Consider the following 72,089-nt stretch of genomic DNA (forward strand, 5'->3'; position numbering starts at 1 on the left):
GATGTATATTGTGATAATATCTAGAGCAACCACAAAAGCTAATAAAAATGTATAATTAAAAATTCAATAGGGGGCATAAAATGAAATACTAAAGAATACTTCATTCACTTCCTTGTACATCACAAATAAAGATATTAAAATCTTAATCAGAATCCTTCCCACAAAAAGATACTCATCAATGACACATTTGATAAATGGGAATTACCCAAATTTACAAATAACTCATACAACTCAACACAAAATATACCCCAAATTATCCTACTAAAAAATAAGCAGAGGACCTGAACAGGTCACTTCTCCAGAGAAGATATAGAGATGGCCAATACACATATAAAAAGAAGCTTAATATCACTTATATCAAAGGAAATAAGAATTCAAACTGCAAAAAGATATCAAGGGGATTTTCATATGTTCTACTTACATTTATCTATTGAAAAAAACCTGATCTTTTAATTATAGAATTTTGGAATATAAAGACCCTTTGGATATTATATATCTATTCCTTGTCATTTTAAAAATGAATAAACTGGAGATTAAGCAACTACTGGACATTACTCAGTTCAACAGGGTAGAGCTCCGACTGAAATACAAATTTTATAACAAATACCTTTTACTCAGTTCTGCTACCATTTTCACTTCAAATTTTAGAAGGGTCTGAATTATTTCTATATTCAGCACTACCTTCCTTCACCCTCTTTAGTAAAATTATTTCATACATCTGTGACATAATTAGATTCCTTTATCAAAGTATGTCTTACACTCTGGGGATCACTGAACTCATATGTGATCATGTTTTATTTATATACTTTGAGGTTCACTCATTATGCTGTGGAAATCTGTTTTATAATCAATGCACAGTGTTACACATCTACCAATATATTATCAGAGTCATTTCCTCACTCTAAAATATTCCCAGAGAGCCATTTAACCCTCTCCTGTTCTCAGACTCTTGGGAGAACACTGACATTTTTATTGTCTCTTCAGTTTTGCATTTTTCAGAATATTATTTAAGTGGAATTGTATAATATGTAGCCTTTCTAACTGTCTTTTTTTACTTAGCAGTATACATTTCAGATTATCCATAGTTTTGTATGCTTTAATATCCTATTCCTTTTTACCACTAAATAATATCCCATAGTGTGTGTATGCATGTGTGTGTGTGTGTGTATCTATTTACCTATTACAGGACATCTTGGTTCCATTTTTCACTTTTATTAATAAACCTGTTGTAAACATTTAGGAGTGCTAGTATGCACTGGAAATAAACCATTGTGGCCCCATCCTTTCTTTTTCACCATTTTATTTTCTCTGACGTTTTTAATATCATTGCTGCACAGTTTGTTTCACAGGGCTCCCAACTTGTGTGCCCAAATTAGACTTACATAGACTACTCACTCCCTTGTATATGTTTGTCATGTAACACAGATAGTTAAACTGAGATATGCCGTTTGATTATTTCGCTTTTCTAAAGTAAAAGTTATTGCTAAATTTTATCACACATATATACAAATTATGTTAATCTGGAAACAGCCCAAGTGCCCATCAGTAGATTAGTGGATAAAAAAGCTGTGGTACATTTATATAATAAAATACTACATGGCTGTAAAAAAGAAGGAACTCTTACCCATTACAACAGCATGGGTTGACCTAAAGAGTATTATGCTATGTGAAATAAGCCAGTCAGAGAAAATAAATACCATATGACCTCAATCCTATATGGAATCTAATGAACACAATAAACTGACAAGCAAAATAAAACCAGAGGCAGAGATACGTGGAACACACTGACAGAACTCAGAGGGGAAGAGTTTGGGGGAACTGGAAGAGATATGCCAAAGTGCACATACAAATAGCGCACAGACACAGACAACCATGTGGTGAAGGCCATGGAGTGGGGAACTGGGTGTACCGGGGCAAAGGAAAGGAAAAAGGGACATTTGTAATAGTGTCAATGGTAAAAAATGATATTGAATTTTTTCATCAAAATTATACAAAGACCCCTCTATTTACTTATATATTATATAGAAGGAACTTTTTAATGTTAAACTAACACATCTGGGTTTTTTTATTTTTTAAATCTCCATATACAGTTGATTCTATTTTCTGGGTGCAGTATCATTTCCCTTAAATTATTATTTTTTATATATAAGGTACATTTTTATTTTTCTCTTCCTACTAGTTTTACTCTTTTTTTCTCTGCCATGTGTCCCAGTATAAAACTAGTACCTCATAATTAGATAAAGAACTTTTTATAGGATCAGAAGTTATCATAGAAAAAATTAATCCCTTTACTGTTGGAGTATTGGTATGATTACCACTAATTTTGCCATATGAAGGGTCTAATTGGAAAAAGTATTACTTAGTTACTTGAATATTAATATTTTATATTAAATATATAAAAATCACTCTAATCTGTAAACTGGAAAAGAACCATAACCCAGACTGGCAAATACTCCAAAAATGTGGGCAAAGCATAGGAGAGTTTATGTAATCAGAAAATGTAAGCACATGAACATACATGTATATATACATATCTAATAAATAATTTAATATGTATATAATTTATTTTAGTTATATTTTATACTTAATATAATATAATATATAATATTTAGGTAATATATTATATATGTTATATATATTTCATCACATATTGAAAACCTATCACCCAAATGCATAAGTGCTAATAACTAAAGAATGAGATTGTCCCATGGACAAAGCCAAAGGGGAGTAAGATTGAGGGTGGGAAGCAGGGGTGTGTGGGGTGGGAGAAAGTTCTGGTAAGAAAATGGAGACAACTGTATTTGAACAACAATAATAAAGTAATTTTAAAAAGAATGAAATTCACGTCATATTTTTTTTGTTTCCACCTTCCTTTTCTGTTTTACTTTTTATTAATGTTCATGTACAGTTGTCTCAGTTTCCCCCCTACTGCTCCCCCCAACCCCAGCTTACCCCCTTGCCACCCTCAACCCTGGCCCCCTTTGACTTTGTCCATGTGTCCTTTATTACATGTTCCTTGACAACCCTTCCCTCTTCCCCCCCCATTATCCTCTCTTACCTCCCCTCTGGTTGTGTCAGTTTGTTCTTAATTTTCAGGTCTCTAGTTATATTTTGCTTGCTTCTTTGTTTTGTTGATTACTGTATTTTTCAGACCATAAGATGCACCTAGGTTTTAGAGGAGGAAAACAGGAAAAAAATGTTTTGAAGCAAAAAATATGGTAAAATATTTAATAACATAATATTTCACCAATGTAAATGTAAACAGAACTCAACAGCAGCATCAACAACCATTATTCATTCCAAATTTGGAGGGGAAAGGTGCGTTCTATAGTGTGAAAAATATGGTAGGTTCCACTTATACATGAGATTATATGGTATCTGTCTTTCACTGCCTGGCTTGTTTCACTTAGCATAATGTTCTCCAGTTCCATTCATGCTGTTGTGAGGGTTAGGAGCTCCTTCTTTCTTTCTGCTCTATAGTAAGTATTCCATCATGTAAGTGTGCCACAGTTTTCTCATCTACCCATTTACTGATGGGCCCTTAGGTTGTTTCCAGCACTTGGCTATTATAAATTGTGCTGCTATGAACATTGGGGTGCATAGGTTCTTTTTAATTAGTGTTTCAGGATTTTTAGGGTATAGTCCCAGCAATGGAATTGCTGGGTCAAAAGGCAGATCCATTTTTAGTTTTCTGAGGAAATTCCACACTGTTTTACACAGTGGCTGCACCAGTCTGCATTCCCACCAACAGTGCACTAGGGTTCCCTTTTCTTTGCATCCTTTCCAACATTTGTTGTTTGCTGATTTGTTTATGATGGCCATACACAAGAATAAATTTAAAATGCACTAAAGACTTAAATATTAGACCTAAAACCATAAAAATCCAAAAAGAAAATATAGGCAGTAAAATCTCAGACATTGCTCATAGTAATACTTTATCTGATATACCACCCCAGGCAAGGAAAACAAAGGAAAAAATAAATAAATGAGACTGAATCAAACAGAAAAGTTTTTGCACAGCAAAGGAGACCATCAAGCTAATAAAATGACAACCCACGGAATGGGGGAGCATATTTGTTAATATATTTGATAAGAGGTTAATACATAAATTTTATTTAAAAATTACCAATCTCAACACACATACACCAAAAAAATCCTAACAACAATTTAATTAAGAAGTGAGCAAAGGACCTGAATACACACAACTCCAAAGGACAAATACAGATGGCCAATAGATACATGAAAAGATCCTCAATGTCATTAATCATTGGAGAAATGCGCATTAAAACCACAATGAGATATCACCTCATACCTGTCAGAATCATTATTATTAACAAATCAACAAACAAGTTCTGAAAAAGGATTCAATAGTAACTTTTTCAGCTTCAATTCTAGCTTAATATTTATAATATTATCTTTCATTATTTTATCTACTTTATAAGAGTATTTAGATAAATTTATAATCTAATTTCCTATTTCAACTACTTCCTAGAGGTTGTCTAAAATTACCAACTTATATATAAGTAGAAACTTGTAAGTCATGTACATAAAGATATTATAATATTCTGTAATGTGATATACATGAATAGTGATTTATGATGGTAACTTTATCACATTTGATGAATATTTGTTGCCTAATGATATTTTACATGGAGTAAAATTATAATTAAATATAATTTTTGTAAATCCATGGAAAAATTTTATTGTCTTCTTTAAAAAATTAGCATGTAGTCCAAAAAGTTGTTTGATGGAGAATATTTTACTCTGTTGTTAATCTGAGGTTATTATTCATATCAAAGCTATATTGTAGCAGTAGACAGAGATGGCAGCTTTAAAATTATCTTTGTGAGTGAGACAGCAAAAACTCTAAGCATTTAAAAATATCTCATTTTTTATATAATAGAAAACAGGTATTTAGTAGGGAGCATGTATACAAGCAACACACATTATAAGATTTTGGTATTTCCAAAATACAAAATGTAAGACATTTTTGCCAAGGAATTGATTCTGTCCAAGAAATTAGTATGAAAAAATAGATTTCACACTGATTCTACTACAAGAAAATCATCATCTTAGCATTAAATAATATGGCAAAATTATCCAGGTTCTTGTCAAGAAGAAAAATCAGTACAAAATTTGAACTGTGATCCATGATTTCATTTAAATAAAAGTTTTATCAATTTTACTAGGAATATGGAGCCATCAAAACATTACAGGCAATATACTGTGAGGTATTACTTCCCTTTACAGAGAGTGTTCTTAGTTAAGGTTATTCTACAAGTTAGGAATTGATGTTTCTTTCAGTTGCAATGAGAGAATATTAATTCAACATATTCTCTCACATGATTGAGACATCTAAGGCAAAAGTAATGTCAGTCACAGATAGATACAAGGATGAAAACAACATCATTTGGAATTTCTCTTTCTATCTTCAGACAAACATGACAAGCATCATGGCCATTGGCAGTCCAACTTCACTTTTCTGTTTTTTCAAACAACTCCATAATGTAGGGCTCTTCTTCCCAGAAACCTGTCAATTTCCCCAAGCTCACTCCGGTTTCATTAGGTTTGATTACATTAAACCAATCACTGTGGTAAAAAAGAAAGGGTGTTTTGGTTGTATGTTATCCCTGTGGTGGGAGTGATTCTCACATAAATAAATAAATAGAAAGGTAGATAGATAGATAGATAGATAGATAGATAGATAGATAGATAGATAGATAGATAGATAGATAAAATAAAAGTTTTCAGGTAATCACCAAAAAAAGGACAAACATAACAAAGTATATCTGTCTGTTACAGACTTCATCTTCCTATTTTTCTGACTACTAGTTACTGCCTTGAACAGGTTTTGATTAACAATGAGTAAATAAAAATTGCTTTTTCTTAATACGAGTACTACATATATGGTTCCTTTTACTCTCATGTTGCCACAAATCAAAGCAACAATTCCCCCAGTCACATTTCAAGTCAAATATTGTGTATAAACATTACAAGTAATATGGATGCATTTTAAAGCATGTTTAAATTTTTTTTCTTTATTTCTACTTCATCACATTCTTCTGTTGCAAAATGAATGTGTTTTATTTCCTAGCAAGCCAATTTTTATATAATGATAAAAAAACTCTAAGCATTTACTCTTCTTGTTTTTGTCTAGAACACATGAACTTTCCATTTATTAGCTAATGCTAAAATTTTTCATGTGTAGGGTATGATTTATTACAAACACTGCCCTAGGACTCATGCCCAATTAATAATTAAAGGTTCACCTGTGTAATCTGTAGGCAGATATTTGCTAATATCACCTGGTAATTTTTTTACTCATTGTTAATTGCTTTGCAATTAACTCATTTTTTACTCATTGGTAAGTATTTTCTTCTATGTTTTTCAGTGCATCCTATTTTTACTCTGAACTCTTTCGACTTTTACTTCTCTGGATATATATTTAAAAATGACGATAGATATGGGGATGTGGGGAAGCTTTTATTACAACTTTTTATATTTGATGGTATAATTACTGAAAGAATGAAGGACAGAATTGCTTAAGGATTCTTTAAGAATTCTACATCATCCAATAATTACTTTTTAAATATTCCCTAAACCTAGAATTGCCTTAGCTATGTGTATTTTTTTCCAATTGAGCACATGATGTATTAAAGCAAAGCATAAAAGAAATAGTTTAAAAGTAAACACAAAAGTAAGCCTGTTGGGGTCAAATGCAAATCCATATACTTGATGATAATATAGCACATAAGTGCAAATGGTAGGATTTTCTTCTTCCATCTGTGATGACTTAGATGAATCTGGAGACATTACACCAAGTGAAATAAGCTGGACTAGGAAAAAAATAAAATGTGAGCTTACAGTAAATGGTAATTACCAGAGGATGGGATGTGGAGAAAAAGGAGAGATGAAGAAAAGAAAGTAAAATGTTGGTCACCAGAGTAGGAGGGGAGAGTCAGAGGGGTCAGGGGAATTATTGTGTGAAGGGTACAGAAGGTCAGTTTTACAATATGAAGAGAATTCTGGTGAAGAATGGTCATGATGGTGAGCAACAAAATTATTACCCAAGGGAGTAAACTTTGTTATTTATATCTGACCACAATAAAAAATTGGAAAAATTTATTTTCAACCTCCGATTTAAAAAGAAATGAGCAACATCTTAAACTCTTCATAATATCGTAAATAAAGGTACTTTTAGGGAAAACTATTTTTTTAAAAAAATGAGTAGTCTTGTTCCTAAAAGAAGTGTTCTGCTCTATATACTATATTTTGGCATTCATAGTGCACACCCATTTTTGTGTGCATTATACATAGGATTATCATACCCATGGTATATAATCATTATGCCCATGTAAAATGTGCATCCTTATTTTTCTCTCAGAAATTTGGGCAAAAATAGTGCTCACCATACATGGCAAAATACAGTACCTATTAGGCTTTTTCCACAAGAGTCTTAAAAAGTTGACTAAAAAAGTTCAGAGTTCTATAAAGTAGTTTTTCTGTCATTGTAAGTAATTGTTATACAAGATTAAAACTGACATTTGAAAATGTATGATTGTATTTTTCTTAATAGTGCAGTCTTTCCTTTAGAGTGTACTTATTATTGAAAATGTGTATTTCAAAACATAAAATCATAGAAGCATTTTACACCACAGATTTATTTATTAATTTACTCATTGTTATTCAGAGACCATGCTATGGATCTCCTGTTGTGCTGATGGAAATTTTTGCCATGTGGGTTAAACTGAGGGGTAAAAGGGACACTTAGACAACAAAGAGTACAGATGGGTAGCCAAAAAATATTGTTTCTGATTTTGCCTTTTAATCTTTCCTGTCCTGGCAAAAATGAATTATTAAATAAGAAAAACATCAACCCCAATTCAAAAGAACCTATGCACCTTAATGTTCATAGCAGCACAATTTACAATAGCCAAGTTCTGAAAGCAGCCTAAGTGCCCATTAGTAAATGACTGGATGAAAAAACTGTGGTACATTTACATGATGGAATATTTTGCAGCCGAAAGAAAGAAGGAGCTCCTACCTTTTCTGACAGCATGGATGGAACTGGAGAGTATTATGCTAAGTGAAAAAGCCTGGTGGTGAAAGATAAATACCATGTGACCTCACCTATATGGAGAACCTAATCAACAAAACAAATAAGCAAGCAAAATGTAAGCGGAGACCTCGAAATTAAGAACAAACTGACAGTAACCAGAGGGGAGGTGAGAGAGGATAACGGGGGGAAGGGAAAGGGTTGTCAAGAAACATGTATAAAGGATCCATGGACAAAACTAAAGTGGGGTAAGATTGAGGGTGGGAGGTGGAGTGGGTGGGGCAGAGGAAATTGGTGGCAGGAAAATGGAGACAATAGTACTTGAACAACAATTTAAAAATCATTTAAAAAGTTACACAAAGCCCTGGCTGGTGTAGCTCAGTGGATTGAGCGCGGGCCTGTGAACCGAAGGACTGTGGTTCGATTTCTGATCAGGGCACATGCCTGGGTTGCAGGCCAGTCCCCAGCAGGGGACCCAAGAGAGGCAACCATACATTGATATTTCTCTCTTTCCCTTTCCCTCTAAAGATAAATAAATAAAATATTTTAAAAAGTTACAAAAAAAAAGATAAACATATTACTTTTTTAAGGATATACCTTCTGGTACAAAGAGGTATAAAACAGTGTCCAGTATGTTCTGAATGTCTTAAAAGTGAATAAACAGTGCCATATGTTACTTGACCTAGAGTAATTAAACATCCACCATCAAAACCGTATCTACCACCATAAAAAGCTACCAAATATTGTTATAAGAAGACTTCTATGGTGTAGGGGAAATGAGAGAAAAGTTTCTAGCCCCACTCAAAGCAGATATTGTCTCTTCTTTCTCTCTTTTTTTTTAACTTTTAGAGGATGTTTATTTTATTTTATTTTTTTAATTTATTTTTTATTGATTATGCCATTACAGTTGTTCTATTCCCCCCTTCATTCCCCTCCACCCTACCCCCCATCCCCACCATTATCCCCCCTTTAGTTTACAACCATGTGTCTCAAGTTCTTTAGATTCTATATTTCCCATACTATTCTTGCCCCCCCATCAATTTTCTATCTACTGTCTATGCTACTTATTTTCTGTATCTTCTCTCTTTCTATCTACTGTCTATGCTACTTATTTTCTGTACCTGCTCTCCCCTTCTCCTCCTCCCACTTTAAGAATTTTTAAATAAATATTCTGTTCTACAGTTTTCTGATACACTCTGATCTCAGAGTGTCGGCACAACATACAAACAAACAAAAAAAATCAATATAAAGGAAGTTCAGGGTAGGTGTATGAAGCTCAGTAATTGATATAAATTACTGAAAATGTTGAAATGGAGCACAACCTTTTCAGAAACTGAGCTTCAAATGTTGAATATTTAAAGATTTTGAATAGATTATTAATAAAAAAGAGATGTCTGAAAACATGTTAAGTCACTAGGATAAGAACTTGTTCAACACAGTAATTACTCTGACTGGTCAAAAAATAGTTTTCAGGGATATGATTAATATTTATCATGAGATTTTTAGTAAGAGAAAACTAGAAAGAGTTAAATTTAATTTATATTGTTTATAAGTGATTTTTTTATTTACACATGTAGTTAACAATGAATGAATTTTTTAAGTTCTCTTATTCCTCTTACCTAGAGTGTAATAAATTTATTCTATTTGACTGATTGTGTGTGAGATATAATATATACTGTGAAGTACAATAAGTCTATTTGAATTTTAATGTTGATGGTGTTGATAGAATTTTTCTTCCCATGAGCCTTGCTTTATTTGCAAGATATAATTTCCCATTTAATTAAAAACATTTTGAGATTTAATGTTGTTCTAAGAAGCAGGAGTAGAGAAGGTCAAATGAACTATATGTAATAGATTGCATATGTTATAAGCAACAACATATTGTAGTTAATAGTATTTCCTACCATGGTTTCTGTACTCTACATACCAAAGATATTCTTGATTCATCATAAAATATAGATACATTAAAAATAAAATGTTTAAAGAGTGACAATGAATCTCAGCGTTGAGTGAAAATAAGTGAGATGAGATTAAAAACATCAGTATGATATTCAACCCTGGAAATGTACTAAGAGAGTAGTAGATTTCAGATTTACTCATCACACTTACAAACAAAAAAGTAACTATGAGGAGATGATATGTAAATCAGCTTGACTAGCAATCACTGCACTCTCAATATATATCTATCAAATCATATTATTAATATATGCCTTAAATATATATTTTTATTGAACATATAGAAAACATTACTACAGAAACATTACCTAATTTCAGAAGTAGACTGAGTGATTTTAAGTGCATTCTTTAATATGATATTTTTTGTTTGGGAAAAATATAAACATTTAACATTAATTCTTAAAAAAATGATTCTAGCCTTAGCTGGGTGGCTCAGTGGACTGAGGGCAAGCTTGTGAACCAAAAGGTCACCAGTTCGATTCCCAGTCAGGGCACATGCCTGGGTTGTAGGCCAGGTCCCCAGTAGAGGCATGTGAGAAGTAACCACACGTTGATGTTTCTTTCCCTTTCTTTCTCCCTCTATTGCCCTCTCTTTAAAAATAAATAAACAAAATCTTTTTAAAAAATAAAATTATAATTCCAATATTTTTTGAAAAGGAAATTATTGAATGTAGAGTAGTATAATGAGTAGGAGTAACTAGAGGGCAAAATACTTTTTCCCCAGCTAATTGCTCATTTTGATTTAATATGTATTGCATAATATAATGGAAAACAATATAAAAATAATTTTAATGAAACATTAATTTTGATTGTATTTTTAACATCAGAGTCATAATTTAACCATAATGCATAGTCAGAAGTTTTAGTGAATATGAACATTTTAAGCATAATCAGATTTTGTTTTATATGTCAAATATGAGTTTGGTCATATTTAGTATATAAATTTCCTATTAAAGTATTCCTATTAAAAAACAACAAATCATCATTTAAGTCAATGGTGCAAATATACTACTATAGTCTTCATAATTTTCAAAAATAAATAAATTTAAAATATAAAACTTGTATATATTAACAATTTTATTATAACACCTTTATACAAATAAAAAATTACATCTCATTTCTTCTAAATTATGTCCTTCCACAATCAGTATTTTTAGATGAAGCAAAGAATAATGAGTATTAATCTTCATTTTTGGTAAATATATCCAGTAAAGAACTCATTTGTCATTCAAAATATTCAAACCAGCTTCCAAAATTTATTAATAAATTTGCCTAGGCAGAGATGAGTGGGAAGGAGGTCAGCTACCCACTTTAAAAATATTGATTATTATAATGTACCCCAGAAAAAAAGGTATATTTTAATAAAATTTAATAAAAAGTAAAACAGCAGAGGAGGGATGTATCTAAATGTTACTATTAGACAATATAAACCAGCACTGACCAATGTGGCTCAGTTGTTTGGGAGTCGTTCTGCAAATGGAAAGGTTCCAGGTTCACTTCCTGGTCAGGACACAAATCTGCCTTACAGGTTTGGTCCGCAGTTGGACACATAGAAGAGGAAACTTATTGATGTTTCTCTCTCATGTCATTGTTTCTTATTTTCTCTCTCCCTTTCCCCTCTCTCTAAAAAATAAATAAATAAAATATTAAGACTATGCACTAAAACAAGTATATTTCATAACTTTTATACAGTAGCAGAAAGTTCTTGAACTATTGGCCAGACACACAATTCATATATTGCAATCTTTACTATATCCTTATCAAATGCTCTTGTTAGCAATATTTTACTAATAACAAATTTAGGCTTAAAAATTCTAAACCTTTTTCAAGATCAAATAATTAGGTGACCAAGTATCATCTTATACCTAGTATTAAGTGATACCAAACAAATTTTCTTAACCACCATTAACATTTGACCTCTACTGGAAAATTCTGAATATAGAGATGTATTTGTTTAAGAATAAGGCCTTTGACTAGGTATTGGGTTGGCCAAACAGTTCATTTAGTTTTTTCTACACTATGCCTCTAGTAGTGTTTAGTTGTCTTTAATGTCACTTGAAACAATTTTGTTAGACTATGCTGTGACTATTGTCATATCAGTGTGCACTTACAAAACTTACCAAAATCAATGAAAATTTGCATCCTATTTAATATTGAATATGGAATAAAATATGCAATATTTTCAGTGCATTATGCTTTATTATTTCAAACAAAAATGCAACTAAAACACACACACAAATACTTGTATAGTGTATAGAGAAGGTGCTGTGACTGAACGTGTCAAAAGTGGTTTGAGAAGTTTCTTGGTACTATTGACATTTTGGCCAAATAATTCTCTTCTGTGAGGCTGTCTTATGCACTGGACAATGTTTAGCAGCATCCTTGGCCTCTATTCACTGGCAGCCAATAGCAGGAGATAGTCAACTTACTCAAAGTATCAAAATAAATAAAGTTATTGGTAAAAATGAAAATATGTCTTTTATGGACAAAATATAGCAGACTTTTTGACCAACCCAATAGTTACTAATGAAGAGAAGGAACTAGAGATGTGAGGAACTGAAAGTTCCAGGCAAAAGAAACAACCTGAACAAAGGGAAGGGAAGAAAAATAGCATCTTAAGGATTTGAGGGACACACTAGAGAAAGGAACCTGGCTTTATTTGTAGGTTATTTTGCACCACCACTGAATGCTCTTAAAAAGAGATACAACATAGTAGTATCAAGCTGAGTCTGAAAAGTCACAACAGAGCTCTGGGTTTGAGATAAACACTTGGAAAAAAGACCAGTGCAATATGATGTAACTGCCAGTAATTTAAGAAAAAGCAGATGGAAGAATTTGTAAGAAATTACTTGTAACAAACAAGGAGAAGGGAACCAAGAAGATTATCGGCAATTTGTCAAACTCGATTTCTTCTGAAGAATGTTCTCCCTCCTCCTCCCCTTATATAATTTCTTCACTCTTCTCAAACCACAGGCTCCCTCTCTCTTATTTTCAACTACTGACCTGAACTCATTCATTGAAAAGAGGAAAAGGAACAAAAGGAGGGAGGAGAGAGAGGAAGGAGGAAAAAAGTCATCAGCTCATAACCTGCTCATCTTCTCTCTTTTAATTCATAAATATTCATTGTCTTGCTAATAGATACAATCCCTCCTTTATTTCCCAGTTTAAAACCACATAACATTCTTAGAGAGCTCTTTGCCATCCATTTTGTCCTCTACCTAAACATACAACCCTTCCTTCCTATCAGCACTCATCTTAAAACAAACAAAAATATGCACAAAAATTTAAATATTTCTTCACAAGATATTCTGATTCATATTTTTTAACATTTATTTTCTAATGCTTCCTGCTCTTGATGTTTTTGCATTATCCTCCCTTTCATCTGCAGTCACTTTCATCATGCCTGAGTATCTCGTACTTCCGAATTTTCTCTGGCAAGCTCTATTGATAATAAACTCTTTTAGTTTTTTGTTTAGCTGAAAATAGCATTATTTTACACATGTTCTTGAAAGTTAGGATCCATGGATATAGAATTTTCCAGGAATGCTTGAAGGTCAGGGACTCTGGATATAGAATTCTAAATGAACAGTTAATTTCTTATAGCACATTGTAGATAACATTTCACTTACTTCTGGCCTCCACGTTTGGGTTCCTACATCAGTTGTTATTACAATAGCACTCTATTTTTAAGTTCTCTGCTTTCCCTCTGTTTCTTTAGTACATTGTTCTTTTACTGTCATGTTTTAATACAATTTTTTAAAAGTAACTTTGGGGTCCTTGAACCTTCTTACATGGTGCAGTACAACAATTTGGTAAATACTGAGTGATTTTCTCATTACATACAATTTTTTTCTATTTTCAATCACTCCATGATCATCTCCTGGAAATTTGATTAAACATGCCACAGTCCTTTCATTCTATCTGCCATGTTTCTTATTATTGTTTTTCTTTCTTTTTTCTTAACTCTTTGAAGTACCTTCTAGGTACGTTTTTTGGATGCTTCAGTTATCATTTCTCTTTTACTTCAGTTTAAACTGCTATTCAATTTTCTTTTTTATTTCACTTGTTATTTTTTATTCTAGAAGACTTAATTATCTTTGTACATCTAGTATATTCTGAAAGAAAATATTTTTGGCTAAATTATGGCTTTGGCTGTTCATGAAAAAATCTTAAGGAATGTTTTTGTCTTTTTTGTTTTGGCAGATATGCGAACACTTCCTTATGCTAGAAAGCCTACTTCAAATCCTCATCATTTCCACTGATCTAAACTAGACAAATCTGATCCCTAAGATGACTTTTTCTGCTCAGTTAGAATCTAATGTAGCCAACTACATAATTATTTTCCTCAGACTATCGAGTTTTTTTGCTTGTGTCATTTTCCATTTATGCACAGAAGTCATTGAATATATGAGGAATTTACATCAACAAATTATAAAACTCATCCCTTATACTTCTCATGTTGAACAGGTCAGGAGGTTAACTGGTCTGTCTAAATTTATCTGATAGACTCTACATGTGAATCAGATGATGTTTAAAAGAAATATTAACTTTAACTAAAATGCATTATTCTCCTTTTCTCTAACAAAGAAATTAAAGTCAAACAAATATACAAAGTCATCTTTCTTACACATTTTTCCTTGAGTTCCTGGTAGTCTCATGCCAAGTACTTTGATGTATTCCACCAAGGGAATCTTACTTCAAGCAAGAATAATTGAGTGCTTCCGAGTTCACTCACTGTGCTCAATTATTGATTAGAAATAGTCTAGGGAAAGTGTGTCCTCATATAAACACATAATAAGTAGAATGTGCCAAAGTCAGAGAGTGTCATTTAGCTATATTCCCTATAGCAGGGTCTCTTGAAGTGAGATCTGAGAGATGAGTCTCCATGTCTGTTTTGTAGGTCAAGGAAGAACTCACATCTGAGCTGTGTTAGAATGATAAGAAGGGATGAGTAATTGACTAATTTAAGCTGGTCTTTTTCTCTCTTTAATGTATCAAAAGCACTCCACAATGAACACACAATTTTAAAGTCTTTATTATTATTATTTCCCTTGTATAATTCAAATGCCAAGGTATTGAAGCATGCAGTCCATTCCTTTCCCCGTGTATTCCTTCCCAATTTACCACATTCTCAGGGTATCATCTTTATGCTGGAACCCTGGCCACACTGTTGACTATGTTATACCAGGAAAGCAACATCTGCATGATGCAGCATATGGTAGAACCAGTGGATCCCATGGTCTTATGCTCACCACCTCACTTCACCTCTTTTTGCCATAAAATGGCTCTAATAAATTAAGGCAGTGTTATGCAGGATCTTATAAGTCACACGACCTTTTGGCTTTCTTACCCATAAAGGAAATAGTGTCTATCATTAATCTCTATTTGAAGTGCTGCCACTTCAAATAGAAGTGGCTTTTTCTATCAGAATAGTGTCCCTAATGTAACTGGGAGCCCAGTTCTACAGCAGGTACCTCCTACATTTAGCATCATTCTGAAGAGAACATTCACCAGCAGGCTCCACTCTGACAGCAGTGTTCTTGTCAATTAGATTGTCATTGTAGTCATTGTAAATGCAGTTTCATACCAGATTTGTCTATGAAAAAGAAAACAGCAGGTGGTTTCTTGCCTTACATTATAATATACATACTTCTCTAAGATGGTGTTTATTCTTTCACTCTCTGCCTCCACCCTTATGTAGGCTTCATTTTGTTTAATATGGGCCATCGCTCTCTCTCTCCCTATGTATATAAACACACATACATACACACATGTGTGTTTGTGTGTGTGTATTTTAGTTTCCGAGGGCCATCCCAGCAGTATATGAGAACTGGCTCTAAGAATTCTTTCTAGGGCATCAAATGCCAAGTCAGAGGAGAGTGGTCAGATACTGACAAAAATTATTATTCTGTTTTAAAGTACATGCACACACATATACACACACCTCATTCAGCACTCATAAATATCTGCTCCCAGTTTGATTATGCTGAGACTTCCCCTGGTATTCTGGCAAGAAATGAAAGTGGAGCAGATCCTAAGAAGTGAAATAATTGTCCTGACAATAAATTACATCAGTCAAGATTTTTTTATAATGTTTAAGCAAAGGGTTGCTATTATCTTCTAACAAGGAGTACTTAGGCATTCAAAGATCCTGGTGTTTCTATGTTTATATATCCATCCCAAACCTCTTACCTCCCTTCTTTACTCTCATGGTGTTGATTTTGAAGTAGGTGATGCTTCTGGGCTGAGAGTTCAGTATTTGAATTTCACCTACACAACTATGCCCCATGCCTCATCGCCCAGCCCTCTTCACCCTGTAGCTATAAGAAATGGAGTTTCTTTAAAAACTGCAAAATATGAATTTTGATCTTCACAAATTAATTAATGGTTAATTAATTAATCTAAGACCATCACATTCTCAGATTATTATTGGCACTTAGCAACAACCATCCAATTCTACTGTCCTTATAATTGTTCTTTTTCTCATGACTCTCAAACATCTAACTCATAGCATTGCTAATACATCCTCTTTTTACAGTATCCTATTCTCATTATCATAGATGAGGCCTTGCATTACATTACTAGAGCATTCCAAGAACCATCAGTACTCTGCTTGCAACCAGTGATGAGATCCTCATGACCACCCAATATCAAATACTCAGGAATGACTTCCTACAATGACTCATGGCACATACTCTTTTAGGTCAAGTATCCTAGAAGGAGAATGTAAGATGGAAGGCTTTTTCCCCCCTCAAATGACTTACTGGAGAAAACCTGTCAAGAGGAGGGTAAAAAGTGATACAATAAAGGTCAGGAGACAAATTTTAAGCAATAATGTCATCTCAGCTTGAGATTAATTTGTCTGACCCCATGTGGAATCTATAGAGCACAAATTGCACCAATAAGTCAATGCTACATTGCAAAGTTGTCTAGAACCCTTACAACAGTCAGTCACTAGCCAAGGTCTGACCTCAAAACATAGGGATGAGAGCTGGAATAGAACCCTGGCTGAGGTGGGTGCTATTTGGTTGAGAGAAATTTTCTGGAGAAGTGTGCAGATAAGACTTGTAATCTAATAAGCATAAGCCTCAAAATAGTTGGGAGACAGATGCACCAGCTGGTTAAGGGGATCTGGTGGGGCGTATTTAGCATAATCTACCAAAGTGGGACTCACTAAATCTTAAAATCATTTCTGTGAGGAACACAACTCTTTCAATTACTTCAAGCCCATGACAGGATTAACAATAGTGGACCTCGTATATGGAGGTCAATTTTCTTTAAAGAAAAAAAAAGTAGGTTCCCTAATGAAGACAGATTTCCTATGGATGTGTAGAATAAAGCTGTGTTGAGTTTATGAATGAAAGACCATAACAAGTTTTTGGAATTATGTTTCATAATAGCAGTTCCACTTTTATTCTCAACATCTTATTGGTGAGTTACAAATTTCACTCAGGGGGAAAATGTGTCATGACGACATAAAGGATATATACTTTTAAGCTAAAATTGTATATTTTATATTGGATACTTACTGAATGACTCTTCTATGGCAACCACCTAAAATGGTAAATACTCATTAACATTCATTGACCTTAGAGAATTCAAACGATGAACTGGAAGACCCACGGGAACTGTCCTTAACACACAGATAGTTACTGATCTATTACTTAGATCTAAAGTCTGAAAAGCCACACATTTACCATCATCTTCAGTACTATGTACATAGTTTGCAGCTACAACAATTAGAAACTAGTTAAAAAGATGGTGATGGTGATAATTTCAAACATGAACTACATTAAATCATGGTTGTTACATGATTTATTGTGGTCAAAAAAAGAAATTGACTTTCTTAAATACAAGTCACTTCAATCAAATGAGTGATCTCTAGATTTACTTAATGAGATATATTACTACTAATCTACAAATTATTCAGTGAGCTACATTATTTTACCACTCATAGATTCAAGGAAGGGTACATATATTAAGACTAGATTCAATAAATATGTGGATCAAAAAACTGGTTCATTTATACAATGAAATACTATGCAACAGAGAGAAAGAAGGAGCTCCTACCTTTTGAGACAGCATGGATTGAACTGGAGAGCATTATGCTAAGTGAATTAAGCCAGGCAGTGAAAGATAAATACCATAAGTCTCACCTATAAGTGGAACCTAATTAACAAAGCAAACAAATGAGCAAAATATAACCAGAACATGAAATAAAGAACAAACTGACAGTGACCAGAGGGGAGGAAGGAGGAGGATTGTAGAGGAAAGAAGGGGAAGGGGCACATTAAGGAATATGCATAAAGGACCCGTGGGCATGGGCAATGGGTTGAAGATCAACTGTGGGAGGGGGTCATGGGCAGGGCATGGGAGAGCAAGTGTAGGTGGGGAGGAAGTAGAACAACCATAATTGAACATCAGCAACAAAAATATGTCACTAAAAGTTCCCTGGAAACAAAACAAAACAAAACAAAATAAAAACCCAAATAACAACAACAAAACAACCCTAGATTCCTGGAATAATATATTTCTTGAGGCTAGATTATCTGAGATTTATCCTACTATTTCATAATTTGTATGAATCCTATTTTATTTATTTCTAAAAAATTGGTCTACTGAGTAAGGAATCGAAGCTATATTTTATCCCTATCCAAGTACATGTTTATTGATTTTAGAGAGAAGGAGGGAGAGAAACATCAATGTGAGAGAGAAACATCAATCAGCTGCCTCTTCCAATTACCTCAGTCAGGGATGGAACCCACAACCTGGAATAAAACCTGCAACCTTTCAGTTTATGGGATGATGCTCCAGTCAGAGTGAAACCTTGTTTTAGTACTGATCATTACAATGTAAAATTATACCTAGAAGATACTGGGGAAAGTGATTAAAGAAAGTGAAATCTGGGTGGTAGCTGTGTGGTAGTTTTTTTGTTTTTTCTTTCAAATTTCCATTCATGGTTCACATACAGGTGATAGAAGACAAAAGAAGGACACTTGATCAAGTCAAGTTCAATGATAAATCAAAAAAGGTTGATAGACAAAAAACAGCTAATAAACATCAATATCAAATATGTATCTGGAATAATTTTAAAAAGTGATAAAAAGTGCCAAAAGGAAAACTAACTATAGTGGAAACTCTATCTAAGAATATAAAAATCCTGATCTCCATAAGTAACAATATAAAAGTTTAGTAACCTATTCTGTGCACCAAGAATGATTGTGATAAGAACAATAGCAAAATGAAGTCATTATTAAGCCAGAATATTTAAATTTTCTAAATTATCACTTACTCCCTGCTTTGGTGCACTGAGAATAGCAGAACACTACTTTTGTGATATTTCTGTCCACACTGTATAACCTGAATCTAATCACGAGTGTACATAAGATGAAGCTAAATCAAGGGATATTTTACAAAGTAACTGGGCTGAAATTCTGCAAAATAACTGCCCTGTAATTTTCAAAGATGTCAAGATTAAGAAAGACTAAGAAAATCTCAGAAACTGTTCTAGATTAGATGAAACTAAAGAGATATGACAACTGAATTTGATGTGTTACACTGGATTGGATCCTGGACTAGAAATAAAAATTATTTTGCATAAAAGGACAGTATTGGAACAATATGTGACATATGAATAATGTCATAATGAATAGATAATAATATTGTATCAATGTTCCTTATTTTCTTCCTTATACTGTGGTTATATAAAAAATATACTTGGTTTTAGTGAATGTAAATTGAATTATTTTCATGACTAGGTGTATCTACCTACTCTGAAAAGGCTAATCAATAATAACATATATGTATGTGTAGAGAGAAAATGATGAATTAAATGTGAAATATTAACATCTGGGGAGTCTTTATGAAAGTATTATAAATGTTCTTTGTATTTTTCTTGCAAATATTCCTTATCTGATATTATCTCAAAATGAAGTGTTCAATAAAGAGGAAATCACAACAAGTAAGACAAACACAACTTACTTTAAATGAAAAGGGGTTATATTTTTGGTGAAATAATTCAGTTGGTGAAAGACTAATATGTCATTTCACTTGTATGTGGAATCTAATGAACAAGATAAACTGAAAAAATAAAAGCAGAGGCATGAATACATGGAACAGACTGTCAGAGGGGATGGAAGAGCAGGGCTGAAAGAAGGTGAAGGAATTAGCCAAAGAGCATGTATGCATAACCCATAGACACAGACAACAGTGTGGGGACGGACTGAGGGAAGGGTAAGGAGAACAAAGGTGGGCAAAGGAGAGGGAATGGGGACATCTGTAATAGTGTAAACAATAAAAATAAAGTAAAAATGAATAAAATAAAAGAGTATTTTGTATAATAGCCTTAACCTATTAGCATTTTGGAATTTTTATAAAGCACTGATACCAGGACAGGTAGTATCAGGAACATTTTAAAAAACGGGGTTGGGCTGGGCAGAGAGGAGCGCAAAGGGGGGAAAACTGGGATAACTATAGGAGAATAACAATGAAATATTTAATAAAAAATAAATTAAATAAGTGAAAATAAACAATGAAAAAATGGTAGCATACAAAAAAAAAACTTCAAAACACTAGCATACTCACGTACCAAATACTAATTTTACTGCATCATTTCTTTCCTGGAGCATAGAACTCAAGCTGAAGTTTGAATGCATGAATTTATATAAGTGGAACTGCAGGTGCAGTCATGTTCATAGGGGTTAAAATTTCTCGGCACTTTCCTATAATTGACTAGTAGTAATTTAAAATGACTGGGAAATTTAGGCCTCATTTTTAACTAACACTAATTTAAGTAATTATATTGTATGGATAAATTCACTGCTTTGGTTATGATATGATGAACCATCCATTGCACCTTCATTTCTATTCTTGAAATGTCTGAAGCATGTCACTTTGTACTGTACAGATGTCTCTTTTTAGTCTCAGTTCAGCGGTGAATGACATGACTTAAGCAGCCCATCACACAGTGTGCTTCTGTCACACGGGGAATTTGCTGCATGGCCAAGTCATGAATTTCAGTTCTAAACTTTTAATATTTACAAACCTTCAAAACTTTCAAATCAGTGTGGGATAACATGTTTTTTTAAAATACTTCTTTCTTTATTATTTGGTAAAGCACAAAAATATAAAAACTATTATTTATTCCACTGAGTTCTGATTATGATATATGTATCCATTTGTGTTATTGTATTCCAGGTATACGGGATTCAATGTCTTTATTACTTAAAACAGTTAAATATGGTAATTAAAACTGCTAAATTATCCCTGTTTTAAATAGTATCAGGTAAGAAAAATATACTGTGAACATATTACAAATATTGTCTAAAATGACAGCGGTATTAAAAATAGTATATTAGTTATTTCCCATATAATGCAAATATTTTCTGATAGAAAATAAACCTAAAATAAACATAAAATTAGAAGTTGTTTGAAGAGCTACTTCTGGAAATCATTCTAAATGTCAAAGGATAAAACTCATGGAGTTTATAATGAAATTACACTGCTTAGAAACATTTTTAGGTGTCATTTCTAATGAATGTATTATAATATAAATCCTCTTCTTAAATCCATTAACCTTTCTTTATCCCCCATTCCTATTTTTTATATTTACATTTAATTTTATTATTATTTAATATTTAATATATTAAAAAAAAAAAAAAAAAAACAGATAATAACTGTTTAAAAAGCATCAAATAGAAAACCAAATACTTTAAAGTCAACATCATACAAAAATCTTAGATTATCCCTAGTTCCATTTTGGCTTAGTGAATAAATCAATGCTATACCTGGGACATTATAAATCTAGTATAAACGGGCTATAGAAACAAATGAACAATTTCAGCCTTAGGATTTCTGCATCCTGATCTTTAAAGTGAGATAAGCCTAGATGAAACACAAAAGTCCCTTCTGTTTAAAAATACCTTTGACTATTTTCTTGGTGCAAACAAAGAAAATTGATCTATCTCTTCTTGGTAAAAGTGACTGTCAATCATATTTGTTAGGATATTAATTGGTATTTGGTTTTAAAATGCGTTTTGGGATTTTTAAAAATAACCATAGCATATTTTAAGAACTCAAAGTAACAACAGCCTTAATTTTGAAGACTAAATTTCCCATGAAGCTATATTCAAAATAGCAAAACTTTTAATTACAAATGAAAACAAAACATAATTACTCTGTGCTGGTTATTTTAATCTCCTTTAGTATATTCTGACTAAATTTACTTGAGGAAGAATCATTTTATATGTTTTCCAAAGTGATTTATTACTAACATGGTGTCATATAGCAAAAATGCAAGGCCAATGGTATTGAATTTAAAGAGGTAAATTTAAAGGTAGAATTTGACAGCTATTTCAAATAGCATGTCTAACTTCCTGTCCTCAAACCAGTTTCAGGTCCTCAGTTAGAAAAAGTTAAATAACTACCTGATACTTCATCTATTAATATAGTGAAAATTCAATCAGCTAATACTGAGAAAAATACATTTTAAATAGTAAATTATCATATAAATGTTAAATACTACATTTTCCCCTTGAAAAAAACTTTGTTTATTAAGTCTTTAAATGACATTTGTTTTCCAGAAAGATAGAGCTATTTGACCATTTAAAGCATATATACTTAAAAACGATTATTACAGATACTGCTTAAAATTTTGCTACTGCTTGATATCACTTTTCCTGCGTGTTTGCCATGGCTTGCCATCACTTACTTTATAACAATAGATGTTAATCTCTTTCTTTACCTTCGTTTGGTTTTATTTTCACTTAAATTTTGATCTGGTTTTTATTTGCAGCACAAGTTAGAATATTAGAAAAATACATCTCATGATAATGACAAACCTTTGATTAAAATAAAAGTTTATATAATAATTTTCTTTGATAAATTCATAAATATTAGAAACTTTTCATTAGGTTCTACATATGTGTGATATTATTTGGTGTTGGTCTATCTCTGACTGGCATATTTCACTTAATGAACAAACTAAACTAACAAGGAAAATCGGGTCAGACTCATAGATGGATAACAAGATGACAGCTAGTGGGGGCAGAGGTTAGAGGGTGGAGGAATTGAGCCTAAAGGAAAAAGGACTCATGGACATGGACAACAGTGTGGTGATAGCCGGGGGGAGGGGGAGTAAAACAGGACTACATTGTAATGGAAAGGAATACAATAAAGATTTCAAAACCTGGACTTTAAAAAAAAGAAAAATTTCCTTTTTCTCCAGTTTCATCTGAATTAAGTGAGTGTTTCAACAGGCCAACCACAGTTGTGGGGAAAACCAGGCATGGTCCTCAGCTGTCCTCAATTACTGGTACTTTAGCTGCTCTTTAGTTCTCATTTCACTTAGGTCACTATCATAAAGGTCTTTGTGATCTTCTAACAGGTCTCCTCAGGTCTGGTGGTTCTCTACATTCTGTATTTCCTAGCCCATGCTATGACCACAGAGCTCTACAAGTCCAACAAAGATCAACATCTTTCACTGCTTGCCTGTGGATGCAGAGGAATCATCCTTTTAAAGGATATGCATCCAAAAAACCTGTGACATTATCCAGCGTCATGTAGCAGTACCAAACAGCCATTTTCCACTGCAGTCTTGCACCTTTCTAAACATAAACTGGTTTCTCTGTTTTCGAAACATTCAAATCTCTGGAGGTTAGGTCTCTGTTTTCCCTTAGGGTTTCATACCTTGAAATAGCAGACATAAACCCCCTTCCCACAGAACAACCAATTCTAACTGCCCTTGATTCATTCTGAGCTTTTTCCTCCTTTCTACCCAGGGAGTCTCTGTCTAGTGCCTGGAGTTCCCAGACATGTAAGGGCTTTCTTTAGCTAGCCGAAATGGCATGTGTTTTAGGTTAGCTTCTCTGGATGCAAAGCCTGTACCAGAAGTATTTATTTTTCATCTACTTTGGTGATTTTTTTGAGAAAGTACCTGGAAGAGTGTGTGAGGAGGGATGTAGCAGGGGAAATGCTAAGCAAGCAAGCATGTGTCTATCTCCTCTGGAAACTAGCTTCAGTCTGATACCACAAAGAGGCTCTAGAACACAAATTACACAACAGAGTTTGTTCTACCTTGAAGCCAGGTGATTTGCTGAGGTCTAGGGTGAGTGAAAGGCAGCTCCCTCTCAATGGTTGGAGAAGAAGAGTGTGAAGGCTCCAGGGAAAGTACACTGTGAGTTGTTAGACACCAGCCTAAAGGTGGGGAGAAAATGCAGGCAACTGTAATCGAACAACAATAAAATAATTTAAAATTTTTTTTAAAGAGCAGCTTGGCAGTGGCTTCACCAACTCTTAAAGTAACAGTGGCCATTCATTAAAGCATAGCTAACTATTATTACCCATTTCTTTGAGTTCCCTAAAGAAGGACCCTGAGGTATGGAGGAAGATGTAGAAAATTTGGGGGGGGGAGTGATCCCAGAAAGTACTTACAAGAAAACAAAGAGTGTGGGACAAGGAAGGGAGAGAAGACAACAGTGCCTTAATGTGCTTGTTAATGTTGTGGGGAAATGGACTGGAGCTCTTTAATAAACCTGGGGCCCTAACTCCCCCCACCCCCTGCTTACTCTGAGTTAGTACCCACTTGCTGCTAAACAATCTCTCAGTTCATAAAGCTCTCAGGTAGAGGAGAAGAAACATGCTTGTAAGATGGGAAGCTGTTCATGTGTTGGGAAAAATCTATTATAATTACCCATAAACTAGGGTAATTTATGGGCTGTGGGGCATCAACTGCATGCGCCGTGGTATCCCTCATGTCATCCTGTTCCACTCATGTTCACCACTGAGGCCCCAACATGGAGACAGTCTGTACTCACACTTCCAGGTCAGAGCACCAACCTCTAAATGATCTTAGATGGGGAAGATCATGAGAAAGCTGTATAGTGAGTTGCAATACCATATTTGGTATCTATAATTTTTCTTCTCTGCTATTTTAAAATATGATTTTTCCTGGTTAGCATTCTACTTACTGGCTTAGATGCATTGCCTGGTGAGGTGATTTGGGCCCTCGTTCCTGAGGAATCTGATTTCCTGATTACCCTGTTGTGAAGTAGGATCTCCAAACCAGGGAGCTGCACTCATGTTCATGATATTCTGGGAGAAAGCACTCAGAGGACCAGCAGATGTAGACATGCTATGGACATGCTGAGTATTACTCTCCTTATAGGGGAGTGCACCCATGGCAGCAGATCTGTGTGACAGTGGCCACACCCCGACTCCAGCCTTGGTGCTACTTATAGGGTTAGGGAGAGAGGAGCCCTGTGTAAAAATTTTATAGTTTTGTGATAAGCACAGGAGTCTTAAAACGCAGAGGCCATGAAAGGCTGGGACATCCAGATACAGACTTTTTCCTCCTTCCTCATGGCTCTTGGTCAGTTAGCCATCAGTTTTCCTAGGTCATGGAGAGGCCTTGTCCTGAGTTTCCCACACCTGTTTGTATTTCTCTGTGGTTACTTCACTTGCCCATGCACTGCACTATTTTTCCTAGGAATGGAAGTGCAAGTAAATGTTTCTAATAGTCCTTGGATTCTAGACCATCTTTTCAATGGCTTGATTATGCATCAGCAACCTTAGTATATAAAGTAGATAATGTTTTATTAACTCTTCCAAGGTAAGAAATCCTTTCTTTGGCTTCTGACACATGAGCATGAGGAGCTGACCATGAAGGTATAAGAATTACAGTGTTTTTTATTCTGAAGTTGTTGTGTTCTCTGGGGAAAGTATTCTACCTGTGGGAAGTAGATTCTCCAATTGTTCAAACTCTATAATTGCACAGATGGAAACCCCAAATTCCCCAAATTCTTCAAATGGAAATGACAAAGGGAAGGATATTCCTATTTCTCCTTTCTGGTTCCCAGGCTTGTGTATTTTAGTGGAATCAAAGCAGATGCACCATGAATAGTTGTTGGTTTAACACATGTACCAGGGACTTCATCTCCAAATTGTATACTCATCAAGATGATCATTTTTCTGAGCCTTCTATAGGCCGTCTCAAAGACACATTAGCAGCTTTGACCCATTAGTCAAAGATCCATTGAAAGATGATCATGTAGCCTTCATTGTTGTGCCTTTACTGCGAAGTGATTCCATGGTCCCAGGCTCAGTTGTGTGTGACCCCATGACTTCAAGTCCTCAAATAGTAGCACTGGCAAAAACAATGTGAACAGTCAAAGGAAATTCATTTTCAGAATGAATGACAATCTAGGTAAATATGAATCTTTTCTCCTCTGTTCAAGAAAGAAAGAGTGCAATGTACTCAGTGTGCCTCCATGTGACTGACTGGTTGATACTCCTTAAAGACGTGATGTAGAGGGTTAAAGGTTCAGGAAAATGAATTTAAGATGGACCTGAGGCTCACTGCATTCAAAGTAAAAAACAAAAATAGGAGCCAGAATGGTACATATATATCACCTGTCTACACATATCTGTATTCTAAGAAGGTCATGGGAGTATTTGGGCCCTCAGGTAAAAAGTTCCTGATTCTAAAAATCCTCAAAATATATGCATTTGAGCAAAAATTAGGGGAAAATACACACACACACACATGAATACACATATTTGCCTTTGAGTTTCAAAACAAGATCAATATTTAAGCACAGTGAGGGGTTGTGATTTTCTATATTCTAACTTATTATCATATATGTCAATTACTCCTTTTATAGTTTTTATGGAGATACTTCATCTATAAAAATTAAAATTTTATTTGTATTTCTCAGTTTGTGATTCACTTGCTAAACTACTACAGAATGATACTTTCTCTTCAAAACTTTGTGTAGTTTATTAATTGAATATTGACACATTGTTCTGCTATAGAATGTGTTAAGTTTTGTTTATATTTTGATTTTATTAAGAATACATGTTGGGTAGAATGAAGTTTGATCTATCAAAATAGTTATGAGCCTTTCAACCTCAAATGGAACTATTCATTTGCACTGAATGAATTTGCTTTTCATGTGGTTTTACTGTGGTGGTTTTGATTTATATCATGAAAGCATAGCCCAACACAATAAGCACAATCATCTGAAAATTATAAATTAATTTATATAAAGACTGAAAAAATTACACATAATTAGCAAGACTTCCCAATGTTGTTCTGAAAATTATCCCCCTGGACAAAATAAAAGAAGATAATGTCAAAAATATCTTAAGAGTACACATTTCCAATTATAAAATAGTTTCTGGATATGTAACACACAGTGTGAAGACTATAGTTAATAACCTCATACTACCAGGTGGCGAAAGACAAATACCAAATGATCTCACCTATAACTAGAACCTTATCAAGAAAACAAACAAGTGAGAAAAACATAACTAGAGACATGGAAATAAAGAACAAATTGACAATAACCAGAGGGGAGTGGGAAGAGGCTAATGGGGAAGAAGGGTCATCAAGGAACATGTATAAAGGGCACGTGGACAGACCAAAACTGAATAGCATTGCAGGTGAGAGGTGAGGGTGATTGGGACAGGGTGAGTGGTGGGGGAAGAATGAAGACAACTGTATTTGAACAGTGTTAAAATATATAAACAAATAAGGTACTAAGAGTAAATTTTAAGTTTTCACTGCAAAGACAAAAATAATTGTAACTATGGAAGGTGATAGATGTCTAACCTTATCTTGATAATAATTTAGCAATATATACACAAATCATTACATTGTATACTTTAAACTTACACAATGTCATATATCAATTATGTCTCAATAAATTAAAAAATAAAATAGGTTAATATTTTGCACGAAGTTGTATGAAAAAAATTACAATTTGAAAAAGTGACTGGAAAATTTGCTTCTGTGAACAATTATTTTATTTTCTATCCAGAGAGGGTAGGAGACTCTTGCCTGTTAGGATGCTGTTAGCTGCTGAATTGCATGGTCAGTGGATCTAGTTTCCATTGGCTTTTGCTGCATAGTTATTCTTTTAGAGAGAATTGACAAAAAATATTTTTCTATCATCACCAAACTTATGTCAATCTTGGAGATAAATTATTCCATCTTGAATGTGGTTGTTTTATTTTAAAGTATCAAGAAAATAATAAAGAATGATGAGCATAGTCTGCATTGTTCATGTTATTTTTCACTGCTGTTGGTAAATATGTTAAAAGATGTTAAGAAGCCTTGACATCGTGATGGGGAGTGATGCAGCCTAGAGATACAGGTGGAATCTGTTCAATCTGCGGCTCACAGCAGGCTAGAGACTGGCAACTCTAAACAGAAACAAGTACATGTTTCACAAAATGTTGGCAAGGGCAAGCAACCAGGACTGATCCTCATTTGGCAGTCTATGCCTCATTTGAAAATGGCATATGTTGATGTCCTTTGGCTAGTCCACACTTGACAGATGCCTTTTAACTGGGGCAAATAGAACATGAAAGACACAATTCATGCTTCAACTAGACTCTGGCCTGCAATTTCCAATAGAAAGTCTGTTTCAGCTGCAGGCTGTTTTCCTACTCTTTCTTGATATCTACCCATTTTCTTTTCTTGTATGTGTTACTGATTTTGTTATTGTTTTAAGATCCTTCTTTTCCATAATTAAATGCATTTATGGAATTATTTAAATTACTCCTATAACTTTAAAAATTGGTTTTGTTAAAATATATTTCGCTTCTTTCCATCCTTCTCATTTTTTAAAATTTCTTGAGGGCTTATTAGGTGATAAACTAGTGTTTGTTTGTAGATCACAGGTGAATAATAAAATAGGATCTTTGATTTTGCAAGGTATAAATCTTTATGTTGCATAGGAATGCAGTCAGGTAATTAAAATTAGGTCAAATCAATTCTATGGTAAGACAATTCAAAGATACTACAAAGATATATAAGAGGGGCACTCTCAGTATACATACCAAAGTTTTCCAGATAAAGTGGCTTCTTTCATGTCTGAATGTTAAATAAACATTAGCCAGATGGATGTGGAAGACAGAATTCCAGGAAAAAATAATGAGCACAAAATACGTTGTCAAGAGAAAGCATCCCTCAACATAGATTTTCACAAATAAGAAATACAGAAGGTTGAGGCTAGAATACAAGAGGCAAGAATGAGATTTGGAAGTACTTATAAGTAATGCCAAAACATGATTTATTTTCCACTTGTCACATGTATTTTCCACTTGACACATTTAGTTTGAGAGACAGTGTACAAACAATAAATAGTGGTATCTAGAGTATGGTGTTGGTGTCCTTAGCTTAATCACTTTACTGTCCTCAAACTTGGTTTACTCAGCTGAAATATAAATGATAGTCTTAGTGGCACATACTTCATAATATTGCCTTAAAGATTACATTAGTAAATATATGTAGAGAACTTCAAATAGTGTTTGATAAATAGTAAACATTAAATAGTAATTATTATTTATTACAGTACCAATACTTTATTTTATATATGGATATATGAATGGGAAAATGTAAAAAAAATACTACAGTGGTCCAGCAATAAATGGTATTCAAAAATTAAAATATAGGCAGAGGGGATCAATGAAAGCAGATAGATTTGAGAGGCATGGCACAATACAATGAAAATACTCAGTGGTTGACTGAAACTGAAGGTGAAGAAAAAGAAATGATTATGGATAACAAAATTAACAGATGGTATTTGAAGAAGATAATTATAGTGTCTAAAAGTGACAATGCTGAACATTTGTAATATACAGGAAATTCTGGTAACTAGCAAAAAAGGACAAAAACATCACAAAACTGACAATGTTAGGAACAGACAGTCTAAAAATGTGATATACCACTTCACACTGTTACAGTATAAAGTTTCAGAAAGTTGGAAAAGCCAACAAAAATGTGGGGAAGAGAAAACATTGTGCCCTGTGATTCAATGTTAGAAATAAGATTACCTGATCAAAATCAGATTATAAAAATCTCTGGGTATAAAGCCAAGTAAAATTCTGAGACAGGCCCACAAAGTAACATATAACGGGATGTTCATTATAACATGCGCTATTGAATGGGAGATGAAGCATACAGCAGTTAGATAGACATTTACACTGATTGACTACATGGTTGTACTTCAATATTGTCCTCAATAATCATGTATGGCCTGACTTCTTAGTTCCATACATACATATGCAACATGCATATAGAGTCCTGAGTTTTGTGTGTGACTTCATTTCCTTTGTGTGGGACGTGTGCTGCTTTGCTGCATTAGCATCTAAGTTGGTTTGTGACTTATTGTTTTGGCCAAGGAACTGAGAGCAAAAGTGGTAGTCTGCCAATTCTGAGCAAAAACTTTAACAGCCATCTTGCTATTTAACTAAGTCTCAGGGGTTGGTCCTTTTGCTTTTATTTCAGAGTGTTGAAACTCCATACAGCAAAACTGAAAAGCCTCAGAGATTCTGGAGTTCTGGAGCAACAAAGTGAGCAAGAACTGTACATGTATTGTTTTCATCCCCTGATTATCTTGTTGTTGATTTTCTCTACCACTTACAAACTCTTCAAGGTCAGAGAGCATTTTTCTTATTTTGTGTTTCTTACAAGCAATAGTTACTGGTTCTTATAGGTATTCCATGTATTTTAAAATAATTAATATTATCTGAGTATCAAGTTTAGCTATTCAGTAATTATCACTATGTGCAAGAACAAACAAATTTTCCATAATGTCATTTCTCAGCATCTTCTGCATTATAGATTTCGTCAGTTGACCATGTCTCTCCTCTCTTGGCTCTTCTATTGTACTTTTGTTAAAGGAGGAGTGACCAGTGATTGGTTGGGTACAAAGGCATTTATGGCCCTCACTCATGACAAAGTGTGCACCAATCACATACTCCTTTAGATCACAGAAAACTGAAAATAGTTTTTTTAAGTAGTTTCAATTCCGCATGTGTGACAGAAAGTGCCAGTGGATTAGAGTTGGCATCTGATTTAAAATTTACTTGTATCCCTCGTCTAGGGAAGAAAATGGCTTGGATGGAGGAGGATAACACTGCTCTTGCCTAACTCACTTCAACTTTTTGGATTTTGCATAATTAGTTTGAAAGATTACTCAGAATTGCAACTAATTTTAAATTATTTAAAAATATGTAATAAAATAAGTTATTATTTTCAGTAAATTTTGTGACTTATTTTAGTCCCTTTTATTTTAACTTTTAATGTTTCATTCTTTTCAGTATCATTATAGCAGAAAAGTAAAAATTGATGGTTTTTAATAATGAATTTGTGATGAATACTCCAATTATATGTTTTAGCATTTGGACCAGCATTTATATTATGATAAATGTTATTTAAAATTGGATTTTGTAAACATTCAAGATAAATTTATTTAAAATAAGATTTTTTGAAGCCCAAAATGGTAGACCTAATACCATAAAAATTCTAGAAGAAAATATAAGCAGCAAAATTTTGGATATTACTCATAGCAATATTTTATTGAATGTATCTCCCCAGGCAAGGTAAATAAAAATAAATAAACAAATGAGACTAAAAATTTTGCACAGCAAAGAAAAACATCAACAAAATAAAAAAACAACCCACAGAATGGGAGCACATATTCACTGATACATCTGATAAGGAGTTAATATCCAAAATTTATAAAGAGCTTATAAAACTCAACACCAAAAGAAATAAGACTCAACACCAATGAACAACCCAATTAAACAAGGGCAAAGGACCTAAAAAGATACTTCTCCAAAGGTGACACACAGATGGCAAGAAACATAAAAAGATGCTCAATATCACTAATCATTAGAGAAATGCAAATTAAAACCACAATGAAATATCATCTTACACCCGTCAGAATGGCTCTCGTCATCAATAAGTCAACAAACAAGTGCTGACAGGGATGTGGAGAAAGGGGAACACTTTTGCACTGTTGGTGGGAATGCAGACTGGCACAGTCACTGTGGAAAGCAGTATGGAGATTCCTCAAAATGTCAAAAATGGATCTGCTTTTTGACCCAGCAATTCCACTTCTGGGAAAATATCCAAAGGAACCCAAAACACTAATTCAAAAGAACATAAACAATCCAATGTTCATTGCAGCATTATTTACAATTGGCAAGACATGGAAGCAACCTAGTGTCTATCAGTAGATGAGTGGATAAAACAACTATGGGATATTTACACTATGGAATATTACATGGCCATTAAAAAGAAGAAAAATTTATCTTTTTGTGATAGCATGGGCAGACCTGGAGAACATGCTCCAAGTGAAGAGAAAGACAAATACCACATGAGTTCACTCACATATGGAGTCTACTGAAGAAACTGAACAAACAAGCAAAATAGACTCATAGATGGAGAGCAGAATGACAAATAAGAGGAGAAGTTAGGGTGTGGAGGGACTGAGCAAAAAAAGGAAAAGGACTCATGGGCATGGACAACAGTATGTTGATTGTAGGGGTGAGGGGAGTTTACGGAGACCAAATGGTAATGGAAAAATACAATAAAATTATAATTAAAAAGCATGCACACACAAAGTTTTTGAATCATTAATTGAAACATTACAACTTTTATTAGAATTTTTTGTATTGTACTATATTAGAAAACAGAAGGATACTTAGCATTTTATTTGCACTATTATAATTGGATATATATTTGATCATTCAAGTAGAACTCTAGTTCTATTTCAGGTTTGGTTAGTAAAGAGGCTCACTATAATTTGCAAATTATTAGTGAAAACTAAGAGTGAATAGAAGGATAACAAAGATTTAGGTTTGGACCCAAAACCTTGATTATCATCTAAAATCCAGAGGATTTCAAAAATTCTTGAGATTTGAGAAGTCCTGTTTGTGCTAATTTTCCTAGGTTTTAACTCTTTAAAAACTCTTAAATAAATGCTTTAGGGAATTAAAAAAAACATTTTGAAAGGTATGTCCATATCTTGTACATATATACAGATTATCCTAATCCTACAATTATATTTTCCTCTTTCAAACAGTATTTCTGTAGTGACTACTTATTTCATTTCTAAGTGAGTGTCAATTATTTTGCTAATATACTCCAAAGGTCACATAATAATTCCATAGACACAAAAGAGATATAATTAGGTAGGTGGCTACATTTAAATGTTTATGGTATCATTGCTATTAATTAATCAAAAGAGATTATTGCGAATGCCTCCCTGTGACAACTGATGTCCAAAAGACTTTTAAAGGTTTTATTCTAAGAAAGTATATTTTGATTAGAAGCTAAATCTTCAAGTTTATATCTGTATACTCTGTGGCCTCCTTAAATGTACATAACAAATATTATAAACATGTGATACGTATGTTATGTAAACGTATTTTGTCAATTATATATTTTTTAATTTTCTCTATGTGGCCATGCTTTGACTTTGAGTCCTTGCTGATCCTGGAGAGACTGCCTTCGAGAGGCATATATATATATATGAATGATATACATCCCTGGGAATAGCACAGGATTCTGCTTGGGAGCGTGCCTCTCCTCCTAAACCAACCAACTAACAGCCCGCACTAACCAGCTACCTCCTTTATGGAGCTCTGGCAGCTAAGTCATTATCGCCTGTTCTACTCTCACCCCCGGGCCAGGTAAGTACCAGATATCTCATGACAGCCTCTATACCCTGGGACCAATGAAATTATTCGAAACGAGACAATTCTAGATCTTACCCTCCCTTCCCTTGACTTTTCTGTGAAAAACCGCTCTAAAGACACTCGTCATGCTCTCCTGTTGCTCCTTCTGCCTCCTGACTGATCTTGGCTCCCCTCGTGGCCTCACACATATGCTGTGCCCCCTCCACTTGGAAACTGAGTCACAAACTATCTTCAATAGCAAATACATCCAGATTTTTCACTTAAGCAAACAAGGATGATAATAAATCACACATCTTCAAAACACATGTATACATATATGTTTTAAAATATATGATTTTCTGTTTTAAACTATATATATCAGTGTATATGTATATCTCATATGAAGAAAGATTTTTGGTACAATTTAACCATTCCATTACTTCTCTCTTCCATTAAACACTAATACCTTGTATATATTCAAAAAATAACTCAATCTTACTAAATCAATTTAATTATTTTGTGATCTTTGGCCTTTTAAAATACCCTTAAAAGTCACTGAAAATAATTTCAAGTAGGTTTGTTTACTTTAAAAAGAGGCTACTTTTTGAAGTATATATATATATAACTAAACACATCTTTCTCAGTAAAAATATGTCTTTTTTACCTGGAACTGTTTGTAAGCCTTTTATGAAAATAACTTACCAATGAAAAGTAAATAAATAGTGTCCATACTCATTTTTCTAAAACTTACAGTGTGCTGCTAAGAGTTACGATGAAGATTGAGGTTAGTGATCAAGTTTCCATTATATGTCTAAGTCTTTCCTAAGAGAAAAACCACTTTAGAATCTCTTGTAGTTTTTTCAAGATCTAGCTGCATAAATTGATATCTCCGTCTGAGTGTCAAAGAGGCATATGGGTCATATGATGTCTTCACTTCAGCCTCAGTCCCAGTCTGCTGGCACAATCATTCATTCCATTGTTCAAAGAAAAAAAAAAAACAACCCTGGAGCAATCCTTCTGTACTTTATCTCCAGCCCAATATACATGCAATTCTAAAATATGTCTTTTTAACCAAAATGTAAGTTAGGAAAATTACCACAGATTTCTATAACCCATACCATTTTCTTGCCACAAAGTGACTAGAGAAAAAAAGAAAATGAAAAGCTTATTATCCAGTATCAAGATGTGTGGGAAAATGCAGAATGCTGTAGGTAATCAGAAATATATCCAGTGTTTCTCTTTTTAAGCTAAATTCCCAAGGAGGTAAGGAAAAAAAGGTGAATAGAATGAGGAAGTAGTTGAAAATTGAGGGACTTTATTTTCTGGCCCCTGTTTAAAAACATCTAGAGCCATGAATTTCCAAGATACAGACCGTAGTGCGTGATAGAAACATGTTCAGAGATCAGGTAAATGAGACACCTGGAGAGACCAGAGTGCATAGGAGACAGCACATGTTTCTTGATCTAGCAATACAATTAATTCCCTCTTTTTTGGTGCATCGGGTCATATCAACTGTAGTCTCCTATGTCCCACTTCTCACATGTCACATGATGTCACACAGAACAAAGCGATGAAATTTGTCTTGCATATCTATGTAGTAGAGTACGTTTTAGACTTCCTTTCTCTATTTTGACATGAATTCATTTTGGTACCTGTTTCCTGCTCTAGCAATTTCATTTATTCTCAGGGAGGGAGAAATATCTATCTACAATTTCAATATAGCTATAGATTCAGAAACTCTAAACAAAATGTCATTTTGATAAGGGAAATTGTTAAGGAGAAGTGAGGTAATCTTTCCCAATTCTTTATCAATTTAATGATATTTTACATTTATATAAGAGTAGAAACCTTTTTGTAAATGGAGGGCTATAGAAGACTGTTCTGCATGGTGTGGGCCCAGCTCCCAGTGGAAAGCGAGGTTAAATGCACAGGACCCATGCCCACGGATAGGTTCTCCTGTGGGGAATCAGACCTGCATTGTACCTAGGCCGCTTTGAGACTTGCTTTTGCTAAAACTCCCTCACCCTGAACTGAGGCAGAAATGCTTACTGTAACATCCTAAAGTCTGTGCTGAACCTCCCCAGTATGGAGTGTAACCAATTCAACTACTTTTGCCATTTGTCTGCAACATTCTTCTCCTTGAAGTGATTAGTGGCATCCTCTCCTTTGTTTTCTGTAAAAGGTAACCACCTAAAGTGAACCTGTGCATGGTAAATGAGGACCATCATGTAATGTGACCAGAAAAGCAATAAAAGCTTATGAAGGCAAGGGGCGGGGTACTCTTCTCTTGAGAGAGAAGCCATGCTGTCTCTTTTCCTTTACAGGACTTGGTAGCCATGTGAACTTGTCTCATATCTCATCCACAATGCAGCAGACATTGTTTTCCAGTGAACATGTCAGAGGGCATGAAAAAAAAGACATGAAGTCATAAGAAGAGAAAACAATGGTGACATTAAAAAGAATTGAATGCTTTGAAATTTAATAGAGGATAAAATGGAAATGATCTTTCCTGAAGCCACAATGCAATGCAATCAGGTGAAAGATTTTAAGTTTGCAAAATTGCTATATTTTTATAAAAATCTAATTTTCTCTGATTTTACCAGTCAAAATTTTAAAAGAGACCTTTAAGCTCTTAATTCATTTTTCTAGTTTTGTTTGCCTTTTCTAGCTTAGTTCTGTGTTTGTTTACTTTTTGCTTTATTAGATTTTATACATTCTAGAAAATGATTTTATGTTTATGAAATTTAGAAGGTTGAAACAAATTTTGTGAAAGTTAAAAATGTGAATATTTGCATTATCAGTTTAACATGAATCTAAAATCAGTTAATTTAATTAAACTTTTATTGGTTTGCATTTTTAGAATGTCCCATGGTTTAGGTCAATATGATAATAATAAAATAGTCACTGTCAAGTTTGGGATTAAAAAGATTAATGGGAATAGAAATGGTGCCACTATCACATGACAATATTAGTTAATGCATCAGTGAAATGTCAATGAGAGAGAGAACATTACACTAACATTTATTAAATCCAAAATTTTTCTTGCAGGTTGATGAATGTGTAGTTATTATTACATGTGGCTCAATTAATAGCAATAGATTTATTAAGTAGAAGGAAGAGCATTGTATATTCTCCATATTATTTCTCAAATTATTGTGAACACATTTTTTCATAATAATACATTAATATGTATGAGATCAATAAGATATTGTAAAAACCTAGGTAAATTTATGGAAAAACTAGATAAATGTGTGTGTGTGTGTGTGTGTGTGTGTGTGTGTGTGTGTGTGTACGATTGAGCTGCAATGAGAGGATGGTATAGAAGGAGAGGGAAGTTTTCTTATAACCACCTGGTCTGTAGATTTAAATTGTATATTGAATGTCACGAAAATGTGATCAGCCATGTTTATCATCGTCATTAGAACAGGAGTGCTTCATGAAAACACTGCTCTCCTCTTCTCTTTGTTCTATAGTATCATGGGTCAATCATCAAAAGTAGAGTTGTATCTAAAGGCTCATTAAAAAGGGAATTGATAATAATGTGTAGTTCCTCAATTTGAAATTTATTTGAATAATATTAATTATGAAAATATATTTCCTTGACTGATATTAAAATGAAATGAAATATTCAAGAATGAATAGGATACATGTTAATATATCCTGGCAAAGTTCAGAGCAGGGATTTTCCTTTGGAAAGTAAGATTAATGGTAATTCATTATTGCCATTTTATTTATACTTTTTCTTTTATTTGCTACTTAAAATTGCTTTAAAAAATTTACTATTGAATTCAATTATCAAGACTTGGAAGATATTTCAAGCATAAACTTGAAACAAAAGATTCATAGTCAGTAAAATGTGTAAATACTATTATTTCTAAAATGATGGTTCTGGAAATTATATATGATTCAATATTCAACACATTTAACAGTTGGTATTTTACTTTTCTTTCCCAATTAATATAATAGTAAGCAAAATATATCTCCTCACTAAAGTACATATAAATACCTCAAAATTTTTTCCAGCTTACCCCAGTCTACATACATGTTTCATATTATAACACTTATGCTATCCCATACATAAGTTTGAAAAGCATTGGTTTAGAAGAAGGAAATTAATCTTTAGTTCAACGGATATCTCAGTGAGACAAAAAATTACTTGAGAATAATAAGGTGAACAATTCTATGTTTTATTTAATAATTTCAGTTCACAATTCTAATTTATATTCTGAGGTAAAATGACAACTCATTATGATGTAAATATAGACACATTCCTTAGCTTTCTTAGGGAGGTTGAAGAAATTTTAAATATCATATTATCTTTCACATCTCTGTGCAAGAAACAGGCTCATGATCATTCTGTGGTATTTTTATTTAGGAAGAAATACATTTTAGTTGTTTAAAATAAATTTATTTAAATATAGCTTTCCATTAATTTCTCTTCCAAATTTCAACCAATCTAATATTATTGCAGTTATTTCTTCATTTTTAACTCAACCTTTTAATTAGATACTAAGAAGAAATGTAAATGAAGGTTTTTGTATTAAGTTTATGCTATTTTTTTAAAGATTTTATTTATTTTCTTTAGAGGGGAAGGGAAGGAGAGAGGAAGACAAATATCAATGTATGGTTGCCTTTCATGCATCCCCTGCTGGGAACTGGCCTGCAGCGAACCAGGTATGTGCCCCGACTGGGAATCAAACCGCGATTGTCTGGTTCACAGGCCCGCACTCAATCCAATGAGCTGCACCAGCCAAGGCAGTTTATGCTCTTTTTATTAACTCAACCTACATTATCTGTAGATCCAGGGAGAGTATGGTTTAAAGCTAAAACAGCACAATTTCTCCCAGGCTTTTTAAAATCCTTGACTCTACCATTCACTTAGCCATCTATGTCTGTGCAAATGAATTTGTTTCTCTGAATAAATAGTTAATTCAAATCTTATTTTATAATAGAATATTATTATAATGATGAATTGACAATGTAAACACTTGGAGCATAACTGAGCACAGAAAATGGAACTGCTGATATCACCTTGTGTGCTATGGACAAAAGTTTTTTTCAACACCGTGGTCCAGCATCCAGTGGAGGAGAACTGGCCCTCCATGCTTCATTGGATTTTTCTACTCTCAGTGTCAGATTCTCCTTTCCTGATTACTGTGTCCAGGATTTCTGCTGTAACTTTAGTAAACTTTACATCAAAACTATGGGTAAAAATGTGCATGTAATAATTGGAAAAGTATATAAAGAAAGAACTCTCATGACAATATTTATGTCAGTATAAAACCACATAACATGTGGTTTATATATGATTATACCTTGAAAAGTTTATTATTCACTCCACCTCATTTCTAATAATCTCTATTATTTATTATATCTGAAAATAAAACCCCATTTACCATATGATATTTATTTGAACTGACCTTTTGAACTTGACAAATGAATCAAGCAAGCTAATCTTATACATGAGTTTATTATGAAAATGATTAGCAAATATATTGAGATGATTCTTTTTATTGATGGATGACAGTGAAATCTAGAATACATATGCTGTGAAACCTATAGCAAAGTCTAATGTTGACCATGATAATGCCAAACAATAGCTTAATTAATTCATGTAACTTAGAAATTTAAATTTTTTAAATATTTTATTTATTTATCTTTAGAGGGGAAGGGAAGGAGAGAGGGAGAGAATATCAGTGTATGGTTGCCTCTTATGGGTCCCCCACTGTGAACTGGCCCACAACCCAGGCATGTGCCCTGACTGGGAATCGAACTGCGATCCTCTAGTTCCCAGGCCCGTGCTCAATCCACTGAGCTACACCAGCCAGGGCCAAATTTTATCCATAGATCTAGGCAAGGACTCCCATATAATCTTAGTGTGTGGTCTCTGAAATGTTCATATTGTGAGAAGTTTTGTGCTTAAAAACCTAAACATATTTTGCCTTTTGTCTTTATGAACTTTAAAAGTATTGGTGATTACAATGAAAGTTTCTGTTTTCATAAAAAATTAATATCATTAAAGAAGTAGATATTATTTTGATAGGAAGTTAGTTGGCAGATGAGAAATTTAAACTTTCAATAAAAATAGAAAACACATTTTTAGGTAAAAGTTAAAATAGAGTTGATTGGGAAATTATAGCCATTAAAAATGGAAAACATAATCTTTATCAATGATAAAACTGATGTATTTTATTGGGTAATACTTTAAACCTTAAATAGGAGGTTACTGCTCTTAATAAGGCATATGTAAAGAATTCAGAGATATTCCAGAGAAGAGCTTTAAGATGACTAAGTTTTAGGATAACATGCACAAAACTGAAAGATGTCTAAGCAATTTTAACTGGTGAATATAATTCCTCAGAGTGACTTTATTATACTTTTAACATGTAATCAAAGTTATTTTCTTTCTTTACAAAGAAGACCAGAAAGTGTAGACTGGTCTAAAAAAATTCTTGTGATTAACTCTAACGTGATAGTGTTTCTGAAATCAATTGTTAACTACATCCTTTTGTTATTATATCCTGCTGTGTTGATATTAAGCTATTTGTAATATGTCATAACTGTCATAGTTTATTGAATTATTCTGCAATGTTTTAGCATACATATTGAGACACTCTAGGCACTGAAATTATGAAGACAGCTGAGATATAGTCTTTGTTTAAAGAGCTAATATCCTAGCAAGGAGATGTTTATATGAAAAATTACAACAAAACGTAATAAAAAGCTTTGAAGTCAATACATGCCTGAGATGCTAAAATTGCACAGAGAAAGCATCTCATTAGGTTAAGAGAAAAGTCAAACAATTCATAATGCCAGAATGACATTATAGTTGTATCATAAAGGTTGGGAGAATTCAAGCCAGGCAAAGAGCAAGCAATAAATACTGTTGTGAAGGATGAGAAGGAACATATTGATTTCAAGAATTATAAACTCTGTAGTCCACTGTGACTAAGAGGATGGAGAGTTGAGATTGATGAGTTTCAGCTAAAGTGAAAAAAATCATGTAAGTCATTTTCTGATATGTTTGAAAAATCTAATTTTTGCTGTAGGGATTATAGGCAGTGAGTAGTCCTGGCTAGTATGTCTCAGTAGACTGAATACTGGCCTGTGAACCAAAGGGTCACCTGTTTGATCCCCAGTCAGGGCACATGCCTGGGTTGTGGGCCAGGTCCCCAGTAGGGAGAGTGTGAGGGGAAACCACACATTGATGTCTCTCTCTCTCTCTTTCTCCCTCCCTTCTTCTCTCTAAAAATAAATAAATAAAATCTGTTTAAAAAATAAAATAAAAAATTTTAAATAGGAGAAGGCTTTAAATTTGTATTTTAGGAAATGAAAATATAATCCCTGAAATGATTAACATTTCAAAATGGATAAAAACACTTTATCTCTCTTTTATCCCTGATTTCATTGGCAAAAAAGTATTTCAAAATGAATAAATCTATTATACCACCAGAGAAGTGACAAAATGTCATCAAGAAGCCATAGCTTTGAGTAATTCCTAAAAATGAAAGACTGATGGAAATAGCCTTTGTAAAAATGAAACTAGAAGAAGATAAAGAACAAATTGACTGCAAGAAACCATGAGTATGCTTTAAGCTTAGAATAAACATATACGATCACATTTAAGGATTATTCATTGGGAAGAGCATCCAAACCAGGTAACTTCATCCTCACTCTCCGGTTGTTGAAAGTAACAGGCAATAACAGTATATTCATCCAGACCCTATAGCTGTGAGTTGGATCACGTAGGAGAGACAGGTTATTTTCACTGATTCTCAGGGAAAAAAAATAGTGTTTTTCAACAGCAGCCTACCACTTTTTCTACAGTAATAGGTACAGGCTCTTTTAAGCAAACATGAATTATAGCAAGTAAATTTGAGAGGAAATTTCAAATACAAATGAATACAGAAGCATTGATCCCTAATATTTAGAGATAAAATAAAATAATGAAAGTGAAAGATAGACACAAAACTCAAGTGTAGAACATATTTTGAAGCATTGTCCAATGCATTTTAATTCAAATTACTTATTATTATTACTTTGCTCTAAACTTTTCAAGCTATTTAGAGTTAAGTATACATTACTTTGGTTGAGAAAAATCACTGCTCAGGTTTTACTTTTAAAACATTAAAAACAAACAGGGCAACTTTAAAAATTCTCTTATGGAAGAAAAAACTAGTATATTTCAACATGCCACACAGTGGAGAATACCTTGTTTAGTCATACAGTACTCGTGTGGGGTACTTAATAAACAAAACTTATACCATAAACAGGGTAAAGATGCTACTTTGTTTGGCAAGAGGATGACAGAATCTGAATAAATTTGAAAATCTTAGAAATGCACTGTTATATATGTAAGGCTTAAAAAAGAAACCAAAGAATATTGAGATATTTTGAGGGAAAATTTGAAACTTGAGGGAGACTCTACCTAGTAGGCTACTCAGCTGTGAGAACTGAATGCCCACTGGGAATCCTGCAGCAACCGCAACAGGCCAAAGAAGAGCAGAAGTGGTGGCATGTCACGATTCAAATGACGGAAGGCACTGTAGCACCTCCTGTTTTCCAAGTCTGCACAAAATGTGTGAAGTGGCCGTTCTGCATATGTGAATCACAGAATGTGAAATTTAAATTTGTTTCTCGGACTTCAGTTTGTTCATCCAATAAGGTTTTTGACAAATGACAGGTGATAGTAGCTACCATTTGAAAATGCCTTAGGGATTCCATAGCAACAACTTCACAACTCAAAGTTTGGAAATAATGCAAATGCTCTTTCAAGAGGATTTCCTTTTATAAAAAAAATACAGAATGTGTTTAATAAGGTTATAAAAATGGATAGAAATAACACATTTAGAGTGTTTTAAATGTGGCTTGGAGCACTGTACACACACTCAACAAAAATAGATATTTTTGGTTACTAGGGGTCAGATATCATCAACAGAGCAAAGATTAAAATGGTGCATGAAACCACAATCCCTGCTTCCCATCATGTCATATCACTGTGGTCTCCAGCACAAACCTTTTTTGGGGCAGACATCATCTTTTTTTCACCTGTTTTGCTAAAACACCTTGTTAAATGGTCTTTATGAATCTAACAAATTGTGTCCAATGCATTGAATTCCATTATTTTTAAATTTAGTTTTATTATATTTTTCCATCACCATTTTATCCCCCTTATACTCTTCTCCCTGCCACAATCCCCACACTGTTGCCCGTGTCCATGAGTCCTTTCTCCTTTTTGCTAGATCCCTCCACCCCCAACCACCCCCCATCCCCAGCCCCAGGAACTGTCATCCTACTCTCTGTCTATGAGACTGTCTCTATTTTGCGTGCTGTTCAGTCTATTCATTAGATTCCACAAATGAGTGAAATCACATGGTATTCATCTTTCTCTGACTGACTTATTTCACTTAGCATAGTATTTTCTAGGTCCATCCATGCTGTCACAAAGGGTGAAATTTTCTTCTTTTTATGGCCCAATTGTATTCCATTGTGTAAATGTCCATATTTTTAACAGACTAACAGATTTACCACGTACATAAGTTCATGCAGCCCACATGTACCAAACAGTCCAATGACTTTTCATTGCCCTTATAAAATAATCCAAACTGCTTGCCTTGTGCACAAAACTATACTTGAACTAAGATAGTCAATTCTCTGACATCATTTCCTACTCCACTCACTCTCACCTAATTTACTCCAGCTATACCCATTTCTTCACTATTCTTCATGCTTGCTGAGCCCATTCTGATTCAGGACCCCTACACCTGCAATTGTTCTCCCACCAGTCTATAATATCCTGTACCCACATCATTGTGTAACTATTCCTTTTCAGTGCAGAAATTTCAGCTCAAATTGCAACTCATCAGAAAAGAGGAAAGGGTTTTCAGCAACATCTATACAGGACAAAACAAAAGACGGGTAGGATCTCAAAAATGAGAGTTGAGGATAGCTGGGATGGGTGGTTAGTGGTGGGGGTAAAGAGAGACTACTGCACTTGAACAACAATAAAAAAAGAAATGCCTTTTCTAATTTCATAATCTAAAGCTACTTTCTTTTTTTCTTATTGTCTTTGTAGTTCTTTAGGTTACATTTTTGTTTTCTTTTCTGTGTACTCTAGAGTTTTAGTCCAGGAAAGCAGGGATACTTCCTCTCTTGTTCCACTGCCTAACATCACCACTTAAAACAGAGCCTGACACACAGTGAGTTCTTAATTTATAATTGCAGAATCAATAGACTTGAAATTAATTTGTCAGGTGTTGTTCTCCAGTAACTAAAGCAAATATCAAACTGCTACTCAAAGAATACATAGAATGAGAACTTGTTAGATATTTAGAAAGCTGGAGGACTCACGACAGGAAGTATCTTCTTAAGTAGAGGAACGAAGTTGTTTGCAACATTTCCACAAATCCTTTATCACTTGTATTAAAATATGCATTGTTTTATTCCCTATCAAGATGAACCTACCAAACATTTTTGAGTATCTACTACTTTCCAAACACATGAAAATGTTGAGAATTTATCACCAAAATTGAGAATTTATTACCAAAATTATAATGCAACATAATGACTATTGGTGCACAGATTGAAATAATGAAGTAAATGTCATATAGTGTGAATGAAAGGAGGTGTGGATGATAGAGGGAAGGATGGTCTAGCACAGCCCTATGAAAGAGAAGTCAAAGGAGTTAGAAATGGAAGTCTCATGTAACTTTAAATTTCCAAAGGGTCACATTAAATGAAGTAAAACTCAATGGTGAAAGATATTTAATGTTTTCATTATCAATTAGTTATTGTTTTCAAAAACTGTATTTCAGTACTATAGCATATTTCAATTCAGACTAGACATATTTCAAGTGTTTATTAGAGACATGTGGTTAGTGGGTATATCATATGGTACAAATTTGACCAGAGCGATAGGATGTATTCCTTCTATCTGGCATGTGACTAGAAAATGACTAGCTTACCTTTCCAAGCATTGAAATTACTTAAGGTTCTAGAAAGTAACAGCTTCTCAAAGCTGTTTTGTATATTAATATATACAAAACAAGTGAGTGAACAAACTGAACAACAATGAAATGCAAAATCATAAGATTTCAATATATGGCAAATTGTTCAATATGGTGCTATTAAACATGTATGGTGGAAGAATAGGCACAGAAGTTAGGCATATGAAAAAGAAAATAAAAAAAGTCATGTTTGTCATGATAAGGAATTTAAATGTTATTTTACATTTTTGGAAAAATTTGCATAGAAGGTTCTGTCACAAAATCTTCAGCAAAGCAGAATATATATAATTCATGTAAGATCTCTCTCATATACATACAAACATATATATGTGCATATGCATGAGAGAGAGAAAATTATTTAAAGGAATTGGCTCACACAACTGTAGTCTGGCAAGTCCAAAATTTTCATTGCAGTCCAGCAGGCTAGAGAGCTGGTGTCTCTGATGTGCAGAAAACATTGTGAAAAGAGAATTGAATCAACCTCAGAACTCTTGTACGAACAACAAGCAGAAAAATCAGAGCTATTATAAAATTTACATTGTAGGCTACTGATATTTTATAAAACCTCTGTATATCATTGTTTTTTTTTCAATTGCAATGGGGTAATTGTGACATGCAGAAAATTTTAAATTCAAAATAATCAAGGTAGCATCCATATATCATTAAATACAAAAAGCATTGTTAAATATAATAATTACATTAATTTGAATTTTATAAGTAATAATGCCCACCTCTTTCATTATTAATGTGCTTCAAAATTACATATTTTTATTTTATCCTGAGAAGATTTCTTTCTTGAGGGGGGACCTATTTTTTTGTTTTTTTTTAAGTAAATTTTTATTATTGTTTGAATATAGTTGCCTGCTTTTTCCCACCACCACTTTCCCCTGCCCCGCACTCCCCCACCTTCCACCCTCCATCCTTTGCCCTGCTGGTTTTGTCTGTGGGTCCTTTATACATGTTCTTTGATGACCCTTCTTCTTCTTTCCCCTGTTATCTCCCTCCCCCTCTGCTCTGGTTACTGTTTCTTTGTTCCTTATTTTAATGCCTCTGGTTCTATTCGGCTTGCTTCTTTGTTTTGTTGTTTAGGGTCCACTTATAGGTGAGATCATATGGTATTTGTCTTTCACCGCCTGGCTTACTTCATTTAGGATCATGCTCTCCAGTTCCATCTAGAAGGGTTCAGATTTCCATAAAAGAAGTTCCATAAAAGGAGTTGGGGCAGCATTTTAATTTTATTAGAAAATTTAAAAATAAGCTTCTTAATTGAGTAGCAAAGATTCAATTTAGCATAAAAGATACTATCATAAGTATGAGGGAATTAATGATTTCTTTTTTGGCCCACAACTTAAACAGTATTAACAAGTAATTACCTTGGGAAAAATATGCCAACCAATAAAGTAATAGCAAAGCATTAACAATTAATATTTAAAGGTGAAATTCAAACAAATATAGCAAAAGTTCTCTATACTGAATTTAACAAAAATTAATGTCTTCTACACTTTATTTATTTATTAGAAAGAAGGGAAGGGAGAGAGGAGAAGGAGAGAAACACTGATGTGTGAGGGAAACATCGATTGGTTGGCTTTCACATGCCACTCGACAGGGACCCAGGAGTGTGCCCAGGGACTCCTGCAACCCAGGAGTGCGCCCTGACCAAGAATCCAACCAGCAACCTTTGTGTCTTTGGTATGACACCAAACACACTGAGCCACACCACTCCAGACAACTGCCATAATTTTTTTAAAAATATGTTTATTAACTGAGAAAGAAAGGGGGAGACATTAGTGTTAGAAACATTGATCAGTTGCCTCCCATACATGCCCCAACCAGGGAATGAATCCATGACCTAAAAATACGCCCTAACTAGAATCCAACCCCAACCCTTTGGTGTAAGACATGATGCTCCAACCAACTGAGCCACACCAGCCAGGGCTCCTTCCACAATTTATAGAAACATTAACATACAGCTTCACAATGTAGTAACTATACCCTGGGACTAATTTAGGCACTTATAAAAAATGGATTAATTTTTTAGCTCTCCAGGGTACCATTTGGTAAATTGCTGCTTTAGTGTACTAAGTGGTACCTAAATCATTATCTAACCAATTTGTGTCTCATATCATCACTGAACTTTACAACTATTAAAGATAAATATAACCTAGGGTATTTTAAGCTGGAATGGCAAATAAGAGGCTAAGGATAGGCAGAGGTTACTGAGAGTCAGTTAGACTTTGCCCTTCGTAAGTCAGACAGAGGGTATTGTCAAACTCCTATGAAGGAAATTAGAAACATTTGCTTCACTGGCACTAAGAAGATTCTCTTCCTGCCCTGTGCTCTGTATTCTCTGGTGTACAGTCAGCTACCCACATATCCTCTACAAAGTACTCATCTTTGAAGATAAGAGTTTCCATCCATCTTCTTTGATATTCAATACATTTAACATTTTTCTATATTTTTATGATTCAAATGCAACTTTATTTTTTAAATTAAATTTTAATGCAACTGAGACATCTAAATGTTGACATTATGTCCTGCAAAGAGGAATATAGTTAAATGGCTTTTTTTCTGCAGAACAAATTATTTATTTAACTTTGAACCTTCAAATTGGAGAAAATTGGGTATCCTACCCATTTTCTGTGTGTTATATCTATCTGACTATAATAACTTGGGGTTTTTTATTTAATTATTTCAAGTACAGTTTTCTGTACTTTACTCCCATCCCAGCCCACCTCCCTCCCATTTCCACCTCCCTTAGTTGTTGTCCCTGTGTCCTTTATACTAGTTCTTGTAAATCCTTCCTCCTTTTTTCTGAAATTTCCTCCCCTCTCCCCTCTGGTTCCTTTCAGCCTGTTCTCTATTTCAGTGTCTCTGGTTATATTTTGCTTGCTTGTTTGTTTTGTTGTTTATCTTCCTGTTAAAGGTGAGATCATATGGTATTTTTCTTTCACCACCTGGCTTATTTCACTCAGCATAATGCTTTCCAGTTCCATCCATGCTGTTGCAAGGGGTAGGAGCTCCTTCTTTCTTTCTGCTGCATAGAATTCCATTGTGTATATGTACTATAGTTTTTGGATCCATTCATTTACTGATGGGCACCTAGGTTGCTTCTAGGCTATTTACAATAGCCACCTCTTGGCTATTGTAAATTGTGCTGCTATGAACATTGGGGTGCATAGGTTCTTTTGGATTGGTGTTTTGGAGTTCTTAGGATATAATCCTAGCAGTGGAATTGCTGAGTCAAAAGGCAGGTCCATTTTTAGTTTTCTGAGAAAATTTCATACTGTTTTCCATAGTGGTTGTACCAGTCTGCAATCCCACCAACAATAGATTAGGGTCCCCTTATGTAATTATATTAATTACAACATTTTATGTTAATATATTCTATATTTTATAAAAGTGTTACTTATTAGTTTTAGAGAGAAAGGAAAGGAGAGAAACACTGATTTGTTTTTCCACTTATTGATGCATTCATTGGTTAATCTTTGTATATCCCAAAATTGGCATATTGGGACAAAGCTCTGATCAACTGAGCTGCTCAACCAGGGCAATGTTCTCTTTACTTTAAATATTTTCTAAGTGAGAGAGCAATATTAAGGCAACTTTGAACAAGTCCCTCTCTCAGTCTTCATTATACTTGGTAAACATATTCCCTATTGTTCATTTAGTGCATATTTTTCCAAATCATCTCCTATTGCATATCATATATGTGCGTGCATATAAACTATTTTATATGCCTTACGAAAAAGCATGTATTATTTATTCAAGCGCTGTGTGTGTTTATATGAATATATAATAAACTGATTTTTATTCATACAATGAGATGCCTTATTCTTGTTAATTTTTTTCCTTTATTTTTATTATCGACACTATTACAGATGTCCCCATTTCCCATGCCACTTAAACAAACAAACAAAAAGGTGAATATTATCTCACATAACAAAAAAATATAGAGGTTGTGCATTTTCAATGGGTAACCTGGAAATATTGTTACATTATTAAACTCCAAAATTACTTTTTATATCTGTGATTAGTCATTTTCAACCATTAGCATTTCTCTTCATAAATATAAGAGAATGCAGTTTTGCTGGCCAGCACCTCAGGTAGTCACACTCATAGGTAGGAAACATAATTTATTTATGTAGGTCCAAAATTCACATCAGGTACTATTTTCCTAAAACACGTGTGATGGTTATTTTATGTGCCAACTCTACTGGACTGGTGAATGCCCAGACAGCTGGTAATACCTTATTCCTGGGTATGTCTATGAGGGTTTCTCTGGAAGATATTAGAATTTTAATTATGATGATTATAATGTGTCAAAGTACATTTCTTGATTGTAACAAATACCAGGATAGGAATTATATGAGAAGTCTTCATATCATCCCCTCAATTTTATAGTAAACCTAAAACTGCTCTTTAAAAAAAGTCTTAAAACACACATAAGAAAGAGAAATGACAAGATCAGGTGCCTTCAGAGCAGTTTAGCTATAGACAACTGAACAACAATACTTGAACAACAATAAAAAATGAAAAGGAAAAAGATAGAAATAAGTTATCAAGCTATGGTGAGCCATGGAGAAACCTTAAAATAATATTGATAACTGAAAGGAGTCAATCTGAAAAGGCCACATATTGAGTGATTTCAACTATATGACATTCTGAAAAGGCAGACTATAAAGGCAGTGAGAAGATAGTGGTTGTCAGGGGTTAAAAGAGAAGACAGGAGTGATGGATAGGTGAGGCACAGGTTATCTTTAAGGCAATGAAACTATCCTGTATGATATTGTAACAATGGTGCATGTCATTATACATTTTTTAAAACTCATAGATGCACAACATGAAGAGTGAAGAATGAACCCTCATGGACTTTGGGCGATGTTAATATGTCACCGAAAGTTCATTGATTATAGCAAATACACCTCTCCAGTGCAGGGTGCCTATAGCCGGGGAGGCTGTGTGTGAGTTGGAAGTAGGGGTATAAGGGAACTTGCTATAGCCCCCCCTTATTTTTCTGAAAACCTAAAACTATTCCAAAAATTAAAGTTTATTACTTTTAAAAAGAAAAATGGACTGTTATTGTAAATAAAAAGCATTTCTGAGAACTGTGGTGAGATCAAAATGCTTCTGGCATATATCCTTCTTGAAAGCATGGATTCGGAGAAGTAATGGCTTAATCACAATTGCAATGGTTGGAACTGCAACTAACAAATGCAAGTAGAAATGCTTTCTTTCACTTTCTTAACAAAACATTAAAAATTATACTTACTAATTTAAAAGAAATACACACTATAAAAATTGTAGAAGCAGAGGTTAATGTATTTCCTTTCTCTTTTGATATTTTTTGTATAAAATGAGGAGACAACATTGATGTCCAATGAACCATGATAGAAAAGTTAAAAGAAATAGATAAATAAGAAAAAATCTAATCTTTAAAATTTAGAAAAACTAAAACGAATTGAGCAAATACTAATATTTTAAGGAGCCTGTGATTTTTTTGTTGCAGTTACCAACAATATTGAGAAATTCTGAAATCTTAGTAAAACCTAAAAGAAGGCTTATATACTATAATTTACAAAAAAAATTAAAGAGGGATTGATAGATATAAATGTGGATGCAGGTAAAGATATAGTTAAGACATAAATAGAGATATATGTATAGATATAGGAAATGAAGGTTAATATAAGTGGAACCTGGAAAAGAATGATAACACTGAATCAGATTGCAGTTATCTGGGCAACTGTGATGAACTGGAAGAACAACAGTGCTCTGAAGCGGATGCGTGCTCACCCTAGTTAACATCCTCCCATGACAGATAAAAAAATCAGATAGGTGAAGGCAAGAAACAGAGACTATAAATATATACATTAATAAGAAATATATATTTTTTTCTTAAGTACTTTTAGATCCGGTACATGTGACATCTTTGACAAGCCTCTGTGTCTGATTATTGACCATTGTTAATGGGTAATAATCAACTCTTACAGTAGTTATCAAAGGATCTGCCTCAACTTTAAGGAGATGACTATAGAATGGCATATTCAGAATAAAATTACCTTTAAAAGGAACAAAAATTGATTCTAAGTGAGCCTAACAATTTGGGAAGGAAAAAATATTACTTTAAAAATCAGATAAAATTCTACACGGAGAAGTGGAAGATATACATATCAGAGAGAAATAAAGATAAAAATGTAAATATATGTAACTGAATCTTTACTGCTTGAACCTCTATTGTTATATGATGAAATTCAAGAAAGAGTTATATTCCCTGGGACAGTTCAACTGACTATATCAGCCTCCTACTTTCAGGGATGATGTATTCACACACATGTGTCTTTTCTCTTTGTGGGTAAGTTGGACCTTCCTGTGGCTTAGAAAGACAAAGCAGTCTTGCCAAAGCTGCCTTAGCTGGTAGTGTGGTGGCAATGGCCGCGAGATGTTTAGGCAAATGGGACTTGGCTTCCAGGCTTTGTTCTTTCTCAACTATCTTCCCCAGTCTGAGCTGCCTGCAGGTGACAAAGCAAGGCCTGCTGTGCCTCCGCAGAGGACCTTTTACAAGCTGCTCCCTTCTCTGTGATCCACCATCCCTCCCCCACAGCCTGTGGAGGGCCACTCATCTCTCAACTCAGTGCCCATGTGACCTCCCCTGTGAAGTCCACTGGTGTAACCACGCTGGCAGAGTGTGGGCCACCCTCTTGTTGGCCTCCCTGTACCCTCTGTTACTTCTGAAATCACACAGGAAATACTTTTTTGGCCCTTCACTGATACATGTCTACATCTCTTTGCTAATCCTAAATACCTTAAGGACAGAAACTAATTCTCCTTGATCTTGTATCTCTGTCATACAGCCCAATGCCTAGAACACAAATGAAAATCTAGTAAAAACTTGCTGAATGGGTCAAAAAATGTCAATATAGTAGTCCTTGTTTTATCTCTCGATAGATGCCTGAAATGTGGCTATTACCAAACCCCCTATATATATAATATACTTTCTTATACCCACACACTTACAATAAATTTGACTTTTTTCTTTTATTTTTCAATTTCAGGTTACATTCAATATTATTTTGTAATAGTGTCAGAAGTGCAACATAGTGGTTAGACAATCATATACTTTACAATGTGTTGTAAGTTAGGCACAGAAAAAGATTAACAACAAATAATACAAAGTAGAATAATTATAACCACATACTCTAATAAAATTAAATGTGGCACTGTTATGTGAAAAAAGAGTTAGTGGAACACAAGCACCACAATACGATCATTGAGACGGCTACTCAGCAATGAATGGGCAGGGAACATATGCAGGATGGAGACTCTAGACAAAGGAACAATTCACACCCCAGGCTTTACAACGTTGGACAACTCGAAATTTGATCCCACTACTCAGAACACTGTGCAATTTAAAACTTATGAATGGTTTATTTCTGGAATTTTTCATTTAATATGTTTGGACCATATTGACTGTGGGTAAATGAAACTGAAGAAAAAAAACATGAATAAGGGGGACTACCAGGTGTAATTTGGGGAAAAAGGAAAATAGTGATTTTTTTTTAATGGTTGAACAAAACATGAGTGAATCCATTTATTTAGAAAATAGACACAATAAAAATAAAATGTTTTTATAATATTAAATGCATGTTCATTGTAACTATTCACCAGTTCACATACTAAACAAAGTTAATTTGGATAATTAGACATGAAATCAACTTACAAATTTCTGAATTAATGTATATTAGAACATCACTATTTCAATTTAAAATATCATTATTTACTAACATTTTTAATATTTCAATAATTTTATAATATTTTGACACATGGTGTTAAAATAATGAAAACATACACTATTGCAAAGGGGCTATCTATAGTTTTGCACAATATGGCCTTTCTTACTTGATTTTTTGCTTGGTTTCAGTGATTTCAGGTTGGGATAAGATGTACATATGCACCTATTTTCCTTGCTTACCTCCGGATAAGCCACCTGCACATATTTAATCACACTGGATACTGGATCCTCTGTAATAAATCTTCATTAAACAAGAAGATCACCAAAAATAAATCATCAGTGGGTGAGTAAAGCAACTTTGCTCAAACACCCAAGGAAAAAGAGCTCATTCATCATAAGTAAACAATAGGTAACCAGATCAACCTCGATTTACTGCCTCCGACCATGACTACAGTTTCACCTTGCCTAAGATGTATCATGATTCTGCAAGCGGCATATAGTTTAGAAATATGGAAGAGTTATTGCCTTAATATTGCCTTTGAAACCCAATTTTCCAGTGAAGCAATAGCATCATGAGTAAAATGAGTTCCAAAATTGTATTCAGTTGCATAATTTAGCAATGTTATAAAACATAAAGAACTTTGGAATTGTCAAAAACTGGGTCCAATTCTCAGTAACTCCTATTACTTATGGGACATTAATTAAATATTTCCTTCATCTGTAAAATTAGAAGGATAATAACCAGACATATTATTTTGAGGAGAAAATGACATGCTCAATAAATATAGATTTACATTTTTCACATATGTTAGAGTATCTCTGTAGTTTCTAGACTGGAATAATAAACAAGACATTAGACACACCATTCCTGTTTTTTATGGGGTGGGAGAAAAGTAAATTAATCACAAAATACTATGATAGTACATAGATAGAGCTATGAATAAGGAATACTTTAAACAAATAGGGTAGTTACACTGCAAACAATAGGAAATTTTGCAAAAAATTGATTTTAAGATAATTTCTAAAGTTTGGAAAATACGTTACATAGACTACACACAGAAAGATGTGTAACAAGTAGTAAGTGTGATAATATAAGCTGTGGACTAAAATATGAGTGTGCATATGTATGTATACGCATAGTTTATGTGTTGCAATAAATAAGCTGAGCAGATTTGAGCAGGGATCAGAGAGCCTATAAAAGGCTCTCTCTGCCTTATTGAATACTATGGATTTTATCCTAAATAAATGGAGCATCACTGACTTTTATGAAGGGAATGATTTAGTCATATTTGCATTTTAGAAAAATCATTGTGGTAGATAGAAGGAGAGTGGAGTAAAAACAAGTTAGTTCAAATCTTATATACTACCATATAGGAATACACCTAATTCTTTGTACTAAAAAAAACCACGAGGGCAAGACATAAATCAGATAAATGTGTTCAAAATATTATATATTAGCATATCAATTATTTTACACACTCTCTTTAGTTTCTACTTTTCCTAATGGAAAAAATATATATGAGTATACGTGTGTGTGTAATTTCACCATTGAATTCATCATGCATTATTGTTGTAAAACCAAGCTTTTAATTTTTTTGGCACTCATATTAACCTATTTATCAATTTTCTGCCTCTCTTTTCCTTTATATTTTCAAACTTTTTAATACTCCTTTTATCAGTTTTTTACTTGTTGAATATATTGTTCATATATTATTTCTTAAAAGATGTTGGTTTAATTTAGGCTGACTTTATTGTATTGTTTTATTTTCTTTGAGAAACACAAAATTTCTGATTTTATTGTTTACATTAGGAAGCCTGTACTTTGTAAAATAAAATAAAATAATTTAAATTTTTCTTGATAAGATTAATTTCCATAGAAAGTATGCTTTAAGGATTTATTTATGGTCACATGTTTTGTTCTATTCTTGTGGTATCTCAATGAGTTATTATTGTATTAAGTAAAAATGAATAAGTACATAATACCTGTTCAAACTGATATAGACAAAAAATTCTAATTCTTTTCCAAAGTATAACCCAATAACCATTTTATAATACAAATACACTGAAATATACAATTTAGTTATATTATAAATGTATCATTCAATTTGTGCTTACACAGACTTTTTTACAATATCTTCATGGCTGGTATGATGAAATGCTAAAAAGTGTACCTAAATTAAGAAGAGAAAAGTCCTCTTCTTAAGTTCCTAGTCTAACAAAGTGAATTAGATGATGTGTTGTTTCCCTAGATTATAAAATCCAAAATTTGAGCTCTGGTCAAGATGGAGGTGTAGGTAGACGCACTTCACCTCCTTGAACAATCACAGAGAAAATTACAACTAAACCTCAAAACAAGAAACACCCAGAACAGTCAGAAAATTGAACTATACGGAAGTCCAATAACCAAGAACTTACAAAAGCCACACTAATCAAGTAGGAGGGACAGACACTCACAGATATGCAGAGAGGTGAGGAGATGCGGTGTGGCATGGAGGTGGTGGCAGTGGAACTGGTGGTCTCAAATTCATGTGTGGTGAATAAAAATAAGAAGGTACACCTTGGGAGTGAGTGATCCCAGCCCCAGCACCACAGATTTTCAGGAGACTCCACTTAAAGGGCTCACATGCTCTTAGAACATGCACAAATCCAACCACCTTGGGTTTCAGCACCAGGGCAATGGCTGCCCAAAAGTGTTTCAGTTGCCCACAGGGAGTGGATGAAGTGACTAGAAAGGAGGTGAGTGCCAAGCAAACCTCCAGAAGCTAGGCAGCCACACTGTCTCCTCCACACGCCCTCTCCACACACAGAGCCACAAAGCAGTGAAGCAGGTTGCTTCACCCAGGTGATTACCTAAGTCTCCACCCCATACAATTTACTGGTGTCTTTTCTACTATAGACAATATTACTAAGACGTGAGTCAAAGCAGCTCAACCTAATACACAGAAACAACCACAGGGAGGCTACCAAATTGAGGAGATGAAGAAATATGGCACAAATGAAAGAACAGAACAAAACCCCAGAAAAAGAAGTAAACAAAATGTAGATAACCAACCAATCAGATACATAGTCCAAAACACTGGTGATCAAGATGCTCAAAGAACTCATTGAGTATGGCGACAACATAAAGGAAAAAATGGAGTTTATGATAAGTGAAATAAAGAAAAGTCTACAGGGAAGCAACAGTAAAGGGGAAGAAGCTGGGATTCAAATAAACAATTTTGAAACATAAGAAAGAAATAAGTGTTCAAAGAGGACAGCAAGAAGAAAAAAGAATTTTAAAAATGAGGATAATGTAAGAAGCTTCTGGGATATCTCCAAACATACCAATATTGGAATCACAGGAATGCCAGAAAGAGAAGAGAAAAAGTAAGAAATTTAAAACTTATTTGAAAAAATAATGAAAAAAATCTCCTTAATTTGATGAAGGAAATAGACATACAAGTCTAGGAAGCACAGAGTCTCAACCAAGTTGGACCAAAACAGGACCACACCAAGACACAAAATAATTAAAATTCCAAAGGTTAAAGATAAAGAGAGAACCTTAAAAGCAGTGAGAGCAAACCAGAGAGTTACCTACAAAGGAGTTCGCATAAGACTATCAGATAATTTTCCAAAAGAAACTGCACCAGGTTTCCCTTTTCTACGCATCCTCTCCTACACTTATTTGTTTATGATGGCCATTCTCACCAGTGTGAAGTGGTATCTCATAGTGGTTTTAATCTGCATCTTAAGTGGAACTTAACAAAATAAACAAGTAAGCAAAATATAACCAGAGACATTGAAATTAAGAACAATCTGGCCCCGGCTGGTGTAGCTCAGTGGATTGAGCGCGGGCCTGTGAACCAGACAATCGCGGTTCGATTTCCGGTCAGGGCACATGCCTGGGTTGCAGACCAGTTCCCTGCAGGCCAGTTCCCAGCGGGGGACGCATGAAAGGCAACCATACATTGATGTTTCTCTCCCTCTCTACTTCCCTTCCCCTCTAAAGATAAATAAATAAAATATTTTTTTTAAAAAGAACAATCTGACAGTAACCAGAGGGGAGGTAGAAGGGGTAATGAGGGGAAAGGGGAAGGGTTTTCAAGAAAAACTATAAAGTACACATGGACAAAACCAAGAAAGGGTGGGATCAGGGGATGGAGGTGGAGATGGCTGGGTTGGGGCGAGTGGTGGGGGGTAAATGCAGACAACTGTACTTGAACAACAATAAAATAAAAAAGAAACTATAGGCAAGAAGAGACTGGCAAGAAGTATTCAAAGTGGTGAAAAGCAAAGACCTACAACCTAGATTATTCTATCAAGCAGAGCTATCATTTAGAATTGAAGGGTAAAGTGCTACCCAGACAAAGTAAAGCTAAAAGAGTTTATCATCACCAAGGCATTATTAGATGAAAATTAAAGGGACTTATTTAAGAAAAGGAAGAATATAAAAACTATGAATATTAAAATGACAACAAATTAGCAACTATCAACAACTGAATCTCAAAAAAAACAAACTAAGCAAACAATAAGAATAGGTACAGAATTATAGATTTGGACATCATTTGGAAGGTTATCAGGTGGGAGGGGCAAGGGGAAAATGTGTAGTAATTAAGAACCATAATTTGTAGGTACAAAATAGACAGGGGGAGGTTAAGAATACTATAGGAAATGGAGAAGCCAAAGAACTTATATGCATGACCCATGGGCATGAACCAAGGTGGGGATTGTTGGAGTGAAGGGGAGGTTACCATTCAGAGAGGGTCAAAGGAGGAAATATTTGGCCAAGTGTAATAGCATAATCAATAAAATATATTTAAAAATAAAATTTTTATGTAAGTAGGAATAGGGTAGAGCTAATCCAATGTCACATAACACACAGGAATGGGTAGCCTGCCTTATTTTTATTCCAAATCTGGAATATTTTTTTTATTTTAAAAACCAAAGACCTACAACCAAGATTGCTCTATCCAGCAAAACTTTCATTTAGAATGGAAGGACAGATAAAGTGCTTCTCAGATAAGATCAAATTCAAGGAGTTCATCATCACCAAGCCCTTATTATATGAAATGTTAAAGGGACTTATCTAAGAAAAAGAAGTTAAAAAAAAAACATGAACAGTGAAAGGACAGCAAACTCACAGTTATTAAGAACCACACAAAAACAAAAGCAAACTAAAAGGACAGCTAGATCAGGAGTGGAAACATAGAAATGAAGATCTCAAGGAGGGTTAGCAACAGGGGAGTGGGAGGAGGAGATGGGGGGAGAAGGTACAGAAAATAAGTAGCATAGACAGTAGATAGAAAATAGATGGGGGGGCAAGAATAGTATGGGAAATATAGAATCTAAAGAACTTGAGACACATGGTCATAAACTAAAGGGGGGTAATGGTGGGGGCAGGAGGTAGCGTGGAGGGGAATGAAGGGGGGAATAGAACAACTGTAATGGCATAATCAATAAAAAAAATTAAAAATTAAAAAAAATAAAATCAATGTCACAAAAAAAAAACTGTATGTATTTTTCTTTGATCTCCCACTTTAGGAAAAGATTTTAAGATACTTCTGAATTCCTCAGAACAGCCTGAAGTAAACAAAATATAATGGCAAACATCACATGGACCTAGTAGCAAATTTCTATTGATTGTATCTGAGTGTGCCTATTATTTTGTAGTTTAACTTGATTATAAGAAAAGCTATAAATCAGGATTATTTCCTGTTTTTATGAAGACTTGGATGCTTGTGTTGGGGAGAATTAGAAGACAAATTTAAATAAAACCTTCATTATGATTTTATAATGACTTTTTAAGTAGAGTATGATGACTTTAAACTGAGGTCCAAGTAAATTTGTCAGAATCCTTCTTCTACATAATCTTTAGTACTTACAGATTAAATAGATTGGTCATTTGATGATGCATATAATGTGCCTATAATGCAAAATCTGCAAAACTTTTTATGATGTAAAATGATTTTCTGTCATTCTCAGTTATATAATCATTAAGTTCAAATACTTTCACAAGCAGTAAGGCAAAACAGACATCAGCTTTGACAATTTATTTTTATTATTTTTCCATTTATTTATAATTTAATTAAATAAAATCAACTTCTAATTTCATGTATGTGATGCCAATTTTTTAATTAGTCTGGTCACAGCTCTGAGGCACATGCATGTATATATCATATCATTATGTATGTATATACCACACATACATGCATGTATGTATATATCATGTCATGTGTGTGTATGTATCATGTCATTATTATATTATATTTTATAATATATTATATTGGCCAAAAAATCAATGTAATTTTTTCTGTAAAGTAAAAGACGCATTTTTTCACCAATAACTTTATTGTTTTGGATAGCTGAAGTATGTCGACTATCTACCTCTTGTTATAATGTTGATTTTTCTCACTTAATGTCTCAATTTGATCACTATCAACTTCTTTTGATTGCTGTCAACTATCTGTTCTACCTGACCATGAAGTATTGTCCAGTGAGAAATCTCAAGCACGAAACTTTTCAAACCACTTTTGACACATTCAATCAGTCACAGCACCATGCACTGCATACATCTTTGTTTTGTGTTTCAGTTGTGTCAAATTCTTACCTCTTTTGAAATCATAAAGCATAATATGCCAAAATGTTGCATATTTTCTTCCATCTTCAACATTAAAATGGCTACAAAAAATTCACCAATTTTGATGCTTTTTAACGAGCACTGATATGACAGCTGTCATTATGCAATCTAACAAAATTGTTTCAAATTAAATTAAAGACAACTAAGCATTCCTAGAGCCATCTTACAGAAAAAATATTTTTTGGCCAACCCAGTACTATGCTTATTATATTATATATTATATTGTTTATGTTGTATTATATTTAATATGTTATGTTATGTTATGTTATATTAGTAATCAGGTACACATAACACAAACCACATAATGACTGAATACATATACATTGCAAATCAATAAATGATCAGTACCTATGTTTTGGAACCTCTATTTCTTCAGCAAAGACTATATCTGAACTTTGTGTGGTTGGTAGCTCAGATAGTATTTCATAATCTGGATTTTAGTGTAAAAGAATAAAAATATTTTTAAATATTTATTGATGGATCTAAATGGGAGCTAGGCAGAAATGCATTTGAGTTCTAGAATTTACTTCTGAGAACTTTGTCATTCTCTTCACTCACTGCTCTCTAAATTATGGCTTTCTTGCTTATAGAGAATTAACTGCTTGCCCCCTAAATGTCAGGGCATTTCCCTACCAAAGTAATATATTGCAAGCCATCATATCGTTATAACTCACCCTTCTGGGTAGCAAGCCCTCAGAATAGCCATCACCAGTATTAAAAGGAGACTTTTTTATAATGCATATTTGTTAGTTGCTAATGCAAAATATCATCATAGTGTTTATTATGTTTCCCAAATGTAGGCCATATTTTAAATAGCCTTATATGCTATGATATTTCTTGTAGTGATATAACCTTGCATACCCAACATTAGAATGAACTGTTCTTTAGGTCACTCTACTTGCTTCCCAAGTTAATGACAATTTGATATGCACGAGTTTCATTGCCCTTTCATTAACATGTACTAGAGAAACTTTCTCAGCAATTCTTTATTTTCTGTATTTTATATTATTAATTTTCTTATTTGCAGGTTCTTTTTCTACATTTTTTGCCCATAACCTTGAACTACAATGATGAAATACTTTATTTTCCTTGAGAAGTTTTATAGCACACTCTGACCAACCCTTCTATATTTCTTCCGCTCCTGTTTTCTGCCTTCAGCACTCCAGTCCAAACTCTAAACTACAATCAGATTACTTTTCATCATCTTTGCTCTTTTTCATAGTTCATACAGTTAGCTCAGCCAGCCCTCCATTTAGACTGCTTTTGAAGCCACCTCTCTTGTTCGTTTTAATGGTGACCTTTGCTTCATAATTGGGCATTGTGTATGCTTAGTGTAGAGTCATATTACAGAGACTATGGTTTTCCAAGACGTATTTCAATCCATATTTGTTATAAAAAGACAGTGGGAAAACAAACCAACAATAACAATCTGTTTCAGAGGTTTTTAAGCTTTAGTGTGCATAGGAATCATATTACCAGTTTGTTTAAAAATGCATGTTCTATTTTTTACAGATATTCTAATTGAATAAAAGAGGTTAGACACCAGGAACATACATTTTAACAAAACCTCCAGTGTATTTTGCCACAGAGAGAATGTAGTAATACCTCAACTCAATGGTTATAGGTTCTGAAGATACTTAGCTTTTTTCCTCTAGATATTATACTCAGTATTTTTATTAAAATTATTCCTATCATGTTTGGTCCACAAGGGGACTAGAAAAGCATTTTATTTCAGTGTCCAGGGAGTAAAATTCATTAATAATAATGGATGAATAAATGTATTTTAATCCTTCCTGTATAATCTAATTCCCATATGACATTTTTATCCTGTTAATTCTTATAAAATTATAAATATGTCTTCTGGGCATTTTCTTTAACATCATCATTTTCTGTCTCAAGTTGGCAATTGCACATGACTACTTATCTCAGAATGCTTTATGTTACAATATTTTGATGGCCAGTCAGAAAGAAAAAAAAGGCAGTTGGTGCTGGAAGGAAACCAACCAATGATATGGACCAAAAATACCCTCAGGATCACAATAGATAAAAACTTTGTGAATACTATGTTTTTGTATTTGGCTTTGTAAACATGATGAATATATTCCCAGGCTCTTTATTCAGTTTAAGAAATTATTGGATAATTATCAAGTGCATTTCATGTTTTGAAGAAATCTATCTCTTTCTACTTATGATTTTCTCTTATTTTTTATTGTGAATATCCTTAGTTAATGATAGTAAAGATATGCCCCTTTTATTTAATGTGTGATACTTTAGGAACTTGCTTCCAGGTAGTGCATTAATTTTCATGATGAAGGAAAATTCCCGATCTTGGTACTTACCATTGAATGATATGGGAGGAAACCAACTTTAAAGCTTAGGGAATAAACATTCCCCTGCCCACCATAACATTGAACAGAGCAGTGATCAAACTTCTACCTGCTTTGCCTAGTGGGCTTTAGTTTCCCTTTTATGATCCTGGCCTGTTTGTATTAGGCATTTACTAATGGCCAGCTTATTGCTCTGACACTGTACTGAGGTATTCTTTCCTGAGATTTTGAAACGACACAAGTATGTTTATTTTCTGGTTAAAATGAACTGCTCTGCTGACACAGATGTAAATGGGCATTGGGAAGAAGAAAAAAATACTGAACTTCTCCCAAGCACAGAGGCTATGACCAAAGAAATGTTTCTGCAGCAGTGACTACTCTAGTTTCACACTGATCTGGGCTCCTAGAGACAAATCTTTTCCGTAGAGAGATTCTGGTGTTTCTCACCTCCTGGACTCAGAAATACTGTGATTGCTTATCCATCCCAAGGCTGACCCACGGCTCCCATTTCTTCTTACCATGTGATGATTTTCACCGTTCTGACTCTATATCTGGCTTACACTGGTCCCTTAAAAACAGGAATGGTGTACCCAGAAATTCTCTGAGGACTTTGTCAAAATCTTTCCCGATTCTCCTTGTCCACTGTCAATTAAACAGAACCACACTAATTTTTTGAAGAAATAAAGAAAATATTTTAAACCACAACTTACCTGATACATTGTTAAAGTATGTTTTCAGAATATACTTTTCTCAACTTATTATATATCTTCTATATCATGACAAATTTCAAATTTATATTTTAAAACCTATGGCCCTTGGCAACAAACAATCATTACCAATTGTTTCCTAGGCTTCTTCACTTACCTTTGTATTGATTCCTCAAACTGATCTCTGAAAACGTCTCATAAACCACCTTCCAAACATGTTTCTCTTCTTTTCTTTGTCATTTAGGAGCCAACATGATCTCTGCAACACAAAAATACATCTTTTTTCTTTGTCTCACTCTTTTCACTCAATTCTAGGATAATTAATGTTATTCTAGAACTCAATTATTACCTATTAAAGGCATTCCTTCATTCTATCTTTGCATATTGTTCCAGCCCTTATCATATCTTCCTCTGATCATTTTAATATACATATACAAATATTTGCTCAAACTTGCTCTTTTTATTGTATTATGCCCCTTCTTATCTACATCTGGAAAAAGTTCATTCACCCTTTAGGGTCAAACCTAAATATCGTATCTAGTCTAAATAGTCCTCCTTTTTCTGTATACCTAAGCATAATAAAATATACATCCCTGTATTTTGTTGTCTATAGAGCAGTATTCATATTGCTTAATGTTTATATAAGCATCTGTGAGCTTCTTAAAGACAGGTAAACAGTATTTCCTTTTAATAAATATACCCCTGAAAGCATAACAGATCCAAATTGGTTTCAGGTTACTTTTCATGCTATTGTAATAGAATTAGGGTTAGAGGTCCAAGAATGCCTGAATTCAACCTGCCAGTTATATCAGATTCCTAGAGGGCTACTAAGGGAAATATATACATAAGGAAGAACAGTGCAATGAAAATAATGCATCATTTAATTTATGACATTGAAAATTAACAATAATTCTTCCTGTTTTTCAAATATAAAATGGCACATGCCCTAGACTCTGATAGTAATCAGACTGTCAACTCCTCTCCAAGGTAAAGCAACTCAGAGGAAGTGGACTTCAGCCGGTCTGGGCAGCTGCATGGAGTGAGAGTCCTGGTGTCAGTAAAGGCACCGCACTGACTCACTCTTTTCGTCATTCTTTTGTCAATATTTAGAGATAGGTACATAAATAGATAATAGTTAATTTACAGACCTTATAAAAAACATAGATTAAGAAAGTTAAAATCATTCAGTGTCTAGCTTTTTTTTTACTTAGTCCTTAAAATATCCCCATTAATGAGTAAACCTTTTCAGCTTTTTATTTTGAAGGATAATCAAGATACTTCACTCATATGATATCTCATTGAAATACTGCAGCATATGGCACAGCTGTCAAAATGACATTTATAAATTTCTAAGTGAAGGACAATTCTATACTGAAAAAAGAGTTTCCAGAATATTTTATATAAAACAGACTACTAAGGTAGAAAATCATTGCTGCTTCTGTATGACAATATTCTATGTGATGAATTTAGTAGTTGAATAGATTTTTATAATTTAAATCATGGTTATGAATATTAACAAAAACAAAATTCAACAGTACATGAAAGGAGAGTAATATGAGGGAAATTTATTTATTGTGACTGCAGCCATTTTTAAACATGACCGTTTAATTCATTTTTAGTTGTTTTTTATATTTTATTTATGTTTGTCTTGTGAGATAAGTAGCACCAGAATTTCTTGCCCCTCACTTTCTTCATGGTAATCTTAATTTTTTAAAATAAGCTATTTTATCTCATAGAAAAATTATGTTCATAAATTAAAATATAATATTTTTTATTTTAGCCCTGGCTAGGTAGCTCAGCGGATTGAGCACGGGCCTATGAACCAAGGGATTGCAGTTCGATTCCTAGTCAGGGCACATGCCTGGGTTGCAGGCCAGTTCCCATCAGGGGACGCATGAGAGGCAACCAGTACATTGATATTTCTCTCCCTCTCTCCTTCCTTTGCCCTCTAAAGATAAAGAAATAAAGTCTTAAAAATATACATATTTTTTATTTTAGATATTATATGAAAATGAAATCTTCACTTGTTCATCAAACTCTGAAAGCATCCACAGAAGCGTTTCAGACTCATTACCTTAATATTAAACAGAATAAGAAAATGTTATTAAAAATTAAGACTTCTATATTAATTCTATTTTTTCAAAGCCAAGTATAGACATCCTCATACATTTCTTCGGCCTTTCCCTAAAAAATTTCCTCTAGAGGCAAACATTGCATTCTACTATCCTGTTGCCTTCTAACACTAAAATCTGCACACTGGTGGTAAGTGAAGTTGTGTATCATACTCAGCAAGGCTCTCTGTACTCTCCTCTTCCTCCCACCTCACCTCCTACACCTCTCCTCACCTACCTTCCAGCTGTCTCACTGGGCTTATTTCTGTTCCTCAAACACACTAACCATGTTCACCTCAGGGTATTTTGAGTGTACTGCTCTCAATACTTTGTGTAGCTTGCTCTTTTATATAAGATAAGTTTTAGTTCAAGCGTCACTTTCACAGAAAGGCCTTTACTGACTAATTTGTAGCAAATACCAAGGCAGGTTTAAAAGTTGAGCTGCTGTATGATAATACTGAGCATTCTTGGTACTTGAATATGGACTATGTGCACAGGTAAAGGAAATAATGTACTTTATAAGCACTCTATTGTAAAGTAGACAATGCTCTATCTTAAATGAAACTATGTAAAACTGGACTGTAAAAAATAATTTTTCTAACTATTAGGACCCCCAAATTATTCTCTATCACATCTTCATATTATTATTTTTTTCTTTATGCATTTAGTGCTTGGGAAAATATTCGATTTTTTTATTCATTTACTAGTTTGGTGTCTGTATCTGCCCGCAGACTAGACATACTGTAGAGATGGACATTTACTATTGTTTCCTGCCATCTTTCCAGTTTTGAAACAAATCTTGGACTATTAAAACAACATGCACACACATGGCTTCTTTGTGGAAAAACACGTAGTAATCTATTTATGACAAAAGAAAAAGGTACAAAATCCCTTTCCTCTATAAAATAACTATACCGCTAAGCCAGAATTCCCCAACCTTTTTGGCACCAGGGACCGGTTTTATGGAAGACAATTATTCCATGGGCCGGAGTGGGGGAGTGGGGGTGGCTTTATAGCCTGCCACCAGATGCAGATTAATTGTCACTTGCACTGATAGGGTTTTGATATGTGTCTGCAAGCAATTGATTTATTATGATCTCAGTGCAGTAAAACCTCTCTGCTAACGATAAGCTGCATACAAGTGCTGGCATCACCACCTCAGCCCCACCTCAGACCATCAGGCATTAGACTCTCATGAGGAGCATGCAACCTAGATCTCTGCATGTGCTGTTCACTGTAGGCTTCGTGCTGCTATGAGAATCTAATGCTGCTGCTGGTCTGACAGGAAGAAGAGCTCAGGCCGGTAATGCAAGTGAGGGGTAGCAGCTGTAAATGCAGATGAAGCTGCGCTCTGGCCCACTGTTCACCTTCTGCTGTGTGGCCCGATTCCTGACAGGCCACAGACCAGCAGTGGTCTGTGGCCCAGGGCTTGGGGACCCCTGCTCTAAGCCACTGATAAAAAGAACAAACTATTAAAAAATTACCTATCTCTCCAAGCACTTGATTTTCAGGTCATCAAAACAAAAAATAAATGTAACTGTCAATTTATTTTATATATCAAAAATTATTTTATAAAACCCTTATTAAAATAGAGAGAATTTTAGACTAATAGCTCTTTTGGCATACAGACAAAGTTTAATGTGAAATAATTCTGAACAATAAACCAGAACTCCTGACCCTGAATAATTGACTTGTGCATCCTGACAGTATTCCAATTTCAAAATAACAAGCACAAAAAACTGTGTTAGGCAATTATGTACCTGTAACTTGTTCTAGACACATATAATATGCTAATAGGCCCATTTACCTGCTATTACAATCAGGTGTTTCAATAGGAGCTAATTGTTGTACTTATTGCCTTCAAAAGTAGGTGCAGTACAACCTTTAGGGACCCCATCTGGAGTCAATATGTTTTTTTATGGTATAAAAAGACTTAAGGATCAGTATTCCAGAATTCAATACTACCAAAGGTAGTACCTATCACTACAAATGTAGAAACTTACTCCCAGAAATGACTCTTTGCTGACCGTGATGTAACAATAGGAGAGAAATGCAAGACAGTAAAAATAAGTAGTTATTTATTGTAAGTATATTATGCCATCCAGACATTGTTTTATGTGTTTTGTATTTATTTATTTAAAGAGTCAATTCAATATAACTATAAATAAATTACTTTCGCTATCTCAATTTTAGAGATGAGACAAGAAATACTTGAAGAAAATTGCCCCTGGTTATACTGGTGAATAAAGGCCATAGCATGTGACTGAGTAAAGGCCATAGCATAGCACTGTCATAGCATAGCACTGTCATAGCGTAGCATATGACAGTGTCATCCCATAAAAACTGATAGTCAGAGGGCCTGGGATGTTCAAAGCAACACATTCTTACAGGGGATTTGTTTTCTAAAGTGGAAATAGAGTGTATTTAAAAACATATACACAGACGTGTGTATGTGTGTCTGTATCCTTTTTTTCATTTTTCTTTGCTTGGCTTCATGCTTCAAAACTACCTATAGAGCCATGTAGAACATGCCTTTTTTTTCTGGTTACTCACAAATAATAGGTCTATTGTATGAAGTTTCTTTCTATTGATAAGAAATTTTCATCTTGCAGCTTTGGTATATGATGAATCAATACCAACCAAGTACCTTTGTTATACAGACTCATAACCTTCACTAGTGTGGCATAAATATGGTCCTCTGAGCTTGTATGGCATAAGGGCAAAGTAACAAATGTCTCAAGTCCAGCTTGATACACTACCAACTGTGATACTTCCTTTTAAGAATTTCTTATTTCTCAAGTGGGAAATGAGGTCTGGTAGAAAAGACAAAAATCAGATTTGAGAAATACAAGAAGGCGAAATTTATGAATTGCCTATTAAAAATGAAATCTTGAAAGATTGGGTATAGACAACAAAATAAAGATATACTGTATAATAAAGTATATTTAGCACTTGTGTCAGGTAATATGGAAGACTGGTTCAAAAGGTAAGATGAGAACAAAGAAAAAGGTAAGTATAAATATTCTGTGTGTGTGTCTGAGAGAGAGTCTATGTGTCTCTGTGTGCATTTTCAGGCTCAAGTCTCTTATTAATTATTCTGAACAACACTTCATTAATTTGGCTTGAAAAATTAAAAATGAAATAGAAAACTTGAGTCACATTTAGAATAATTGGATTAGTTGATAAAACTCCATAGTAATGTTTTAAAAGGGCTTATCCTAATATTTCACATTATCCAAGGAATACAAAAATTACATATTATTGATAATGTTTTTCTAAAATAAAATTCAATGGAAAATTTTCACAAGAGCCACAATTAACAGATTTTAAGGAAAATATCCCAGGTAGGAGGAAAATTGATGTGCTCTCATGGTATTAAAAGGTGTGAATATAGCTCAAATAATCAATTTGAATTTGTCACATTCTTTCACCAAAAATTTACCCTATATTAATTTAAAGACATCAAAGCAAGTTTACTTTGGTATTTTCAAATAATGAAGAGAAAAAAGGTAAGCTATAAAATGTAGTAAATTGACACCATGAGAAGTCACAATGTTTTGCAATTTATTTCAAAGAAAATATTCTGTTATAGGCGTGGAGGACATCTTAAAACTTAAAGTTGTATAATGGGTATATAATTAACTTGATTCTGTCTTTTAAGGCTCTTTTTGGTGTGATGGTTTTTAGTCTGTGTTTTGATGACCTTGGCCATTTTGGTAAGCAATGATATTTTGTAGAATGGCCCTTAATTGAAATTTGTCTGATGTTTTATTCATAATTACGTAACCAAGAAAAACAAGTTTGGCTCCTGCTGCCATAAAAGCCAAACTCAGGAGGCAGATGCTGGCACAAAAGGAAAGAGGTTTTCTGTAGGTGCTGCATGACCTGGGAGAATGAATGGTGGACTCCAATCACAAGGACCATATCCTCTTTTAGCTGAGCCTCCAGTTCTTCCAGGGATAGTGAAGAGAGTGCTCCCCTCCCATCTAACTATTTTGTTAGATTTTGGCATGCTTGGGGCCCTATCCATTTTTTTTCTCTCTAGCTTTCAGCTTGCTCCGTGTAAGAACCTACCCCTACCACCACCTTGGTCAATGGGGGAGACTCCTCAGCTCTTCAACAGTCTGCAATAAAAATTATACTGGTATTATTATGGGTTTGGAGGAATACCACCACAGAGGTAAAGTGCAATCCTCATCACATCTTATCAGGAACAGACTATCAACAGGATTTATACTTCTCCTGTTGCCTCTGATTGGATTCCTGAGATACTGTTTGTTTGGTTTCTCCCTTTCTGTACTGTTTTTTTATAATGAAGTCAATATGCGTGGTTTGGTTTACTGACTCAGTCCTTACAATACTTAAGCAATGAGAAGTTATAAATGTAATATAAATGAAATTATAATTTATGTCCATTTCAGACTGGCATCTTTTGCATAACATCATGCATTTGAGATTCATTAACATTTTTGTGTCTTGATAGAACATGTCTTTTTAGTGACTGAATAGCATCCCGTTGTATGGATATACATAGTTTGGTTACCCATACAACTATTGAAGAACATTTTGATGGCTTTTCTTTATCTCTCTCTTTCTCTCTCTCTCTCTCTCTAGGCAATTGTGACTGGGTATGCTATAAACATTTGTTTACTAGTTTTTAAGTTTTTACATGGGTATGAGTTTCAAGTCCTTTCTATCCCCACCAGCAATGAATGAGTGTTCCTATACTCTCTGAGCTTACCACCAGTTGGTATGTAAGATATTTTGAATCTTCGACCTTGTAGTATTTGTGTAATGGCATCTTCGTAGTTTTAATATGTAGTACCCTAAGTATATGGGGTGTTTTTTCACATGCTGACATGCCATCTGTATACAGGCGTACATCAGAGACCATCACAAAAAAATTTAACTAATAATCTAAGACTGAATTCCATATTTGCTGTTTTAAATTTTACAAAAAAGTTTTAATTCATCATTCTGAAAAACTTTAATGTATTAATAAGTACACTGACATTATTGAGAAAGATTAAATTTGTCTTAGTCATTTATATAGGTATCTACATTGGTCCATTGGTTATTTGTTTTAAATAATTTTTTCTCTGATTGATGGTATAATAGTGTTATGGTATAAACTCAGTTCTTCTTGCTGATGCAATGAAGAATTACAGATCAGCAAGACTATTAGCATGCAAGCAGGGTTTATCAGTAATACGTTCTCATGGACGAGAATGGGCCTTGCTGAGGTGGGGGAGAAAGACAAGAGCAGGGATGACAAGAGCATCAGACCCATTGTCCCAAGGACTTATCTGGTTAATGGGGGGGGGGGGTGAAGAAGTTATATATGAATTGATGGGTAAAGGTGGGGGATTTTATTAACCCCTGGGGGGGGACGTGGTATGGAGGTCTATTAACCCAAATCCTTATCTTACTCCAGACTACGTTTGGTTACCTTATTATAAAAAAAAAAAACATGACAGGAGGCAGTTAATTAAAGTTATGCAAAGTGATTCATGGACTCTTCCTATAAGCATTAGGGACTCCCTCATGAAGTAGATAGTGACCAGAATTAGGCAATTAACCAAAGTTGTTTTATGGACTTTTTCTTTGGGAAAGGCAGACCCCCTTCTCTTCCCCCTTCTAGACCTTGGGATGAATACATAGTTTCAAAGATTTTCTTTCCCAGATAGTGGGAATGATACATAGAATTTCAAGGACTCCCCTCCCCCAGTGCCAGCATGGTGTTGCTTATGATGTTGAACACTTGGCAATATTAACAAACCAGGCTGAGGACTTCTGAGTTAGCGGGTGAGATATGTCTTCTTCTTTCTCCCTGCCTTGTTTACTATCTATCCTAACAATAGTACACATTTTAGACTTATTCTGTTCCTAAATGATCCCATTATAATAAATACACCTACTTGAGGATTATTCCTATAATTACACTTAACTCTTGTGTACCATCTCTTTACTACCTATGTGAATGTACAATCCTGCTAGATGTGCATCTTTAATGATGACATAACAGATTCCATTTCTACCCAGCTACTACTCTCTGACGCATTGTTCTTCTAACACAGGTCATTTATCCTCCATCACTCTCTTTTTCTTTTTTAAACAATGACCCCAGAGTTTTTTTCAATTTTATCAATATTTTCAAATAACTCATTTGGGTGAGTTGATATTTCCTATTGATTGTTTGTTTACTTACTTTATTAATTTCTGTTTTTATCTGTATTATTTTCTTCTACTATTTTTGACTTTTTCTATTGCTTTATTACTAACTAAATAACATGACTATTTTTAACTTTTTTTCTTTTCTTCTCTAAGTATTGCCATTAAAACTTTCTTGCTATAGTTTTATTTCACATGTAATAGTTCATTATCTTCATATCTTCTCTGTTTTATACAAGTTCATTACTATTGTGATATATAATGATGAAATTTATGATTAAGGGAGCTATTATCATTATTATTTATTTCTCATTTATGTATTTTAGTCAGAGAATGTAATTTCTAATGTTAACAACAATAAAAAATTTAAAAATTTTTTCTGACTCTTGCTTTATGGTCAAGTGCAGGCTCTATTTGTTTGTTTATTCATAAAATTACAGTAGTGCTTCGAGATGGCTTTTTTCCTTAAACCTTATAGAGTAAACCTCTAATAGCCTCACATTCTCCTTTTGCAGTTTCCTCACCCCTGTCTGCTTCCAGAGAATTGAAGAGAGTTAGGGCTTTGGTCTGAATTAGGCATTGGCTTCAGGCAATGCTGTGGCTGGTTGGTTTTCTATGCAGACCACAAAGACTTTCTCTATATCATCTATAAGATGATTTAGAGAATTTCTCCTTCTTATTATTCATGTGTTCACTGGAGTATCACTTTTAATTTCCTTCAGGAATTTTTTTCTTTGCATTCACAACTTGGCTAAATGTTTAGTAAGAGGCTTAGCTTACTGCTTATCCTGGCTTTTGACATTGCCTTCTTTGCTAAGCTTAATAATTTCTAGCTTTTGATTTAAAGTGAGAGACATACGACTCCCTTTTTATTTGATCACCTAGAAGCCATTTTAGGGTTATTAATGGGTATAATTTCAATATCAGTGTGTCTCAGGGAATAGGGAGGGACAGCTGAGGAGAGGAGAGAGCAACTGGATAATTTTCTGTCAGTGGGCCAGTCAGATCATATGCAGTATTTATTGATTAAGTTCACAATTTTATATGTGTGTAGTTCTTGGTGTCCCCCCAAAATTTACACTAATAATGTCAAAGATCACTGATCACAGTGACAACAAATATCATAATTTAAACAATTTGAGCCCTGGCTGGTGTGGCTCAGAGGATTGAGCTCTGGCCTGTGAACTAAAGGGTCACAGGTTCAATTTCTTGGTTAGGGCACATGCCTGAGTTGCAGGCCAGGTCCCCAGTTGGGGGCATGTGAAAGGCAACCATACATCAATGTTTCTCTTCCTCTCTTTCTCCTTCCCTTCCCTTATCTTTACAAATAAATAAATAAATATCATCTTTAAAATTTTTTTGAAATATTGCAAGAATTAAAAAATGTGGCACATAGACACAAAGTAAAAATGGTGCTGGAAAAATGGTGCCTGAAAACTTGCTAAGCACAAGATTGCCACAGACCTGTGACTGGTAGAAAAGCCAGTATCTGTGAAGCATGCTAAAACAACAAAAATAAAACAATATACGCCTCATCTTGCTTGGTGAAGTGTGTGCTCAGATCTCTTGTCCACATTTTATTGGTTCATTTTTATTGTTGATTTCTAAAAGTTTTAGGCCTATTTTGTGAATTTTTGAGTTAAGCACTTTATGAGACATGTTTTACAACATTATCTCCCCATTTTATCTTGTTCCATGGAGCAGAGGTTTCAAATTTTAAAACTCCAGTTATCTTTTTTTCATAAATCATGTTTGTTATTTTATGTAATAAAATTTTAAAAATGTATCTGAAACCCAGGTCACCATAACTGTCTCCTATGTTTTTTTCTAACATTTTACAGATTTTTATTTTAATCTGTAAATCTGTATTACCTATGTGAACAGGTGAAGGCCTAGGTCTGGAACCCTTCTCTTCTGTTTACTTTCCCAGGGTCGTTTGTTAAA

This window comes from Artibeus jamaicensis, unplaced genomic scaffold, assembly GCF_021234435.1.
Source record: "Artibeus jamaicensis isolate MK-2021 breed Jamaican fruit bat unplaced genomic scaffold, CSHL_Jam_final contig_3206, whole genome shotgun sequence".
Classification (NCBI taxonomy): Eukaryota; Metazoa; Chordata; class Mammalia; order Chiroptera; family Phyllostomidae; genus Artibeus; species Artibeus jamaicensis.